General features: G+C 44.2%; 3 protein-coding genes across 7 annotated transcripts; all 3 read right to left on the bottom strand.

The window, feature by feature from the left end:
- Positions 1–12844: 12844 nt before the first annotated feature.
- VXN (vexin) lies at positions 12845–29164 on the bottom strand. Of its 2 annotated transcripts, none has more exons than XM_010125135.2 (6): positions 28846–29164; positions 25455–25510; positions 19078–19240; positions 15890–15951; positions 14115–14200; positions 12845–13079 (listed from the first exon to the last, which is right to left on the bottom strand). In XM_010125135.2, the coding sequence occupies exons 1-6, from the start codon at positions 28910–28912 to the stop codon at positions 12893–12895; spliced, it is 621 nt and encodes a 206-aa protein (XP_010123437.1). In that variant the 5' UTR covers positions 28913–29164; the 3' UTR covers positions 12845–12892. The 2 variants fall into 2 exon arrangements, with proteins under 2 accessions (XP_010123437.1, XP_086598511.1); XM_086742385.1 differs by having other exon boundaries at positions 12845–13073.
- Positions 29165–33830: 4666 nt separating this feature from the next.
- Positions 33831–60884, bottom strand: ADHFE1 (alcohol dehydrogenase iron containing 1). 4 transcript variants are annotated; one of them, XM_086740895.1, is made up of 15 exons: positions 60811–60884; positions 60330–60367; positions 57613–57656; positions 57389–57442; positions 55992–56146; positions 55629–55825; positions 55143–55220; positions 53889–53994; positions 52502–52654; positions 51268–51366; positions 50241–50319; positions 49999–50095; positions 46687–46844; positions 42837–42965; positions 33831–34150 (listed from the first exon to the last, which is right to left on the bottom strand). In XM_086740895.1, the coding sequence occupies exons 1-14, from the start codon at positions 60864–60866 to the stop codon at positions 42882–42884; spliced, it is 1398 nt and encodes a 465-aa protein (XP_086597021.1). In that variant the 5' UTR covers positions 60867–60884; the 3' UTR covers positions 33831–34150; positions 42837–42881. The 4 variants fall into 4 exon arrangements, with proteins under 4 accessions (XP_086597021.1, XP_086597022.1, XP_086597020.1 ...); XM_086740894.1 differs by lacking the exon at positions 33831–34150 and adding an exon at positions 41557–42214; XM_086740896.1 differs by lacking the exons at positions 33831–34150; positions 42837–42965 and adding an exon at positions 36135–37145.
- A 1554-nt stretch (positions 60885–62438) lies between these two features.
- On the bottom strand, positions 62439–63696 carry RRS1 (regulator of ribosome synthesis 1). Its single transcript, XM_086742384.1, has one exon. The coding sequence runs from the start codon at positions 63651–63653 to the stop codon at positions 62577–62579; it is 1077 nt and encodes a 358-aa protein (XP_086598510.1). The 5' UTR covers positions 63654–63696; the 3' UTR covers positions 62439–62576.
- Positions 63697–70800: the final 7104 nt, after the last annotated feature.

Genomic DNA, 70800 nt, shown 5'->3' with positions numbered 1-70800 from the left:
CTTACTTCCCTGCCGACTGTTGGCCAGTTGCTTGGTCTTAGTTACTCCTCGTAAAGATGATGTTTGGTGGCTGCACAACCAGCAGAACTTTAGAGCACGCTGCAGTGCGTGTTGTGTGCTCTGCTCTAAAAGGGTCTGTCCTATAGGTTAAGAAATATTTGCTTTATTTTCTGAGGGTATCAAGTTCTTACAGAAGTAGACACTAAATAAAAAATAATTTAAAATAAATCAGTAGAACAAACCCATAAAACAGACAAAGAAAACCCAGAGAAAACTGCTCATTGAAAGACCACGCTCATAAGCAGTGATATAAAGCACCTCAAAAGTCTTTGTAAGAGCTACACGAACAAAATGAGCTATTCATATACATTAGATGGAAAGGCAAAGTTTGGGAAAGCAGTCAGCTTTGTAAATCAGAGCTGCTGAGGATGTGTTTGCACGTACGTGTAGGGATGAGTCGGCTCAATACGCTCATCTTAAAGCTGAGTGGCGTACATCAGGACAGCATCCTTGTTCTCCTGCTCCTCATGCCAGCAACCACGCATTTGTGGCAACTCAGTGCCAGAGAGGAGTTACCCCAGCACCAGGGCTCGGGCTGCGCTGCGCAGCAAAGGGGAAGTGCGTTAGCTGGGCCGAGCGGCGGGCCCGAATAGTGGGATAAATCAGCCGCTGGCAATTTACAAATGAATGCCACGTTCTCAGCCATACGGAAAGGAGCAGATCAGTGGTGTCTGGAGGGCCTGTGTCACCAGAAGTAGGCCAGTTTGTGCGTCGTCCTGCGCTGGCAAACGGCCAGGCTTTGTGTGCTCCAGACACCAGATGGGAAGCAATTATGAGTGTGACAAGCGGGTCATCTGGCAGACACTCTGCGGACCTGCTGCTGCATAATTTTTGGCGGGAAGAGGAGAGCTTTTTCTTTTCTTCCCCTGCCTCCCTTTTTTTTTCTTTTTTTTTTTTTTTTTTTTTCCTGTTATTGTTAATGCAACCTCTTCTTTAGCAAGCTTGCAGTGACCGGGTATGGAGCACCCTGTGTTTGCTGAGTTTATGCTCCTTTTGTGCCCTTGCTGGTGCTTACCAGAGTGCAAGTGTTTTCCCTTGGCCAGCAGTAAGCAATAGTTACGCTTGTGTTTGTACCTTGTGTAGTTCGCAAATATGGGCCTGCAGTGCTGGCGTGGATGTTTCAGCAACTTGGCAAGCCGGGCCGGGGCGAGAGGCCTCCAGCCCAGGACGGGAGAATGAGAGAGCCTGGAAACTCCTCCAGCACGGACCTGGCTGTCCAACAAGGACCCTGAGGGAGAAAGAAACCCAGTGCTCCTCAAGAGTTCCCACCTTCCTATAGGGCCAGGTGGAGGGGCTGGACCTTTTGGCAGCTGGGACCACGATGGGACCTTGTCAGTTTGTCCTTTCACCGTAGTCACTGGCCTGTGAAAGGGGAGTTTTGCGAGCTCGGACAAATCAGCTTAGCTGGCTCCAGCTGAGTGTGACAATACAGCCCCTTGACCGAGAGCCTGTCACTAATTGCATTGGGCAAATGTGTAAAACCTATTACCTTTTCCATTGCTTTTGTCCAGCTGGCTGGGGAAAAATGGCAAACGTGGCCCGGGTCACCCAAGGTCATGCTTTTGGGGCGCAGCAGGAGATGACGAAGGTTGGAGCAGGCGTATGGGCTCTGTTGGCCCTGACCCTGGTGAGGAGAGCCGGGGCTGGCTGCGGCGAGGGGCTGGCTAGCAGCAGCTGCTTCTACCCCTGCGGAGATCCCAGGGGAGCTTGGTGACAGCGGGTGGCATCCGGCTCCCTGTCTCAGCAGCGGCTCAGTCACAAACATGGATATAAATACATGGCAGGGGGAATTTCTCCGTACTTGAAGTGTTCCCAGCTCATGCGTGTAGTGAATGGCCCTCAGCAGCGTGTCTGCAAAAAGCTGCAGAGTTTGAATCCACCTCTGGAAATCATGTTCAAAAGAGTTTTTAGGTAAAGAGCCTTAGTTCAGCTCACGACAGATGCTGTTGGTAGTTTTACATCTAATGTTTCCTGCTGGTTTGCCTAGAACTCCTCAGGGTCTGGGTTTATAATCCAGCCTGGCCCTGTATGGGTTAGCATCATGTTCCTCGCCCTTGGAGAAGGCAGGAGTAAGCATACGTGTTTCTCTTATTTCCAGCTTTGAATGAGCAGGTAACAGCAAGGTAAGAAGAGAAATGTTGCCCTGAATGGATTTACTGGCTGCAAGAGCAATTTCAGGGGAGAAGCACCTGCAGTCTCTGGTCCTGTTCTGCTTCCTGCTTCCCACGGTTCAGGGCCAGGCCCCGTGACAAGGACAGCTCAGCACCTCCCTTCCAGCGCTCCTCCCTGCCCCGCGGCAGCTCGGCTTTGCAGGTGGAAGGGCCAGCAGCGGGTTTGGCTGTCAGCAGCACCTCTGGTCTGCCTCGTCCTTCTACCTCCTTCAAACTCCATCCCTAGGGACTGCTTGCATTCATAGCAAAGGCCTGCTCTGCAAAGGTGCTTGGAGCCAGCCCTGCTTAAACAGTCAAAAATGTAAGTAACTAAAAATGTTGGAAGAATTCACCATGAGTGTGCAAGGTCTAACTATGACAGGATAGGACAAAGAGGCAATATTAGTTTAGTTAAGATCTCTGGAGCTAAGCGAGCAGGACCAGTGTTAACCTCAAGTGCCAGCATCTCTGTGTGGCTACCAAGTGCTGGTATCAGCAGGACTGTGGATCTGCCTGTTCAGGGAAGATTTCATGAAGTTTGAAGCTGCATCTACATGCACAGACCCCTAAAGTTCAGGTGGTGGCTGCACCAAAGCACAAAAACCTTTTTTTTTTTTTTCCCTTAGACTTTTTTTTTTTTAATTTGGGAACTCTGAGAGATCATTTGGCTGATGTGGGTTTTTTTGCCTCATGACTACAGACAGAATTCAGGCACTGCTTGCTGCGATTCTTTTGGTTTGCAAAGTGTGTGATGGCAGGATACAAGTGATCACATTGCAGCATAAGGATTACGGACCTCATCTTTTCTTCTGTGAACAAAAAGTCTTTCTGACTCTTTACTGAACACGAATAAAGCTGTCAGCTATTGATTTACTTAAGTGATATGACAGCTGCAAAGCAGGTGGAACATAGATCTTGGAAAAAATGACCTTCAGCCACCTCAAAATCTTTACTGTATAGCACCGACTTGGATTCGGCGGGTCAGTTGCCAGACTTGTTCCCTGCTCGGGATGCCCTGCTGTGAAGATGCCCCCACCATGCCTTCCGCCTCATATCCAGTAGTAGTCAGGTGGCGATGCTAAAACTCTGCTTGGGTTTAAGGCAAGTGAGAAAGGAGGGTTTTGGATCAGAAAGCCTGACGAGGGGTTGAAATGAACCGGGGAGCTGAGGGGTGTGGGCACTGCCCTGGCTCTGCGCTACACATCCTGTCCCAGCAGTGCTCAGGGGCACTGCCAGCCGTGGCCTGGAGCCTGTGCAGGAGGAAACTAGAAAATAATTAGTTTTTCCTTTTAAAAGTGGTTTAAATCCAAAACTGAATGCCTTATGGCACTGGAAGATGTTAAAGCATTTGGGGGGAAGGGAAATGTTTGCCTCGTCACGCCTCACCGTGTGAAACGGTGTTTCCTGTGGGTAGTTTGTGTATCCGGAGTGGGCGCTGAGAACCAACTGAGGTTTGTGTCACCTGAATATAACGTGGCAGAGCCTCGGAGCCAACTGTTTGCATGGGTGCAGACACGGGGCAGGGGGTTTTGGCATGCTTTCCCTCCCCAGCAGCATGCGGTACGTGAGTGACCCTGGTACCCCGAGGTGTAGCGCTGGCCGTGGGTCGCTGTGCACAGTCAATCTGTGACAGCATGGTGAGGGGCACCCTCTCACTCAGCCTTGTGTGGTGTACGCTGACATGTGTCCAGCTATCCTGTAAGGAAATTTATGAAACAACAGTGTAATTTCACATAACAGTATTTCCAACCTATGAGGGAAGTCCTTTTGTTTCCCGACGTACGGCCTCTGCCGGGTCCCCATGTCTGCGCTGGTTATCGAGGTGCAATACAACTCGATAATAGCTGTGTGCATTTGCCCTGCTAAGAAGGACATTATGCTGTTTTTGCATGGTAAATAAAAGGAAATAAAGCAGTTGCGTTTGCAGTGGGTGATGGTGGTTTGGCGGCAGGGTTGCTCTGAGCACTGACTGGGAGGAGGTGAAGCCAGGCACCCCCCCAGCTTGGTGCCCCAGGGAGACCCTGCCAGCCTGCCTCCACCCTCTTTTGGGAGCAAGTGTCATGCCACGGTGGGAAATGTGCATGGTTTGTTGCTGGGTGGGTTTGTGCAACACGTACCCCTCTATGTGGCAAGTGAAGCAAGAAGGTTTCCCTGATCTTGTGAAGTGTTTCTCTTAGGTGCTGCCTGCATCCATCTATGAGACAGTTGCTTTGTCCTGTGTTGCAGAGGCCATTACAGGGTTTCTCTCTGAAATCACAGAATCATAGAATGGTTAGGGTTGGAAGGGACCTTTAAAGGTCATCTAGTCCAACCCCCCTGCAAGGAGCAGAGACATCTCCAACCAGATCAGGTTGCTCAGAGCCCAGTCCAACCTGGCCTTGAATGTTTCCAGGGATGGGGCATCATCAAATATTCTGCTTAAACTAACAACCCTTCATCTGGAAGCACAACTGAATGCGAAGGGGATGGACTGGGAGTCATCTGTCATGGGGTGTGTGGGAGAACTACCAAGGGGGTTTTGCTGTTGACCTGATGATTTCTAGGGACAAATGTGACTGCTGTAATTGGATGACCTGGCTCTTGCGTAAAACTGGCTCCATAACCTCACTTATCTCCAACTTCACCCCCAACCATCTGTTAAATAGTTTATCCTGGTGCATCAGAAAGGAAATTGGAGGGCAGAGGGTTTGGGTCTTTTGCATTTGTCATACCCTGGAGGAAAGAAGCATTTGAGCTGCCTTGAGGTTCTTTCAAAAATATTGGTCCTTATGGAAAGTACCCAAAGTACTGATTCCAAACCCATGAGCGACTAAACACAGACTGTGCTGAGGTTTGCACTGCTGACCTTCTTTGTGAAGACACGTCTTCTCCTTTGGCTGGAAGGTGAGCCCCCTCTCCTGGAGCCTGTGGAGGAGGCTCCCCCGACAGCATAGCAGGGCACAGTCCCAGAGATCTGGATGGGCCAGAGCCTCCTTCAGCATTTCGATGACTGCATCACGTGCCTGCTCTGCATTTTGGGTGAACTGCTGAAAATGGAGAAGTCATTGGGCCATCGGGAGCTGTGTGTAAACTTTTATACCTGTTCTATCTGAATTTTGAATCTTGCTCTTACTTTTCCCCATCTTCTATTAGTAATCATCGTTGAAGGCTTTAGCTTGCTGGTTGTGGTGCAATTCATACCTATGACTTCATAAAGGCAAGGAGGTTTATCTCAGCAGAGCAATTTTTCCATCCTATCTTTTAGGCACTTGCATTAGCTGCAGTATATTTTTTATTTTGTTGAAGTCTGTTTTTGCTGAGCCTTTAAATGTTGTGCAGAACAGCTATTTCTGTAAGCCTGCTCATACCCACTCTCTGCTCATAAAAATGCAACCACCTATAAGGTGGAAGGCAATGGTGCCAGCCAGGTTATCCGGTGACGTGGGGAGAGATGTGAAGATGGAGCCCATGTCTAGCTTAACTCTGCACGTCTCGGGGGCTGCCTGCCTCTCTCCTCCCTTAGGAGGCAGGGATTTCCCATCTTCTGGACAGAGCATCCAGCACCCTCCTGCATCCTTGCAGCATTTCTAGGGGGGCATTGCACCCCCAAAAGCTGGGTATGGACCGGGACAGCCCAGCGGGGTGGCCCAAAGGCTCCTGTTTGTATCAGCAGCTACAGGTAGAGACAAGTCTTCTCCCTGCTTCTCCTCAGCCATAGACCTGAGCAAACCTGGGTGAAGCCGACCTGGTCTCAGAGCTGTGCTTTATGTCGGTGGGATGCTGGCATGCGATGCTTGTTGGTACGTTTTGTATGACACTTCAGATGCCTGCTGGAGGCTGTTGCAACAGTGGCAAGGTTGGTGTAAGCCAGCCGGTCACACCGAAAAGCAAGAGTTGTGTGACTAAGCCGTTTCTCTTGCTTTTCCAGAAAGGTTGTTATCAGCCTGAACGTGCGGTCTTCCTCCTTAACGTGTTACCTGCATGGAGCTGCTGGCACCTGCTTTAGTGGCTGGGCCAGTGAGGAAGGGTTTTATTGGCCTTCTGCAAGGGCTGAGACTGCTGACCCCCGTGCTTTTTGGATTTGGAGGGTTTCCATCTCTACTGATGACTCTGGTTGAGCTTTCGTTACATGTGTGTCTCCAGCCTGGCAGTGATCAGATGCAGCAAGAAGGTATTTTTAACCCTGAGAGCTGAAGCTGAGGTGATGGTCTGCAGAGAGGCCCTTGATGTGTCCAGCTGTTGTGGCTGCTATGCAAATTGGGCCAGACTCTGTTCTGCATGCTCGCACCAACAGATACATGAGTGCTGCGCATACACATCCTCCCCGGTACGAGGAGGGACGTGGTGCTGGCTGTGGCATGGCCAGGGATGATTTTGGCCAGGGAGGAAGGCAGCCTGGGCCGAGCCCTGCCGGTTCTCGGGGTCCCTGGCAAGGGACTGCGTGGCTGGTTCCTACTCCTTGCCCGCAGGGAGGATTGGCATGGGGCAAAACAGGTGACAAAGTGGTGGCAACCAGACCGTAGCTGTTTTGCACATGTGGTGCGACACCTCTGTCACACTGGTGGCGTTTGTCTCATTTCTTTAGGAGGCTTATTTCTTAATTTTTTTTTCCCTAGAATATTTGCATCTCTTCCACTAACGGGTTAACCCACCTCAAGTGTATGGTAGTCAGCTAAATAACTTGATATTTCTATTTATAATGTAAACAATAAAAAAATTGATTAACTAAGCTTAGATTTTAGATATTACCATCGTGATGAGAAGAATACACATTGCAAGAGCCTGAGTATCAATGAACCCCATTTATAAGGGTTCATTATAGATAAATCTTTATCCGACTTACTTCAAATCCGATCAAAAATCTGCTTGCATCCTAACTTGCGAGGACAAAGGTCAGATACCCAGTTTTACAAGGGATAGAGTTATAAAGAAGTTATAGGGTTGCAGTCTTCACAGGTAAGTTTAATGTCTTTATGACAAAAAATCACTTGCAGGACTTTCTGTGCAGCCTAGCAGTTAAATACAGTCTCGCTAGGCTTGTCACTGCGCTCCCAGGCTGGAGTGGCCTGTAACTTCTGAATCTTTTGCTGTGTGTTTTGTGATCCTTGTTGCTTGGACAACTGCTTTGACGACGATGCTGTTGCTTCCTGAACCCCACCTTTGCTTTTGCTGGCCCAGCGCGGGAGCAGACAACGCCTCAGCAGTGTGGCTGGTTTCGCAGCGTCAGCTCATGGCACGGCTGTGCCGAGGGCTCTCTTGACCAAAAAGTGCCTTGTCAATGGTGGGGAGGAAAGACCGTGCACCCTGAGGGGCCCTTTGCATGTCTCTTCTGCTTTATGGTCCAGTGCATCACCCCCCCTAAAGAAAAGGGAGCATCAAGCAAATAGATAGTGTCTTGCCTCTATTTCACTGCTATGCAAACTGTGACGGCGCAGTAGGAAAATGTTGGCCTAAAATAAAGCAGAGTAAGCTGTTAGGGCAGGTGAATCTGCGGGGTGGGAGGTCTGTTGGGGTGAAACACCTGGGACCCAGGGCTGCCAGCTGATGTCTGTGCTGATCTCCTGCCTTTGGGTCAGCTGTGGGGCCCCTGGGCTGCTCCAGAGGGCTTATTAATGAGGCTGTTAAAAATGATGCCTTTTTTTTTTGTAGTGAATCCAACCTGATGGCTGAGAACGGGGGCATGATTCACATGTGCTTCCATTTCATGTTCTCCTTTGAGCTCAGCTTGCATCTAATTTTATTAAATATTCAATTCTTTTTTTTCCTTTTAATGCTTCACTTCTTATTTTAGTGACCTGCATACCTGTTCATTTACATAATAGTTCTGCCACTTCCACTTAAAGAAAAGGTTTTCAATATCACGTAGGGTCGAGCTGCTCATTCATGAATAATCTATGGAGTTAACACTGAGATTTTTAAAATCTCTCATGAAATATTTATGGCTATTTGACATCTGCATTGCTTGTAGAGTTCACATACAGGGTTTCATCTGAAAAATCTGACTTGTTTCATTTTTCTTTGTGTGTGCAGTTTTGATATTGCAGCTTTTCTGGCTGGGTAGCTCTCAGATGTGAAATTATTCTGCAAATGCCAATGTTTGAGTTAAAAATATTTCTGTAAAAAAAGTATGTGGTATTCCCCCAATCAGTGATGTCTCTGTGATCAACTCTTCTGGCAAACGTGTTTGCTACAGGATCTGTAAAGTGAGTGCAAAAGGGGAAGGAAGACAGGCAAAGCACATCTGAGATTTTTTTTTTTCATGCATCAGTAAGAATTATTTTATATAGTAGCCTAGCTTTAAATTCACTACGGTTTATTTAAATAAAGTGGTATGCAAAGTAATAATGGATATGTTAATTAGTAGCTCTATCACAAAGATGTTTTTGAGATGGTGAGAAGAAATTAGAAACCTTTTTTTGGAAATGAAATATAAATTGTGATAAGTGTGATGGACTGTCATCACGCAGTCTGTTTCAGTCAGGTCAATGCCCCAGTTAGTCTCTAGTTCCGGGGAACTCAAAATTGTAAAATGACATGAAACGCCTCTGAAAAATGCATCCTCTCAGGGGTGTTATAAAGTATAACAATACGCATGGGCCAGGCAGTGCCAGTCTTCTACACAATTAAATACTTTTCTGTCTTTGATGGAAAAATGGTACAGTTCACTTGTTTTTTCAATCATTATTTCACATTATTCTAAGAGTGTTCTGCAATCGACCCAGCATTACTTTCTGTACGTTTTCATCTGGAAAATGTATTGCATATCCACATCCTGTCCCGTACTCATGTTGATATTTTTAACGCATGACTAAAAGTTGGGTATTCACAGAGGAGTTCCCAGCAGAGGCCAGGTTGTTACCCCACGTCCTGGAAAAAATCTGTGCCAAGTCCTGTGGTGTAGACATTCATTGAGAGGACACTCCCCGGTAACTCATTTTAAACGTAGACCCTGTCTGAAATGGAAGGACCAGAAATGTGGCACCTTTTCACCAGAGCTGCACACAGTATGGGCAGCGTAGCAGGTGGGGGACAAGCTGTCCTCTAACGGATGGGCTTTCTGAAGACCAGGTTGGTGAAGTATGCCAACACCGTACGTTTTATTCCCTTGTTGTATCTTAAAGTCTTTCCCCTTGCAGTCCTGAGTCAGCTCCCCTAGCCTGGGCTCTTGCATCCCCATGCGACCCACCTTGTGTTGGGCTGTGGTTCAGCTCCAAAGACAAAGAAAAATGAAACAAGTCAGATTTTTCAGATGAAAACCTGTATGTGAACTCTACAAGCAATGCAGATGTCAAATAGCCATAAATATTTCATGAGAGAGTTTGAAAATCTCAGTGTTAACTCCATAGATTATTCACTTTGTTGTGTTTGAGGTAAGTTAAGTGATTTTGTTGTCAGCTGGTAGCACTGAAGATGGGGAGCACTTGGTTTTATTCTCTACCAGAGCCTTAGCTACCCTTGAGGAGTCTCTGGCTTGGTGCTGTTACTTGACGGGAGGGAGGTGACACTGCTTACCAACCAGGGATGCAGTGAGACCAGACATTGTGTCCATAATGCTCTTGAGGTCAGGTCTGTAAATGTGTATCTAATGCTGGCAGTGCCAAGGGCTTTTCTCTGAGCGTCTGATAACAAACAAGGCTTCTACCATCCGTAAAATAGTGGAGCTGCCCACAAACATACACTTCCAGGCTCTCCCTGTGGGGAGCAAAATTTGGGTTCTTTGCCGTCAGGTGTTCATGTTCTTCAGTATCATAAACCCTGCCTTCACTTTCCTCTAAAGGCTTCCGAAAAACTTTTAAGTCCCTGAGACCTGTATATTACCACATGCTACTTGTTTCTTTTATTTTTTTTTTAATGAATAGGACATATTTTATTTGAATCAATAAAATAGGTATCTACTACAATACAAGAAATCTCACATAGCAGTTCCTGGAACACAGAGAAATTAGATATGCTTCTTGTAAATCTCTCCTTCTCTTGTAGATCCAAATTAAAAATTAAATAAATAAGAAAACCATAAATACACATTTCAAGATACGACCGTTATTCGGTAGAAACATTAATCATCTCCTCTTCACCTCTGTCCTCATACTGCTTAAAGCTATTAATTAACAAATGAAATACTATGATACAGCTTTCTCAACAGATGAAACTCTTGCTGCCCTGGACTGTGTGTTGGGTGCTCTGTGGGTCACGTTAGCTACAAGGGCAGGTACCACAAACGCTCACTGTCTTAATTAGCCCAAATGCAGCAAATGGACTTTTCCCAGTGTCTGTTCATCTTCCCTACTTTTGCTTTGCTTAGGGAATGAGACCAAAAAAGGGAACTGGTGATTACTATTCTCCCTACTCTGCAAGAGTATGCATTGCTGTGCAAGAGAGTAGGCCCACTGAATTTTCTAGGTTTACCTTTTGGCAGGATATCTATGAGCTGGGGAGGGGGGCGTGTACTGTGGTTAGTGTTATTTGTAAAAGACATTTCAGGAAGCTCTTGGCCATGGATCCAGTTTGGTTCAGTCATGGAGAGCCTGATGCTAGCAGGGTCATTGTGCCCGGCCTGTTACACAGGGGCAATGTCTCAGGGTCTAATTTAAAGGTAGGGTGGACCCTTGTGAGAAAACTTCTCTGGTGCTTTTCAGGTGTGCAGCCTTCAGCAGGCATCAGTGTTCTCGCATGCCATGGCTGGTGACACATAGTCAATACTGGGCCACCATTGCCTTTTCTCCTTGCCTTGCCAGCAGCTGGGACCTTTCAGTGTGTGGTTAATAAGGAGCTGGGTTCTTCTTCTTTCCCAGGAGAAAAAAAAAAGCAGGAGAGCAAATAATCTCTCTGTCAGGCTCCCGGGCCAGAGAAGGAATTTTGCCTTTGGTAAGGAGGAGGGGAGAATCTGTGTGATTTCTAGATGTAAGGCTGTCCTCTGTGAATTGCTGAGCACCTCTGAAGGAGAAGCCTGCAACTGAAGCAGTGATGGACAGCAGAACGTTAGGGCTGACATATTTTTTGAAGGGCTAGTGCCTCTTCCCTCCTTGCCAGACTCTGGACGGAGTTGGCTCTGGCCATATGAGAAGCCATAGTAACTTTTAAAATGAGAACTTCCTTCCCTGTCTTACTGCCTTCTCCAGCATGCCCAGCCTCACATTGAAGTCCCCTGCTGTCTTACTTGGAGCCACCAAGGACACTTGCTCTGTGAAGCTACCGGGCCACTCCAGTTGCTTTCCCATCCCATGGACTTTGGCTCCTCAGGTTGTCAAGCTGTGAACCTTTCCTGTGTGCTGCTCCAGCCCACTCACCCCAAGGCTAGAGGACCTGGCTGCTTTAGCCTTTCCCTCCCATCCAAGCGCTTCCCCTGTTCAGACCTTTGGTTCACGGCTCTGCAGTCTCCTCACCTTGGTACCACGGCACCGTACATGAGGGTATCTCACTGTGTTTTACTATGCTGGCTGCAGGCAAGCAAGTTTCAGATGGGAGCCTCTTTCCTCTGCTTCTATCATAGAGTAGGACCTTTATTTTTCATTTACACTTTGGAGCACTGGCAGTCAGATTAGAGAAGATAATAATTGCTATGAGCCACAGGAGATACACTTCCTCCGATTTTATGTTTAAATTTCTATATTTAGGCAAACTAAAGTCTTTTGTAATAACCAAGGGAGCACTCATATGAGGCAAGTACTGTTCACGACTAACATAATATTGTCTATAACACTGGTGAAAAGTTTTTTGTAAATCTTTTTTTTTTCTTTTTGAGAGGGAAACCCAAGGGGCCATGACCAGCAATCTCTAAATTGAAAAAACTTTTGAGAAAAACTTTTGAGCAAATCCGATTAAATCCATCTATTCATAAGCATGGGTCTCCTATCTACAAGTATCACATTTAGTCACCTAGTTGCACCATTTACATATTTTCTTTCCTCCTAGTATTTTGTGCACTTAGTGAACTATCCTGTACCACACAGGTAGGGAGTAAGTTGCTGACTATCACTTAATATATAAGCAGGTTCTATGGAAGAAAGCATTTCTTGAGGTTATCCAGTTGCTCATAGTTTGATCTGGCAGCACACTTTGAAACACCAGTCACTTGCCACATTGCAAAGTTTGGCAAATGTGTGTTTGCCAACTTGCTCAGTTCTGACTCACCTGTTCTTTTAAAATTTTTGCATCTTTTACTCCTGTCTTGAAACATCAAAACTGAAGGAAAAAAAAGACATTTAGCATATGTCATTCAACCAAGCATATCGTAAGATGTGGTTTTTATCTCTTGATATGAGAGGGGGAAGAGGACAAGCAGTGGTACACAATGAGCAGACCCCTGGGATTTAATGGCACTCTGAAACTGCTCTGTTGCCTTGCAGGGGTACATAAACTTCTTGGTAGGCTTTTCTTGTTGTGAGTGTGAGCTGATTCAGACAGGACATCTAAAATGTTGAATGGGCCAGCAGTAGGTCCAGCGTCACTGAGTCAAGATGTAATTGTAGTGGGATACTTCGGATTTTAGTATATTGCAACAAAGAAAGGCCAGTGAGTTGCATCACATTTACCATTTTTACCTTAGTTAGCCTTTCTCCCGCCGTTCTGAGGCAATGGTATCAAGTAATAAAAAGGATATAGTTTTCCTGGATGAGCTGTGCTGTATCTGTTCCCTCATCAATCCTAGAGCACCTTGTCCTGGCTAAAGGACCTTCTCTCTTCCCAAGTGATGCTGAGCCTTATCAGTCCGCCTCAAAGGCACTGTTTGTTGCCCCCAGGTACTCTGGCTTCTTCTTGTTCTTCATCCACATCTTCCTCAGGAGGCTGGGTGTCCCGTACAGGTTGCCTCCCGTCAGTGGTAGGGAAGCTTCTGCTCCGGGTGGCAGGGTCAGGTCGTACTCCGCTGTCTTCCTCCAGCGCTGCCTGTGGCTAGCAAAGAAAGCACAAACGCGTAAAGCGTGACTCTCTGTGGCCTTTCTTCCCTGCTTATGGTGACTGGGCACTAAAAACCAAGGGCTACGCATTTGCAAAGGTGTGTTTGTGCCTGACCCGTCCCTGGCATTGGCGAGTCCGGGGTGAGCGGGGGCTGTGCCGGGGAAGTGGGCTTGCACGCCACAGCTCTCCTGGCTCCGCGTGGTGCCCTTTGTTCCCTCGCTATCATGGTGAATGCTCACATGAGGGGATGAGCTGCAATTAGGGACTGCTACTAGGTGTCTCCTGTGTACCATTTTCCACCAGAGAAGAAACTGAGGGACAGAGCTGGCCCGGGGACAGAGCTGAGCCCTTGCAGCAAAGCACTGGGGACCATGCGGCAGTGCCCAGGTGGGGTGAGCACCACCTGGCCGAGGGGGCTACACCGACTTACACCAGCTGAGGCGAATTTACATCTGCATATGGAATGCAAGGACACTGTGAGGATGAACTTGTTGCTGTCCCTCAGGCGGCAGTGGCATCCATCATCTCAAATATCACCTGGATCTGTCTGGGTTAGCTGCCTGCTGGTGAGCGCATTTATACTATGGCCAGGCTGTTCCTTAATTACACTTAAAGACAATAAGGCCTTGTTTAAAAAATATTTAATTACATTTTTCTAAGTTGCCTTAGGGCAAATATTCTAGACTTCTTAGGAGGAAAATACTTAAATTTTGAATTTAGATGCTTTTTTCCTAGTAATAAAACAGAGCTGAAACCGGCACCGGGGCAGCTGTATAAACAGCCATGGCTGACAGTATAACCAGCGTCCTTTAGCCGCTCTCTCCCTCCCTCTGGGAAGCAAGTGGCATGGCTTTACTGTAAATCACTGAGGTTTTACACCTTTGATTTAGAGGAGATCTGCAGCTGAGCACTTCTTCGTGTTTCCAGTGAGAGAGTGACACACGGCAGAGGTGCCCCATCCCCTTCCCTCCCCGGCAGCACCCCATGCACAGCCCCCCGGACTTGGCTGAGGGGTAGGAAGGGACTTACACATCTGTAGGACTGCGGTCGCCTGTGGATGAGTCTGCGACAGCCGCTGCTTTCACTGTGATATGGGCAACTGGGGCTGGCGGGAACTGCGGGAGGAAAAAGCACGCCGTTAGGAAATGCTGCTGATGGGTAGGGACCCCAGGTTTGTCTGAGGAAAGAGGCTGTTTTAGGAAAATTAATATGTGCCATAAATCTCTTAACAAGAGAAAGCAGGTTAAGGACTTGACTGCCCAGCTCTTACCCCCACAATTGCTGTTTGCTCACGTGAATGGTCTCACTGAGCTTGGCACAGGTGTCGTATGAGCAAGAATTACACCTCCCATTGAAGGAGGGAGGCTTGCAGAACTTTTTATTCCCTGTTTTTTATGTCTGGCTTCCCAAGGAGGTGAGGCTTTGTGCAGGCTGAGCAGCCTGCCTCTTGCACCTCTTCATAGGCCACCTCCACCGCTGTCTGGGAAGCACCTGTCCCAGCCATCGGTGTTTCTTGAGTGTTCAGAAATGTTTCCCTGTTTTGCTGGGTGCTGCTCTGTGGCCTGAGGGGCCCTGGTTCACGCCTCAGTTCTGCCACGGTCCCAAAAGTACCTAATGATTGACTTCCTCTTTGCTTTATTTGATCATAAATTGCCTGCCGGAACTGAGTCACATTTTCCCATAAACAGGCCAGTGAGACTGGCGTATCGTCCAAGATGGTACGCTAAAGTACAGGCTGCCCACAAATAGAAAAATTGTCAAAAATTGTGATGTGCTCTCATCATTTCAGGCAATAAACACATTTACTGATTTTACTGGCAATACTGAAAAAATTCTTAAATTATTGCTACTACTATAACTGGTCTTAAGCTGTCTAGGGCTATTTCCCCTGCAATTAATCTAAGACTGGATATATTTTGGTGTGCTCTGCAAGTATCTCAAGACTTAAATATGTTTGAAATCACTTTTGCAAGCATTTGAAATTTAACCACGTTAATTATTGGTAGGTACAATCAGTTTCGTTACACTGAATACCGTTAATTTTGACCATCCTTCAACATTATACAGTCATTTTTCTTGAGTGTAGCCGAGCTACCAGCTAGCAGGTACATTGCAGCCATCCAAAAGAGCCTTTGAAGCCATAAAGTTTCTATAGCATGGTCTGTGCCAGTCAGAAACTTTTAAAATTACTATTTTCTGTTTGAAAAATCTAGATTTTTTAAATGCAGGGACTTTTAAAATTGTGTTTTGGTAAGAAAAAGTAGGGAGGGAAAATGTTTTAGTAAAGCTAAGTCATTCTTACCCAAAGCATTTTGTCTCTCCATTACAGAAGAAATTTTCAGGTTTCGTATGATGATTATCCCATCAGCTCTTTACTGACATTTTTGATTGATTTAATTATCTTGTCAGGATGGCATTCTGCAGAATATGAATTATTTGATTCTCGTTCCATTTTAGAAATACATTTTTTTTTTTGCTAATTTGTGAAATTCTCTGAGAATCAAGCCTCTTCCCAGGTCTTGCATGGGCTTCTCCGTGCAAGTGGCTGAGCATCCAGAATGGGAGCCTGCCTGTTTCCATTCTGCACCACTTCCTCGGTTCCCTGAAGGGCAGCCGTCTTACGCCAGTCTCTGCTCCCAGCTAAGCATCCTCTGGCATAAATCATGTCTCAAAGCTTTAACTCAGACTGTGAAATCTGCACATACTGTGGCAAACTGACGTGCTGTTAACGCGTGACACATTGACAGACACTAGGTTTTAAGATGCATCAGACAGTGGTAGTTGGTCTTGCTGTATTCACTTACCAAAGATTTTCCATCCAACAGGTGATTACAGGACTTGGATGACTCTTGTTCAGTAATCCTCACTGCAAAGCAAAAGAAACATGGCATTATCAGTAATTATCCCATTGGCACAGTTTGTATTAAAAGCCTCCCTCCACGTGGTTAAACCCAGATGAGACCAGAGCCCATATTCAGGTTATGATCCCACTGGATTCGATTACAGCAAAAAGTGCAGAAATTTGTTTATTTTGATCATCTACTGTGATGTCAAAATAAGTGATTCTGGAATTGCATAAGTCATTCTGGAAAGTCACTCAACTGCTTGCTCCTAGACTTTTTGAATGAGATGATGAACTACAAGTGAGTGCTACAAGTGAGAGCTCAGCCAACAGCTTGTCCACGGACAAATGCTCACTGACATTCCTGCTAGTTGTGTTGAGGAAATAAATACATGAGGGATTCCAGATTTTTTTTATCTCATGGAGCCAAATCCTCCTATTTCATTGTGGGAATGTGGATCTCTTTTCTTCTTTCTTTCTGTTCCTGGCCATTTCCAGTTGTCTCCTGTTTTTTTTTTTAAAGGATATTCAGGTAAGTGAAGAGCAAAGATCTACAGAAGTACCAGGATGCACAAAGACAGAGGACAGAATGCGATTCACAGCTGCTGTGACCAATGGAATATAAATAATGACAGCAAACATCAGAAATAACCAAGGTGCTGCTTACAGTACTGTCTCTAGCATGAGTTTGCAGTCAGAACTGTCTTCTTCAAGGCCAGGTTGGCTGGGGCTTTGAGCAACCTGGTGTAGCTGAAGGTGTCCCTGCCCATGCAGGGGGGTCAGAACTAGATGACCTTTAAGGTCCCTTCTAACCCAAATCATTCTATGATTCTATGAGGATTGATTCTCCTTCTCAGGACGATATTTGACCATGATAAATATCTTAACTAGCCTCTCTCTTCCTGCTTCCCCTGCCCCAATAATTCCATTAGGTACCAAACTGTATCCCTCATGTCAAAGTTTAATTCAATTACCTCCTCTCATCTTGCATATTAGGCACTAACAGTATTCATCAAGTGGCTCCAGGCATCATGCTTCACCTAATGTCCATATTTTTTCTTCTTTTTTTTTTTTCATTTGTTTGCTCTTATATTATTCAATTCTTCCCTTCAGCCTGTCCCTCTTATTAAATACAGAAAATGTTCTAGCAAAGTTTTAGCAAAATATGTAAGCAAAAGTGAGTCCTCTCAACTTCAGGTTGGCAAGTCGTGCTTTACCAAATCTGAAATCTCTTCAATATTCAACAATACTTGTCTATGGAGCAAGCATGGAGAACACTACAGACACAACTATGTCCAGTAAGAAAGCTGAAGAATGTTTTTGAAGGGTGAAACCTATGTGGAGGTCACATTTGTACAGAGATTAATGAGAACAGATGATACATATCCATGTATATACCTCACTTCATATCACATTATGCTGGCTCTCCAGCTGCTGAGAAACAGCTGGAGAAACCTTTCTGGATGCTTTCATGGCACCCTATTCTCTATGTAGGTATTACTAGTACAGTACGTACTGAAACTAGAAGGTGCAGCACATCGTAGCAAAAAAGCTATTTTTATTTTACTACAACTGTTTGCAAATACTTCTACTTTCTTGCCCTTAAAATGCTCCATTTGTAAAGTCAGGCACTCAGAAGTTATGAAACACCAGAATTGGACCAAAGTTATGTCATCTCCTAAGGATATAGACAATGACATTCAGTCTCTAATTTGTGACCAGAAACCTTTTTCTGCAGACTTTCTGCTTCACTCCTGTAGACAGCGTTCACGCATATAGCAGTTGCTCATCCTTAGCTTTTATTGCTCAGTACACAGTTCTATACCTACTTTCCCCACCAGTGAACCCTCTGAGGACAAAACCAGATCCTCCTGGTGAATTTGTCCTGTCCCATTCTCGTCTCTCCCTCCCTCCACTCCTCAATCAGTCCCTTTTGTCTCTCTTTTGTTCTCAGTTCTTCTCTTTCACTGAGCAGAGCCTAATTTAACCTTAGTTTCTCCCTCTTTCCTATTCAGCATCCCAGTTTCTTTGCTCCCTTTCTCCCCTTACGAGAACTATTTCCCCCTTTTCTGCTCTTCTTTTTGAATTCCTACATATTTTCTCCTGTTCGCACCTATCTGGCATGCTTTACCTCTTGATTCCCCTAACAGCAGAGACCAGTAGACCCTCCTTTCTCCCCAGCTGGGTCTCTGCCACCCGCTAGCCCACAGCTGCTCCCAGCCATTCCTCCTCCTCCTCCTCTCCCTGCTCCAGCCCCTATGCCCCAGCTCTTTGTTCAGCCATTTCTTGGCTCGGGTCCCAGTTTGAGATCTTTCCCTACAGTCCCAAGCTCAGTTTGTTCCTTCCTGGTTTCCAAGGCCTTGCTCTTGCCTGGTCTTGCGTTCAAATGCAATGGCTTATGAGCAGCGTAGTTGCAAATCGCTGGTGTGAAGAACACATGCCTTCATGATAGCATCTGTTTTACAGATTTAGCCACTTTTAACAGCTCAACGTCCAATGTCTCTACCAAACATGTGCCATGATTTTTGCAAAGGCTTATGACTTGTTTGCATCTGGGTGATTTTTCAAGGGAGAGCAAAAGATGCGTTTTTGATTAAAAACTGCATGGCCCTACTCCAGCTTTGACCTTCCAAACATAACACGCCAGCACTGAAGGACCTGAATGACCAGACTATTTATGTTTACTCATTTCCTTGGTTTCGCATTGGCAAACTCTCTTTTTCCTTCACAGGTTCTCACGAATGTGCTGAAAAAGTTTTGGTTGAAAAAACAAAATCAGGTCTGTGGCTGACATCCAGAATCTAAAATTTCATCCCAAATAATTATATTCTGGCAAGTTCTAGGCAGGGATCTTATATAATAAGATGACTCAGGCAAACTCAGGAATATGCAATCTATCATCTCTAAAATATTGTCAGCCTTTGGAAAGGGAATGTTTATGATTCTGAATAAAGCGAGTTTATGACTCTGAATAAAACAAGGGCTCTGCAGTGCTATGGTCATTATCTCGTTAATTCCACCAGACATTTTAAGCGTGGAAGTATTCTTTGAGTATCTAACAAAGTGGCTGCTTCACTGCAAACTGGAAGACTGCAATGTCTAAAAATGTTCTGAAGCAAGAGAGGAATAAAGCCACTTCTGTAGACTCACCATGCCGGGCAGCGCCCTTGGCAGGGCAGGGTCCCCGCTGCCCAATCTGCAGGCGGCCCAAGCCCCGCACCTCGTTTTCACTATACAGCACCTGGAAGAGGTCTTCATGGTGGGGCTGCAGCTTCTCTATCCTGTGGGGCCGATGATCAGATATGGCTACCACCTACAGGGAAGAGGCAAAACCATCCCATTACACCAAGTCTTGGAGATTAGGTGGTCTGTCAAGGTCACAGTGGAGGAGCATGGCATGTGCTCTTCCCTCTGCTTTACTGTCAACTACAGGGGATTTTGTTGGGTGGGGACTGTGGGATTTCAGGGGTTTGTTTTGTTTGTTTCCTGCCTCTGTCCGTGAGATGTGTCAAAGTATGGAAAAATCATGTGTGGTCTCTCTGGGACCCAGCTGCTTAGTTGTACCTTTCTGTGTTCTCCTCAGGAGACTGAAATGTGGTGCTTTTCAAGACCTGCTGAATAGGATACGCCTTTGAGACAGCTCAAATTTAATATTTTATTGTGTTGTATCTTGGGCAGTCAGTTAAACTTATGCAATGTGAATTCATGGCCTCTCGTGTCTCTTGGTCTTATTTACATTTTATACCTGGTGAATGACTATGAGGATATGAGGCAGTGAATAATTGAGCTCCTAGATATGAATTTTCACAAATGTTATCTCACACAAACTAAACTCACTGAGAGCTGCACCCTTGAATATCAGGTCCCCTGTATCTCCAACAGACTCCCTGAAAACAAGGGTGCACTCTTGTTCAAGTACTTTTCTGCATCGATCACAACTAAGCCAGGGCACTCGCTGTGCTGCCACAGGCAACTGGGAGGCTAGTGCTAATGTGACCTTAAAAAATGGGATAGACTTCAAGTAGCTGGACCCATCAGTGACTGTTATCCAGGACAGAACAGAAACAATTTTCTGAAGAAGATTAAAGTCCCAAGAGCAGGGAAAGAGCATTTAATACTTTGGGGTTTTTTTTATATTTTTCCCTGAAGACTTGCTACTGTCATATAGAGAACAAGTTAAACAGGGCAAAGATACAAACCAGCAAGGAACCACCACATGTGGCAACTGTTCAGATTGTTTCCTATTAGACTTATTTATGTTGGAATGCCAGGAGAAAAGCAGTTACTTGCACCTAACTGATGACAGATAGTTGCCATCTACTTGTTTTATATATAAAAACTAGGGCTGTTCAGCCTGGAGAAGAGGAGGCTCTGGGAAGACCTTATAGCGGCCTTCCAGTACCTAAAGGTGGCTTATAGGAAAGACTGGGAGAAACTCTTTAGCAGGGCCTGTTGTGATAGGACAAGGGGTAATAGCTTTAAAATAGAGCGAGGTAGATTCCAATTAGATAAAGGAAAAATAGAACACTGGAACAGGTTGCCCAAAGAGGTGGTGGATGCCCTATCCCTGGAAACATTCAAGGCCACGTTGGACATGGGGGCTTTCTCTTGGTTCTGTGGATTTTGGCACACAGCCTAACACAGTTCCTACTCTGTAAGCTACTTATGGACATGCCCAGTGTTAAGTGAAAGTCAAAGGGACTACTGGTGTCCTTGAAGACCAGCACGTGCTAAAGGAGGCTGCAGCTGGGGCCCAGCTCTACCTGACCACGAATCTGACGCTACTGGACAGAGTCGAGCCTCAGTATCATGCTGATAATTCAGAAATGAGGATGATGCTGGTGGCGAGAGGCCTCCTGTAGCTGTTTGAGCAGTTGGTGTTGGCTCTCTCCCAGCTGCCCCTGGACCAGTTCCAGGACTTCCCCATCCCTCTGCAGCATCTTCTCGCAGGCTGCAGGGGTCCATGTCCACATACGCCCTGACCACCTGAACCTTGCAAGCTGCTTACCAGAGGCATTACTCCCTGTCACCGCAGTGACATGGGTGGAGAAACCCATCTTCACTATGAATAGGATGAGGCTGTGCCTGGCAGGGGTCTCTCATCACAGTCCCCATGCCTTGGAGCCTGCCTCGCATGAGCCAAGCTTCTCTGGCTTCCAAGGAATGCTACAAAGCTCACCTCTCCCACCAGCTCTGGAAATGCACAGCACTCTTGGTCGCATTCAAGTCTTCTTTGGTGTGTAACAGAAAATGTCTGCAACCCTCTGCTATTGAGAAACCTGAGGTCACTTCTTTTGCATGGTCATGGAAAGAGCATTTTTGGTAAGTAGGGTGCTGGCTGCAGTCGTCTCTCATCCTGAAAGTGGCTTACTTGATCAGTGTGAACCACCACTGACTGGAAACTTAACAATCTGCCTATGTGTTGCAAAGGATGAAATTCAGTTTGGGGAAAGGAAGCAGGATTTATAACTCCATTAATAGCAGGAATTATTTAGGCACCTTGTCTATGTTTTTGAGATTCCTTGTTACATGTCAGATCAGTAATGTCAAAATGCCTTCAAGCAGAAGAATCTGTATAAATATGTTACAAATGCTATTTTCCATTACAGTGCAATCTCTACAGCACGTCCTTCAGTGAACATCTTTGTTTTGCAGCCCTTGGCTGTAGCACACTTTTGGAGTTTCTTATCTCCTAATTCAAGAGTTCACCAGTGACTTTGGCTACCTCACCCTTTACTGTAATATGTAAAGACTTATCTAGGTCAGGAAACTAAACCTGCTGTAGTGCAGTTTTGATCGAAACTGGAGCTGGCATTTCTCTATGGTACCTAGGGTAAGGCCGAAGGATCAGCTGGAAGTCACTTATTTTCTAGACATACCAGGAAATTTAAATTTGTGTGAACGGCAGAGTCAGCCAAACTATGCAGAATTAGTAAACTGCTCTCTAAAAAACTCCTGTTTTTAGAACCTGTAAGTCCCTTGACCGGCTCAGACTGTTTGGAGGATACTGATTCGGAATTCAGAGCTCCACAAAAATGTCTTTTTTGTGGACTTCACCACCTGGCATACCCACCGTTGGAATTAGCTGCGTTAAGCAGGGGGCACGGAGGATGCAGGAGGGTTGCAGAGCAGAGCGGAGACTGTTCCAAGAACCCTCCTGGACCCAAAATCCCACTGCCAAACCAACAACCAACCAGAAAAGGTGACAATTAAACATCTGGCTTTGGATAAAATTTTGAAGCTTAGAGGCTGAACAATGAAGTGCTTGTTAGTGGAGGAAATGCCAGATTTGCAGAGTTAAGCTCTTTTTGATGGTCTAATGCTGATCTAATTTTTATTGTGGCGGTACTTGCATACACAGAGGGATTTGTAGTTTTTCTGCAAAGTGGCCAGGTGCTGGTGTCCAGACCGGTTTTAGGGTTCTAACTATAAGATTTTGGGGCTAGGAGCACAAGGGAAGTGAAGGGAAGGATCTACTATCCCTGGAAAAAACTCTTAATAAGGCAATAGGAACTACAAAAAAAACCATGTTTGTAAAACACTCAATTAAGAAAAAGAAGATGTAGGTGTTTCCCCCTTCCACAGTCATGATTGTGCTTTTGGGATGGGTTCTTGACTGTGATGGAAGTTACCCCCCCCCAGATCAGTCATTTGAATGTTAAATCAGTTAAGGCTACACTGCTTGAGTATTTCTGCCATGAAAAAAAGTCTGGCAGATGTCCACGTTGCTTGCTATTTTTGCCCTTGCTGGGGATTAAAGTTGTGTATCCACTGCGATCAGCAGAGCAGAAGATTTCATGTTAGCTGAGGCATTTCTGCAGCACTGACTGCAGGTGCAGAAGTAAAAGTGAAAAATAAAGAATCATTCTGCTACTTTTGTGCGAGTCTAGAAATTGGCAATCGCAGCTTCCTCACAGGCACGTATGTTCCAGCAGGCGCTATTTATTTGAATGCTTGCGCATGAGCTGTAAGCAGCTGTGTCGCACCGAAGAAGGGGAAGGCAGGAGCCCGAGAGGTGACTGTGCCAAGTGCTTTGGTTTGAGAGCCTTGCTTGTTTGCTTAGCTGGAGCTGCAGAACTCTCCTCAGGCTAGCTGCTCCCACTGCTAATAGGATGCTGCCTGCATCATGACTAAAGGACATCTTTAATTGGGGTCAGGAAAGCCCCAAAGGAAAAAAAAAATCCTCTAAAAATACAGCAACAAAACAGGGACTTTCTTATCTTATTTTCTTAGATCTTTATGAGTACAGTGCTGCTACAGCAGCTAATCCAAACCAAATTAAATATTAGAGGCTCCCACTTAGAAGCAACAACTAACTGCTGAGATTTGGAACATGATAACAGATACAGTTGCCCTAGATTTCAATGAGAGCTAGTTGAAAATTTTCCAGTTGAACAGTTTTATGAGAAAATCTGGGCATTTTATTGGAAAAGTATCTATTTTGTAAAAAAAAAAAAAGATAAATTCTCTGAGCATTCTGTTTTATTAAGTCAGAATAGTTCACTTCTGGTTTGGACTTTTCTGCTATTTTTATATTACATACAAAACAAAATATACCAAAGGCATAACAAATAAAACAGGGTATCTCACAATGGCTTATTTTGAGTAACACTCTGATACTCTGACCTTCATCCTCATTTGGAATTAAGAATCATTTTGAAACCTCAGCCTGAGTTACGGTACAAAAATAAGATTTTCAGAATTTGAGAAAATACACACATACGTATTTTCTATTTTTCAAATACCACAGGCATGTTTTTGACCCTCCCTGGGGACCTCTTCAGGCATCCTGTGAAGTATTGGGATCCTGTGATCTGCTTTAATAACCAAGAAAGGGGATGGGAGTGAATGTGGTGAGGTTTTTTTTCCAGTGCACGGGTAAGTGTGGTAAGCAGGGGGGACCTACGGTGCTGTGGGGAGATCAGGGAATAAGGAGTACGAAGAGGAAGCTATTTAAAAAGGAGGAAGGAGCTGGGAAGTGGGATAGGGCATGGGAAAAGGAAAGGCTATGGAGCAAAATACTTTAACAAAGTCCTAGAGAAGAGGCAGGTCTGCAGTGAGAAGAAATGCGTTGGCAGGAGAGTCTCAAAGCTTGTAAACAGTGCTTTGAGATGCGCAAGAGAAAGAGGCTGTCATTCCTGCAAGTCAGAAGTGCTATAAAAGGATCGTGGAAGGGGTTGTGAATGGGCCAAGTGGATTTAAAGAGGGAAAACTGGCTCTGAAGACAAGAAATCTCAAGCCTAAACCAACGTATCCAAGTGTCTGAACTTGGAAAACATTTTCTCAGAGTGTGAAAAATGTTCAGTTCTTTTACTGTTGCTGTTATTATTATTTACTTAATCATAATAATCGAGGGAAAAATATTTACAGACCTATTGAAGAGGGCTGCAGGGAACAAGAGTCCCTTATGCAGCGAAAGGAAAATGGAGAGGGAGGAGAAAAAAGCTGAGATTGCGCAGCACAGTGCTGCAGGCAAGAGGGCTGTGCTGGGTGATGGGGCTGGGCACAGCTGGCTGAGAAGGAGAGGACCACGGCCATGCCCATACCCATGCCCAAGCCATCACCCTGCTCTTTAGCTGCAGGTCCTGCCCGTGCTGTTTGGTTGGGCTCCTTTGCACAAGGGCCGTGGAAATGGCTCGTGCCCCAGCAGCAGCTGCGGGAGAGCAAAGTGGGGAGTAGCTCTTCTTCGGGGCTGTGTGCACCTTGCCTTCGGGATTAAAAATATCAAACCAGTCACTGAGAGCTGAGTTGTTAGTTTTTCTCTGCATTCATGAAGGGCTGGCAGAGAAGAAAATAGGGTCAGGGGTGGTTCCAGTCAGGAGCCTGGCTTATTGAATTTGGAGGGGCACCTCACCCCCAGGGAGTGGGGAAAGCTCTGGCTGTGCCCTCTGTGCACGGGGGTGAGGTAAGAACAGGCAAGAGCTGCCAGAACCGAGGGACAAGCATCCTCCTGTGGCTCTCTCAGAGCTATCTTTTTCAGTCAAGGCTACAGTCCTTTGCTTGGTGATTTTATCCCAAATTCCCTGGGGAATGTGATACTGACTCCTTGATTAATGCCTGTATACATTGTTATGATTTGTTTGCTTTTCATTCCTGCCTGTCCCTCTGGCACTATTATTAGGGCTTTACAAATAAGAATTAAGTCTGTGATTCCATCAGATGACCTGTATTGATAAGCTGTTACATTCATTTTGACTGGCACTCCACAGATGGATCGTATTTTTGGAAGTTTCAAAGTGCTTCTGTAAATCATAGAATGGTTTGGGTTGGAAGGGACCTTTAAAGGTCATCTCGTCCAACCCCCCTGCAAGGAGCAGGGACATCTCCAACCAGATCAGGTTGCTCAGGGCCCTGTCCAACCTGGCCTTGAATGTTTCTGGGGATGGGGCATCCACCACTTCTCTGGGCAACCCGTTCCAGTGTTCTACCACCATCACTGTACTCAGAGCATTTTTAAGGATAAGTTTAGCCAACAAGAATTTAAAAAAAAAAAAGAAAAGAGAGAGAGAAAGGCAGATTTTTCTTACACTCTTTGTTAGGATGTGCTGTGTGCTTTTGGCTCTTCTTTGGGCAGGACTGCATGCTGCGAAAAGAAAAACAGGAACACGGTCAGGGTGCAGCGGAGGTGGATAAGCCCAAGGAACACTTTCAGTGGTGCTGCCCACTGAAAATGTGTGTAAGGGTGAGACATTAGGAGACCATAAGCAGACCCTTATGTGGGTGGCGAGGCAGGAAAGTATGCTTCAAGAGAGAGCCTCTGAGGAGGGTCCTGGTCTTTGACGCTGATCCTGAGGCCCCACATGTGAGGGTGGGAGCTCTTCTCTGAGCCCTCATGCAGTCTGTGTCAAGGGGGAACACAAAGGGTGAGGGCTGAAGGCACCTATTGTTATATAAATAACTGTGGTATTACTGGAAAGAACCCACCCCACACCTCATTTCAGTGTTTTTAAGCCACTTATCATTACTTCGAGATGCTGTAGGTGTGTTATAGCAGTGAGATTAAGTTACGCGTGCCTCTAAAAGTCTTCCGTGAGAATATATTTGGGGCATGATGAGGAGAGAGGGGAAGAGGAAAGGGTTTAAGGAAGATTTCAGCTGAAGCAACTCAAAAGAAAGTACTTTTTAATGTCACTTCAGCAAACATGTCCTAGCTATATGATGCAGCTATCCATGGGGGCAGGACAACAGCCTCCCCGAAATTTCTGCTCCTCTCCCACAGGCCATTCTTCTCCTTCCTAAGCTTTTGATCTGGCCTCCCACTTGCCGATGTTTCAGAAGGAAATGAGCTTCTCTTTCCGTCCAGACACCTTCAAACATAACTAGTGTACACACTAACTTTAACGTTTATCTACATACTTTTTTTTTTCCCCAATAAGCTCAAACCACTTCATGACATCATTTCAGTTTTACTGCACAATGTCCAAAGGACAACATTTGCTTTAAGTCTAGTTTTTTCTTTTTTAATACTCAAAATGATCCATTCAGTTCTTTAACTTGGAGTATTTTTCTTAAAGTCTGTTTCTCAATTTTATTTCTTAGACCCACAAAGACACCAAAGCCCAGAATTGCTAGCCGCTAGACACACAAGATGTCAGGACCATCAGCCAGGCTTTTGACTGGACTGAAGCGACTGGTTTTGGGTGAGATTTGTTTTGGACAAAGTGAAGATTGTTTAAACACTTGTTTCAGTTTGACTTGAAACTGCCCTGAAAGGCTCAATGATGCTCCCAGCTCTCATCGTATCTTACCCTTTGTGTTTTAAAATTACTGCCCTCCCCTATGTTCAGGATACAGGAGTCATGACTACAGGATTGAGCAGCCAGTTACAGAAACAGGCCTGCAAAAACCTGCCAAATTCAGCGAATCAACCCGAATTCTAAAGGCTGACCCTGAGGGCAAGGCATGTGAATGGAGGTTTCCTACTCAGGCTCCATTTATAGTCCAAAGGCTTTAAAGAGCCAGGAAGATTTGTTATGGGATCACAGGTGACTCTTACTCTCCAGGTGAGATTTCCTTTACATTTTTGGCATACATTCAACTCCAGGAGTTGCAGTGCTTGATGCTGCTTTGTATTAAAGTTTGCAGAGAGTTTTGAAGCTGTAGAAACAGCTGGAGGTTACCCAAGGCCGCTCATTCCTGCAGCCGAACTCGTCTCCTCTGATGGCAGGAATTACAAGTGACCGGGATTTTCTGGGTTCTGGTACAAGCAGAGCTGGCAGTGGGACCAAAATCACTCTTCCTAGACAGCTTGCATTTGTCTAAAAGCCACCCCTCGATACCCCTGTGAGGATATCTGCATTTAGTATCAGGACCCGCCCTGGGTAAACAGAAAATTGTGGGCTGTGCTCAGCCCACGGTGAAACAGAACAGTAAGATGGGAGGTGACAAATCTGAACTCATCACAAGGAACTTATCTGTGTGTATAGAGCTTGAGAGCGTGCTAAGCTGTCAGTTCGACTACGGTCTGTTTTGCATGGCATGATATCCTCAGGGATCCCTACTGCCTTCTCCTGCAGGACACGTTTTATATTTTAAACCATGGTGAGTGGTTGGGATGAAAACCAGCCAAACATAAAGCAGGTGTTTTTTTTTTTTCCCTAGGAATATGCTGCAAGTTGTTTTTGAAGCTGCTACAATCACCTTTACTTCTGGAATTTCATGGTGTGAGAACTAAACTAACAGCTGACGAGCAAAACATTCATGTGCAGAAAAGTTTAATGATGCAAGGAGTTACCTTGTTGTCTCTCTGATACTTTATGTATTTTACCAGACAGTTTATATAGATTTCTACCAGGACAAAGTACTGTCATGCTGCTATTGGTGCAGGCTGGTGCACAGGGAACAACACATAAATGTGCCTAACAGTAAAAAATTTGCGTATTTTCTGAGTACGTATGATCCACAGTCCAACTCACTGCCAGTCATATGCCAGAGCGAGTGGCAAACGGCTTACAGGGGCTGAAGAAAGGCAAGGCATGAAAGGAAGTCACAGCACCAGCAAACATGCAATTACTTGAATAGCCATTGAAAGACGAGGGAATCACGGAGGGAGCCAGAAGTGACCCCCTTGTGCAGGAATACAATGGCAGCAATGCAAACAGTGGGGGCTCTCCCTGCAAACATACTTTTCTGCAGGGAGCGGGAGCTGGAAGGGAAAAACAAATTCTTGCAGACGATGTTCCTGGATTTGCTTGCAAAAGGATGCTTGTATGGACAGCCTAGCTTTTGGGCAACAAAAGCAATTACAGTGATGGTTCACTTTGTCATTTCCACTTATATTCTGAGATTAAGCAGCTGAGAGCTCATGCTTGCAGCTTGCAAGTAAAGATCTGATCTGGCCCCACAATTTGTTTTCCCTGCTTTTACCTGCTTTCTTTTTCTTGTTGCTGAAATACACAGCTATTGAGTTTAAACTAATTTGTTCAATCAAATGCAGACTGGGCTTTGTCCGGTTCTTACTCTTCATTACAAGCAATTAATGTTAATCATGCATTCATTTCCAGGGCATGGCTTTGGAAGTGTTCCACTTACTGAGCCAGCAGACTTAAATTCAACATTCACGCAGTTCACCCAGTTCATCTGAGCTGCTAACTGCTCGCAGAACTTAATTTTCCTTTCTATTACACAGAATAGCCACACAGTTGCAAGCTGTCACTTTAGCAATTACCTCATAGATAGATCAACACCGATTCCAGATCTCACAATTTTGCTGGCGTGAAGATTTTACACAGCCACAATGTCGGAGCACCTGCACGGATCAGCTCCAGAAACAAGCAGCGAGCGCGGGGCTGCGAGCAGAGCACGGCACAGCACAGCAGACCGGATGAGCTGCTCCCTTCAAAAATTTCCCTGATGCTAAACAGCCTATCTGTCTACAAGACAACACCATAGCGGTTGTTACAGTTTCGATGTACTCACGTTTGGATGAAATCACAGTGGTGAAAACTTCTAAATTTTCGTCGCTGCAGCTGTAAATCTGGTGCATTTTCCACCTCTCCCTCCTGACTGCCCTGCAGCTTCATGCAACCGCTCTGAACTTCTGGTAAATAGGTTTCACTAATCCAATCTGGCTCTGTGATCATTGTCCAGATCTACAAAGGACAGACTGATGCTGTGATCTCATCTCATTCCATATTCTTCATTGCAACATTTTCTGCTCCCATCTGCCTTTCTATGAATACTATTAATGCAAAGATTTAGTTTAGCTGTTACTTAACCTTCTATTCAGATAGGAGCATTTTATTTTACGTCTCCTTTTACCAGTTTGGAGAATCCTCTACAATAAATGGCTCATAATTAAAGTCTGTTCTGTGCAGCCAACGTATAGGCAAATAAATGTTTACAGAAGTACTGCAAGGATTTCTAAAATAAGTTGGGTTAATACTTTGGGTACTTTAACACATTTATCATAAAAAATTGCTCCTCCCATATCATGAGCTGAGTCTAGGGGTATTAAGAAAAGCATTTTGTGCTTTACCTTTTAAATTCATAAACTAGTACCTGAGTCCTGGGCACTTCTGTGTAAAATTTCAAATGCGGATGACAAAGAAGGGCACGTCGGGCAGACACACATGGGTCTACATGCCCCTACATTTCAGTGGCTGCAGAGGGAGGGCAGGTGGCTGGGTCACAGACGGGCTCCTACATGACTCGATGGTCCGGGGCCTAATTCCATAGTTATGCACTTCAATAAAGGGTCTTCTTACCAAAGCTTTTCATTCCTTAATGCTCCCATCAGAAATTGTTCCTTTCCACATCTATGAAAATCAGCCCCCTCAACTTCTGGTGACTTACTGCTGCCATGGACACCTAAGATAGATAGAAAATTTTGGCCTGTAGGCTCCAGCAACTGATGTAGAAACACTTTCAAGTGTGAATAGGGATATTAAATTACATCAGCCTAATGAATAGACTTCATTACTAGCACGTGTGTGTAATTAACACGAAAACGAGTGCTGTCTTCTCCTATAGACGTCTGCCACCAACACGCCCAGATGGAAAGCGCCAGCAAACATGGCCTGTCCCTGCCATATTCACATAACGTTTCTTCTTTGAAATAATAAATATTGGTCCAATACACATCCTGAGCCTGGTCGCACTTTGGTTGAGTGGAAGGTGTCACTGTTTCAAGAAAGAAATGAGTGAAGAGAAGCTGGTATCACTTGTCACCTCCCAGGGCAGCCTCCTGCTGTCCAAGGGTAGCAAAACCATTGCGGTGCTGGGGGCATTGTCCCAGGAAACTGTGCCGTGTTTGACATAGGCGGTGGGACGACGATATGATCAAGCAAAAGTTCAATTAGGTTTTGATTTATTGCGCCACATGTTCTGCTTGTATGACTGATGTCATTAACATCAGGCTCGGCTGGCGTGTTCATCTGTCCCTGCCTGGATCCCTCTGAAGGCGCACGCACTCAACAGATGGGGAGCCGCACGGGCGCGAATGCAATTGTTTATCCTGCTATTGTTCCTGTGTCAAGCAATCAAACCAAATCCATTACCCACTGAGAAAAAGATCAGTGCACCGTCCATTCAGCAGTGAATGGAGCAGAGGCGGTTATGCAGGGAGGCTTTAAAGCTTTCAAAAGGATAAAAAAAAAAAAAAAAGAAGAGCAACATTGAATAGTTGACCAAAAAAAAAAAAAAGCTATAACAAATCTAACCAGCCTTTATTTCACCTTTGGATATTCAGAGTTCTATGAGAAGAGGCACCTTTGGATCCCAGTCATTGTTTTCCTAGTTATAGGTATGACTTAAAGATATTTTAAAATAATATATGGGGTTTAACAGTAGAACAAATATTTCATCATGTTGAGAGGTGGTGGGGATGTGGAAACTGAAGTGAGACTGAAGAGCTGGTTACCAGCTGGCATTCACTGCGTTACAGGTTTTGTGCAGGTAGGCTTTGAACATTTATCTTTACAAAGGACACGATGCTCCGGGGATGAGTCACTCTGTGCACAGAGCTGACAAAAGGCTCTCACATCGCTTTCAGACAGAAAAAGAGGGCTCAGGAGAGCCAATATAGTCTGCCTCATCTGGGAATAAAATTTCCCCTGTTCGTGAAAGGGAGTTTGCTGCTTCATTCTGCCCAGATCTTACAGGGTAATCGAGCACTATGAATGCTCAGGGTTTTGCAGGAAATCTTAATGTGGCTTCAAAAGAAGGACTGCACATATTGGGTGACCTTTTTCTAGTTGCCCATGAGTTATTTTGGACAAATGTCTTGGTACAAAATAAGTGTGATAATACCTGCCAAGGAAGGGTACTATGAAGCTCAACTGCATGCAACCTGCTGAACAGCAGCAGGACAGTAATTTTAGACTTGAGGAAGATACTGTCCACAATGTCCAACCTAGGGACTGCTTGCAGAGCCACATCAGCCACATCTGGAACAGATTGCCCAGAGAGGTGGTGGATGCCTCATCCCTGGAAACATTCAAGGCCAGGTTGGACAGGGCTCTGAGCAACCTGATCTGGTTGGTGATGTCCCTGCTCCTTGCAGGGGGGTTGGACTAGATGACCTTTAAAGGTCCCTTCCAACCCAAACTATTCTATGATTCAATGATTTTATGATCAGATGATTTGACATAGTATCCCACTCTGGCTCCCTATTAACCTAGCAAGAGTCCAGTCTGTGGTGGGAGCAGGAAACCAAACATTTATTGATCCTATGAATTATTTTTGTTCCCCAGATTGCAAACAATATCTAGAAACCAGGCTCAAATTTTTCCTCACCGCTAAACACAATTAATAAGCTATTAATTTAATTCACAAGGTGCCACTGCAGCCATGAGAAGATCCAAAAAACATTTTGCGTTGGGGTATATCTTTGACTGAAGACTCCCAAGCCAACATATGGAATCCAAATTCCTCACTGTGGGCTGTGATATAGCTGTTCATCAATACCTGAACTCCCTGTGTTGTTAGTAAAGGATTAAAACATTTGCTGGTGAGACAACTTGGTGACCAAAGGTGAATGGGGACAACTGAGGAGGAGGAGGAGAACTCAGGACACACGAAGAGAGATCTGGTGTCTGAAAAAAAACATTCATGTAACCTGAACTGCAGGGCTGGGACAGGGAAGGTATTTGATTTTTAGGAACGTGGGCGGAAAGGAGGGAGAGGTGGAAAATGGGAAGGGATGTATGCTGAGGCGGAGGTAAAAACAACCAGTGAAAACAGCATAAGGATTAGTGAATCTTGTCAACAAGGCAGAAAATCCCATAAGCTGGCAAAATGTCCCTCTGGGGAGGCAGCGAGGATGCTTTCCGCATGGGCTGGATCTGTTCAGCCACATTTGGAAGACACGTGTACATGCTTGTCCTGTTTACCAAGTATGCCAGAGTTGGTAAGCTTAAAAGGAATCCAATAAAACCAAATTTGAATTATGGTTACAAAAAATGCAATTAAAACTTTGAGTGATTTAAGAGAAGTATCAGAAAACTTATTTATCCTGGCCTTTGTAACCAAATGAACGTCTTTCCAGCGCAGCATTCTTCACGGGAAGTTGGTGGAAAGCATCCTGGTACTCTCAGCATACGCAACGGATATTGCCAAGGGATTCCCTGGCCCGCAGAGGACGGAGCTCTTCCCAAGGCAGGTGTCTGGCTTCTCCCTGGATCTCGTACCCTGTTGCGTAAGAGGTGAATCTAATCCATACTGAGCCACTTGAGCCTATTTCTTACCGTTAGCTGCGCAATATGATAAGGATAAACCACAGGTATTTTTGGAATAGGATTGTGAACTCAGGGGTCCGCACAATTAGCTATTTAAAAATAAGATGAGATCAAATTGCACATACATGCTGCAGACATTTACTCTAAAACACTTCTGCGCAATGCAATGCAAGTGGTGTTTCTTGGAAAAAGAAGCACTTCTTTTTTCATTTTAGGGCAACAGAATTGCAACTGCCAATGAGTGAAAAGTAAAAGCAACAGCAAATGCAAAATATAAAGTGAGCTTGTCATACCTAGTCTGTTATTTTCCTCTAAATGTAAGGAAGAGAGAGACAGATATGCTACCAACAACTTCACCTCAGTCTTACAGCAGTCGGCAAAACTAGTTCAAAATTGAAGTAGCACTGCGTGGCTGAAAGGTCTGTGAATAAGCGAAGAATTTTCAAAAGTAACATTTCAATTTGCATCTGGCTGGAAGCTGCTGTGACAGATTTTACCCAAACGGCATTTAAAAACATTTTGAACTTTAAATTCACTATAGGGGACCGGGAGAGAAAGATGCAAGTGTTGTACAGTTTGACAGGGCTAGTGCACAGACTTCCCTGCTAATCAGGAAAGCAAACTCCAGCCAGGCTGAAAGCATCCCCCACTAGTTACAGAAAGATACTGAAGGATTCTGAGGAAAAGAAAAAAAAAAAAGCCAAAAAAAAAAAAAAGCCTGGTTGGCTCCTCTTAAAAAAGTTACATATAGATAATTGGACATTCACAAATTTGCCCTAAGCTTGTAAAACACACTTGAGTAAGTCCATACAGTGATTATTGAGCAGCACAATGCCCAGCACCGCAAGGTTCAAGTCCTGCAGAGCTTGTGCCAGCAGCAGGGATTGCTCTGAGCCAGCATTAAAGCCAGGGCCAGGCTGAGCACGTGGAGGCTTAACAAGCTGTCATACACTGGTCATGTACTGGTAATCCACAGAAAGCTTTAAAAACGTCAACAAAGGAGCGATATGTCCAAACTGGGCTGAGACAACAATAGCTTATTGAGATGCCAAACTTTATTTACATTTGTCCTTGATTTATTAATTTTTTCAAGCTAATTGATCAGCGAGGTCTTTATTCCCCTGACAAAGCACAGTAATTTTTGGATGGGGCTTTTTCACTCCTGATTTTTTTTTCCTTTAAAATATTTTAAGGTTCTTTTGAATATTGGCTCCTGATGTGAAGATTTTTAGACAAACAAGTGCATCATTTAAAGCTTGTCCTGTTGTTCCTGGATTTGTGCAGTGGTAGCCCTCTTGCTGCAACTACATACCATGTCTCACACCATATGGAGGAAAATCCACTGCTTGGGTAACCAGGCACAAACCACTTAGGATTCCTCCCAAGGATAAGTCTAAAGAATGAGGCAACCTGAACTATCACCTTACTTGCCTCTAGTGTGTCCTCATGCAGCCATCAAGCTCCTTTTGCCACATGCAGCACATGTGCTCTGCGGGATGAAGGTCTTCGGAGGGTATCAGATGGCACTGCCTCCTCTGGCTTATGTTCTGTGTGAAAATGAGATTAAATTTAAAACAAGGACCATCATTATTGGCACTCAGAGACCCCAGTGCTAGAAACATAGAAAATAGAAGTAGGGGAAGCTGCACTAAAGGCACAGAGGCAGGATCAGATTTATGAGTCCCTTTTTGATCCAGATTTAAGTTATGGTGCCTGCATGAAGCAGCAAGATAGCACAGGAGATGGTGCCGCGGCAGAAGAGGTTTTAGGACAGAGCGGGAGCACCAGCATGGAATTGCAGTGTCTTGGAAATTGAGACTTTTGAGGTAGCTTTTGTGTGACAAGTATGTTAAATGGTCATACACCGTACGGCTACGAATCTGGAGGGGGAAACTGGGGGACTTCCTTTGATGCCAAGTATCCTAAAAGGGGTTTTGGAGAGATAAAGCGAGTTATCTTGTCTCCTTGCTGGTTTGGTCTTTGGCCTCTCTACTGAAGCTGCCAGCAGGGGTGTCAAAGATCTTCTGCTTTAAGTACCTGACTTGTTTCTAGGAATCTGATTAAAGTAGATCACCTCAGATAACAAGAGGAATTAATGCTGCAAATGCATAGGAGAGGATTTTCAAGCTCATGAGCTACATAGAGGTCAGTCTTTTTCAAGTCACGCAGCCTCTGAGATCTTTGATTTTCGCAGAACTGATGATCTTTACTTGTCCTTTTCCTCTGTCCTATTAGCCTTTACACTTAAACACTTTATTAATTCAGTTCTGGTTGTAATCTGTTCAGTTGCTCTGTCTGCTATGTGGCACGTACTGGACAGAGGGAAGCCTGGGAGAGAGAAAACCAAACCAGAACAGGGAAGAGTTTTGGGGGGCTTTGCAATAGACATGGCACATTCTTCTCAGTAACTACGTGGTTTTAGATTCTACATCCTCTGAGTTCTTACAATGTTTTGTAAAATGTATATTCTCATCTTAGATGGCCCCCTGAAGTCTGACATTTCTAGATCCTCTCAAGTCAGCCAAAGAGAGGTAGTCTCCTAGATCCTAGGTCTCCAATTTTTTTTTTAATTCTCTAGCACATAACCATGTTATATATTCAGGCTCAATATCTCAGCTGTAAGTGACTGTCTGCCTATGTCTGCACACATGGCAGGTTTTTTACCAATGCCCTGTTTGCTGTGCACAGGCAAATGTCTCCAGTGAGGGACAGGCTTAGACTCAGCACCCATCAGCTGACCCTGTGCTGCCTTTGTTCAGTGGGTTGACATTTTCAGCTTGACTCTCTTGGGCAGGTCTCCGAACTGCAGTTTACCATTGGTAACATCATAATTTCTGACACGGGAAGTCACTAGAGGTTACTGTGCTATCAAAATCTACCCTCTAGCTCTGTGCTCAGTTTTACCGACTGAGTAGTCCTAACTTTAGGACCTTCATTTAAAACACGAATACGGTCGATATGAAGCACTTCAGCTTGACGGCACCAGGAACTAAGCTTGGGAGACAGCTACGTGAAGGCTGTGGGACATGCTGTGTATGTCCCCACTGCCAGAAATGTGCATGGCACCGCTGTGAGTATGTCTGAACGAGACCTGCCTGTTCCAGAAGCAGGAGCAGAGGCTGCATCCCTCCAGGAGGGAGCATCAAAGTGTCGCCACTCATAGCACACTACTGACATGGCTTCAAACCTTCCTGGCTTGGAAAGATGACTGGAGAAGGATCGATCCACTGAAACAAGTGTTACAGAGGCTCAGAGAAGCATGTAGTGACAGCTTTCAGGAGGCAGGGACCTGTCCATTGGAAAATGCATTATGACCACCAAGTCTCCCACATAAACTACTGAGCAACCATCTAATGGTCACTAGAGAGGCAGCACAGGTCTGTGCTGGTGACCTAGAGGCAAAAATACTTTCTTTGTCCATCTGAATCCCCGAAGCTTTCAGACCCCTGATCAGGAGGAAGTTCTGATCTAAACGACCATTAATCTTCCTGAAGGTGAAAAGGTCAGAAGAGCACGTTATTCAGTGTTAACTGGTTTTTATGCCAGCAAAAATAGCATCTTTATTTCCAACGCTGTCTTGAAACAGGCGGCAACACTTAAACATCCAAACTTTCACAGCGATTTTTCGACAGTGATGTCAGCTTTTAGATAGATTACAAAGTCCACACACAGTGTCAGCCCCCCACAGCTGTGTCCATAGCCACACCAACAATGCCACACAATGGCGTCCTTAAGTCCCATAAAGGCAAGTAACAATACCACAGAAGGAAGCGGTAACGTATTGGAGCTGCTGACAATCAGTCCTTAACATGTGTTATCCCTTTGACTGCAGGTGTAAATCAGCATTTCAATGTCAAGTCGCTAATTTAAGGCTGTATGGTCAAACATCCAAACTGCATACCGCGGGAAAAGCACAAGCGCAGTGTTAAAAGTCAGGCAAAGTCACTGCAAGTCAGGGAACGCAGAGGAAAAGTTCCACATCAATAAATCAGTGCTTGCGCTACGATATATATATTTCATGATACAGTAATATTAGATTAAATTAAACATTTACTGGAGCTCAGATGACAGCGTGGGCACAGCCATCATGCTGTTGCCTCTCGGTTGACTTCGGCGGTGTACGTGCTGTCAGCGTACATGGCCGCGGAACCAAGCTCTGCGGCTCTACAGCGTGATGTGAATTAACACGGCTCTCCAAAGGACACGGGCCACATTTCCTCTGCTTTCACTTTAACTGTGCCACCTCATGGATGCGCATTAACTTGTCACCCTTTAATTCCCATGTTCAGAGAAATAAGGAAAATATCTGCTGCCAGTTGTTGTATTTAAAGTTCTCTGAAAACCAAGTACATGTAATTTCTCAAAAGAAACCAGAGACTGAAAGTATTTTTTTCATCCCCTCTCCTATTACTAGGAAAGTATTTAACTTAAAACCCTGATTAACATTCCATTGAGCTGTGTCAAATGGTTCTTCCTTTTACTGTTACTATTTGGCTGTACAATATTTTCTACCAAGTCACTTGTGGCAGCTGTTTCAGTACAATGGGGAAAAAAAAGAAAATGAATGGCATTTTACTGGGTTATTTGATGGGAGCCTAGAACTGGTAAAATATAAAGGTGTATTCAGAAATGTTGCATCTAAGGGAACTGCACCCTTCCTAATGATAGCCCAGGTTTTGGGTTTTTTAATCTCAGTTTCACTGAGAAATTCAGAGCACCAGTAGAAGCTTCTACTTATTCTCATGGACAAATACACACTAAAAATACGCACTAAACGTTTTGTAACAAACAGCCTGCATGGTTTCTCATACGCACAGCCCAGGTAAGTACAAAGGTAACCGCCTGCGGGAAAAAAACCACATGTGCAGAGACAGCTGAGACCTCTGCAAGGCTTTTGACACTATGCAAGGCTTATGACACTGTCCCACACGACATCCTTCTCTCTAAACTAGACATGGGTTTGATGGATGGACCATTCGGTGGATAAGGAGTTGGCTGGATGGCCGCACTCAGAGAGTGGTGGTCAACGGCTCAATGTCCATGTGGAAATCAGTGACACGTGGCGTCCCTCAGGGGTCCGTGTTGGGCTGGCCCTGTTCAACGTCTTTTTTGGTGACCTGGACAGTGGGATAGGGTGCACCCTCAGCAGGTTCGCTGATGACACCAAGCTGTGTGGTGCCGTCAACACGCTGGAAGGGAGGGATGCCATCCAGAGGGACCTTGACAGGCTGGAGAGGTGGGCCCGTGCCAACCTCATGACGTTCAACCAGGCCAAGTGCAAGGTCCTGCACCTGAGCCATGGCAATCCCAGGCACAAATACAGGCTGGGCGGGGAATGGATTGAGAGCAGCCCTGAGGAGAACGACTTGGGAGTGCTGGTGGACGAGAAGCTCAACATGAGCAGGCAATGTGTCCTTGTCGCCCAGAAGGCCAACCGCATCCTGGGCTGCATCAAGAGGAGCGTGGCCAGCAGGTCGAGGGAGGTGATTCTCCCCCTCTACTCTGCCCTGGTGAGACCCCACCTGGAGTACTGTGTCCAGTTCCGGAGCCCCCAGCATAAGAAGGACATGCACGAGTTGGAGAGGGTCCAGAGGAGGGCCACAGAGATGATAAAAGGGCTGGAGCACCTCTCTTATGAGGACAGGCTGAGAGAGTTGGGCTATTCAGCCTGGAGAAGAGTAGGCTCTGGGGAGACCTTATAATGGTCTTCCAGTACCTCAAGGGGCCTACAAGAAAGACGGGGAGAGACTGTTCAGTAGGGCCTGTTGTGATAGGACGAGGGGTAATGGTTTTAAAATAGAGGGAGGTAGATTTAGATTAGATATTAGGAAAAAATGTTTTACACTGAGGGTTGTAGAACACTGGAACAGGTTGCCCAGAGAGGTGGTGGAAGCCCCATCCCTGGAAACGTTCAAGGCCAGGCTGGATGAGGCTCTGAGCAACCTGATCTGGTTGGGGATGTCCCTGCTTCTTGCAGGGGAGTTGGACTAGATGATCTTTGAAGGTCCCTTCCAACCCTAACCATTCCATGATTCTATGAAATTCAGTCACTGAGAGTCCTGTCACACCATTGCTCAAAGAGAAACCTCTTCTTCAGCAGGTGGCCTGGTGACGAGTCAAAGATGGAGGAAAAATGGAGATTGTGCCTTTAGGCCTCCTGCTGCATTGCATGAGGTTGCCCTTGTCCCTTCTCCACAGACACGCTCAATGCAGTGCTGGATTTATTAGGTTGGAGCTATTGAGCCCAACGCATACTGCACACACCCTGCAGCACTGTGATGCTTAAGCACATTTACTGGGAGTTATGGGAAATGCCTAGACATAGCTTTGCTGTGTGTCTCTTAACCATCACTCTTTCTCATCCATTTTTCAGGTCTCAGGGGCATGGAAAGCAAACCACAAGCCAGAACATGACAGCCTTGGCACACTGCCTTAAAGTGAAGATGGTGCAACAAGGAATGAGCATGCACATTAACCTACCTGTGATTTCTTCCAAGTTTATTCACACAGGATGATGGTGAGAGTTTTTGCAGATTTGGGCACATTGGCACACTCTTTTTGCTTTAGCTGCTGGGAAAATCAGCAGTGGAATGGCAAGAGGCAACAGAAAAGAGGGGCTGGAAAAACTATTGTACCAGCTGTCCCCACTTCTACTGATGCCATGCAGCAACCCTGTGAGCTCTGAGTACCTTGAAAAGGGAGTGGGCTTTCCGTTTTGTAGTCCAGGTAAAACTATACCTGCTGTTAAATAACTTTCACCAGCACTAGGCGTGCACTTGTTCGTATTTGCTCCCTGAAGCTAACCTTGTCACTGTAGGTGGACGGAGTGAGTCACCAGACGGGCCAGGGTTCGGTCTGCATTTGCCTGTGGAGAAGAATACAGGACTAGGGGCGAGGAGTAGCAGCTCAACCTCCACAGCAAGAGTCATGAACGTGGTAACTCCTACTCTAACAGGAGTCCCTAGAGCCTCTGAAACCATTCTGTCACGACCGAATAGCTGCCGTTTATGCTTCCTTAAAACGTACGCAAAAACCATGGTCCAGATAAACTAGGTATTTGTTCCCTATGTATAGACTGACAAATCCTTTCACATAGTTATAGCTGTTTAAGGCAGAAAATAAGTCTCTGACTCCACAAGGAAGAGGAGAGACTCAATCAAGCCCTACTGCTAACAAGTATGACATACAGGGATTGACAGTGTTGTCACGAAATACATAATAATACTTACAACTATGTACTCATTATGCAGAATAAGGCATGCAGAAACTTTCTTAAATGTTCACAGAAATACTGTGCAGTAGTTCAGACGCTTTTGTTTCTGGAACACCTCTAACATTGTTGTCAGTTGTCACGCACGATACAATGGTTTTGTCTGCACAACACCAAGCTCACCAGGCAAACGACGTTGCAGGAGGAACCATTATGCTCTGTGAAGCTACTGAAAGCCTACCATCTCTGAATGGCTTTGGTTCATAGTTCCTTTATAGGATTGAAGTTAACATGCCAGAGTTAAACAGTGCTCTCAAACACTTTCAGACAAGCTTGTGTTTATAGCAAGTACAATATGATTTGTTATTTGCATTTCAGTATCATCTAAAGGCAATAACAGATCCACCAGTGAGGGCTTGAATAACAGAGCAGTGACAGGAGCCACAAGAACGAGCTGCCCAGACTTCACACGCATGCCCAACCATTGCCACGCACTCACAACAACAGTGTCACCCCAGCTCCCCGTAAAAGTGCCAGGCTCATGTGCACAAAATAGGCACATTCAAAGACACAGATATATTTGACCAACTAGGTTCTCTCAGTACAGCGTAATTTAGTATGATAATAGATTAAAAACCACAGAAACTCTTCAGTTGTGAATAAAACTACCACTGCCCAGGAGGCAGGGCCTGACTCCCTGTCACACCATCACTATTTGAAAGACAATATTGTAGGGCAGCTTTAGCTCCCTCGATTTTTCCTCAGAAAATTTCCACTAGTGACTAATAATTGGTGGTGGGAGAACACTTGTGTAGCTGATGTCTGTGAGTGAGATTTCACTACCAGTTTAAGCAGTTGAAAACCCTGATGATGCCAAAGGGGTGCGGGAAACAGAAATGGCCCTTCTTACAGCACCATCTGCTTATGTGGGTTAGGTGTTATATCAAACCCTTGGTCTCATCTATAAAAAATGAAGAAAACCTACTATATTAGAGGGGGTGTGAGGCTTGATTTAAAAATTAGCAAGAGCTCTGGGCTATCTGGTATAGGAAGTTATGCATGACATCCTGCCAGTTACAAATGCAGCCTGCTAATAACAGGCATACTGGCATAAACAGCAAATAAAAAGTGTGTTGGAAGGACATACCCTACATTCCTAACTAGCTCATCACAGTGTTCCGCTGCAGTGATGAAACCATGTGATGTTCAGTTCCCCAGAAGGTATATTCTCCTCAAATACAGCATGGCTGCCATGAGTTAGGCTCCTAGAAAAACGATTCTCTCTTCAGGAGTCTGTACTGCTCCCACAGCCTGGAGGAAGATGGGAGTGAAAGGATTAAACAGGCTAAAAGATCATATACAAAAGGGTTTGACAAAAAGGATTTTTTTTCAAACATGGCAGCTTTGCACAGTACACTGAAGTGAATCTCTCACCCCTTGCTATTACAACTTCAGCCTTTGTCACAGAGGCTCTGGTGGGCAATTTCAGCAGAGGACAAGATTCAAAAGGACATGGAAATCAAATGTGTCTCCCAGCACAGGCTGAGGCACACTGGCAGCACAGTCCCGACAGCCACTAAACCCGTTCTGTGGTTAAAGAGAAAATCTCCAGACTTCAACCAGTATCCATCCACCTGATTTAACCGAGCATTAAAACAGATCCAGTGTCAATATCCAGTACACATCTGTCCTCAGATGCTAGGACAGCACTACCTTTATCAGATGAACAGAAGAACGCAAAAGTGTAAGTACAGAGCCTTTTACTTCGACAGGGCGACTGAAAAGTGCTCCCTCCCCACCAGAAAGACATAAGCACACCAAAGGTTACGGGGTTCTTCTCACGTTGGTCTGGTGCAAGAAAAAGTAGCTGCATGAATCAGTCGTTGAAAGGGTCCAACATGAAGCAGAATCTGATTTAAATGACCTGTACACAAGACCATGTGCACTTTTTAAAAAAAGAAAAATAGTATTAAAATTATAGTTTCATTTCTCCCTTTCCCACTTCCCTTTCTCAGTTGACAGTCAACCAGCTGGTGAACTGCTCTGAATGTGCACACCCATTCCCATGTCTAACCAGCACTCCCAGCGGGGCATTGTGCAGCCATATGCTACACCACCACTTTTCAATATTGAACCACAGCACACTGCCACTTCCTCAAGCTGGTGGCTGCGCTCTGAGTGACAGCACCTGCAGGAGCTCAGCAGAAGCAATTGCCTCATAGAGAAGCAAGATACAGTTGATAGCTTCTTTCCACAGAACGCAGCCGGAAAAGGGAGCTCTTGCCTCCACAGAGACAAAATGACCATGATGGATTGATGCCTTCCTGTTACGTGGTTCCTGTTGAGTGTGTGACCATGCTTTACTCTGTTTTCGCTCCTCCTATGAACGCTTGATATAGATCTTAAAAGGAGAAAGAAATATCTGACAATACATGCCAAAATTTTAACCCAAAGCAAACTTTCAGGAAGCCTTTTGCAAATGTGTATGAAGTGTGTAGGTTTTTTCTTAATCAAATAACAAAAAGTACCTCAGTGCAATAGAATTCTTAGCAAAGCCAGGCGGTAAAAAGATGATAAAGTGGCACAGAATAGAGCAAGCTGACATTTTCTGCAAGGTAACTCCCCTTCCCTATTTAAAAATGCCCCCAATTACTTCTCAAATAGCATGACTTTTTAAAACAAAATCACAGACAATTTTAATAAAAAATTATTAAATTTTGTAAATTTTACAATTTGTAAAATGTTTTAGAATATCCCTTTTCCCCTTATCCCTTTGACCACCCCTAAAGCACAAGAAAGCCTTCAGTTCAGTGAGAAGTCTGCTCCAACTTTTATGCAAGTTAATACCACTGACTACTGAGCAAGGGAAAAAAAAAACCTCAGTCAAGCCTTCAATTCAGAGCACTCTTTCATTAAAGATTAATTACTTGACCTTTTGGCAGTGTACAATGGAACAGAAGTCAAAGACAGACAAGTTCTTCCATTCTCTAAACAAATTCAGCCCCATATCTCTAAGAAATTACCTTTGTGTTAGAATAGGGCACACTTTTTGGAACAACATGTTTAAGCTAATAAAGCTTCATGGAAGCCTCAAAGAGGGCAGATAAGTCTTCTTCTGTTTGAGGACGCGGTGATAGTTTAGTCACTCTCTCCTGCAAGATTAAAGAAAAACTGGATTACAGAAGGTTGCCAATAAAATTAATCAAACAGTAGCTGAACTATGTGCCTTTGTATTAATGTCCTTCACAGAGAACAACAAGGTTTTGCAAATAAGTAATAAAGTAATTAAGGCTGAAGCATCATCAACTGTACAGTACTTTCAAGAATATATTAGTTTAAATTGCCTGCAATTAAATACACAGAAGCAAGACTGAAACGCAGTTCAGTTGCAAAGTGCAGTACTTCAAACGTGGGTCCTGTCAGTCACAGACGTCAGTATGCTAGTGGGTAGTATCCTGGGATTGCAGTCCATTTTAAAATTAATTTGCCAGCTTTGGAACTAGGAGGTCAATTTTTAGAGACCAAAATTTTCAGAATACAACATCTCTCAAAGCCCAGGACCTGCCATAGATGGGGAGAGTCAACAGTACTTGCAACTCAGACTCCAAAAAGAGAGACACAGCAAGGGATGATAGTGAAACTGCTTACTACATAGCCTGACACGGTGGAATCAAAATACAAAGTTGTTGCTGGTCTTCATTTGGATGGTAATTCAACAGAATTTTCAGGTGCCGAAGTCACACTGACCGAAATGAAACGCAGGTACATGCTTCACTGCTCTGCTTGACAAAATAACCACCAAGGCAGGGATGGCAATTCAGAAAAGCCCAGCGCTACTGAGCGTGAGGAGCTGCACTAGTGTAGGTATTCAGCTACTGCAGAAACACTCAGCTGAAAGGGCCTAACAGTAACATACTTGTACTGGTTATGATCAGTACTTTTATGCTTTCAATAATCAATGATTTTAACATTTACTTAAAGACTGGGGAGAGTTACAAACACCTGCAAAGACAGAGGCCAGGAATGCATTATCTTCAGATGAACAAGGTGTATTTTGGCAAGATGGAGCTCCTTCTGCTACAACCTGTTTCAACATCTCCCTCAAGGAAGAGGCCACGTCAGTAAAAGCTCTGACTTTTTTTTTCCCCACCTTTTTCACATGTGAGACAGTGGATGTCATTTGCTAGGGGCCTTGACTCACGCACCAAGCAGGGTGCTGGGGAGGGGGCTCCTCCAGCCCCCTGCCTCAGGGGGAAGGCTCAGTTCAGACGCCCTCCCGAGCAGAGCACACACCGTCGCCGCAGTGCAATGATGCAGCACAATGCTGCAGCCACTCCGCTTCCCTCTCAACCCACGGGGCTGCGATTTGTGGGCAGGCTGGATGTGGTTACACAGCAAGAGAGGCCACCACACTGTGAACTTAACGCATGAGGTATTGGTCTAGCATGGTGAGGAAGTCAGCTGTGAGATATTCACAGTTCACAATCATGATCAGTGCGGTTAGCACGGCTTGTGATGAGTCTGAAGAGTGCAGCTTTGTGTGCACAGCTTCACCTACACGAGAAGCTTTGCTGGTGCAGCAGTTGCAATCAAATGATACCTCTTTTCCCAGCCCTGACCAGTGCTGCTCGTCAAAGAAAAGGATAACATTCTTCTATGCAGTTTTGAAACCAAATGGAAAATTCAAACAGCACTAGGGCAAAAGTATGCTGTTTTTTTCAGACTCACAATATGCAAAATATAACAACTCAGTGCTCAATTACTCAGTAAATTCATCAGGCTCATATCAGGATACTCTGGGCCAAATTACAGTTTTGCAGCCCTGTGCACCAAAATGGACAGAGTTATCTGTAAAATCACATGGAGTGGCAGGAGATGACCACCCTCATGGACTGCAGCATTTCCCAGCTATATCGACAGAAGGCTGCAAATGGATGCTTCTCCTCTGTGCCTTGACACAGAGGCACCAACACTCCCTCTGCACAAGCCTGCTGATATTTGCTGATGCCCAGACTGCAAGGCCCCAGCTCACCCAGTCTGACTCAGTGCATTCTGGTATAGTGCCAAAAATGAGCAACTCCTGGCTCATGAGTGGTTCAGCCCCACTGTAGCTGCCTCTGGGATGTCTGCAGGGGGTGGGTGGGCTAGACATGAGCCCTGCCACGGTCTCTCATTTTCAGTTGCTTCCCATCTCCCCTCAAACATCATTGCAGGGCCTGCTACCTTAGACCTTGGGACCACATTTTCTTTGCTAGACTCACTGCTGCCTGTAAATAGGATCAATTTCAACAGAGTCACTTAAAAAGGAAAATAAAATTCTGTTTTAACTTCAAGTGTAAATGTTCATCCCAGTAGAGTTCCCACCCCAAATCCCAGCAATTAGAGAGGATTAATTTTGCTTTCCTGCAGCCTGCACTTCACATTGTAAAATACATCCTGCACACTTATTAGTGCTATCACCACGGCACCGCACTGCCTTGCCGACGTGAATGAGTCAGCACTGTATTCCAAAGCAAACCTACTGCAAGATGAAAAGAAAAAAATAATAAATCGAAGTTTAAACTGTATGGACTACCTCTGTGGGTAATAATGGACTATTAAGGAACACTAATATATTTTCATCATGCTACATCTCATCTACAAAAATGAGTTTGGAGAAACTATTAGGTCATCTCATTTTACATAATACAATTAATCATTAGTGCCGTGAGACAACAGTAAATGAATTAAAAGTCAATTTGAGCTAAGCTAACAAACAAACAGAAAAACCCTTCAGCATCTTTTGGTGAAGAACCTTCCCCCTCCCCCAGCTATGCAAAACACGCCTTCAATGAGATGTCGTGCTTGTGATGAGTCAAGCCCAATTGTTTTAAAGGAGCATATTTATCAAACCAAACCTCCAAAATGCCCCATAACATTTTACATGCATAAGCTGTTTGATGGGGGCTCAGAGACCTTAGTTTTCTTCCTGGCTTTGCCACTGCTTTGTTGTGTGTGATCCTAAAGAGTTACACCTTTGTGTCATTTTCTCAGGTATAAAACAGGAATATTAGTATTTATCCTCTGTTATAAGTTGCTCTGAGACTTATAAATGAGAAGAACTAGACATGGTAAGAGGTACTGCTGTAAAAAGTGAATAACCTTTCAGACTTTCAGTAAATTCTCATTTTCTCTGTAGTGTTTATTTCCTTTGCTACTTGGTGGAAATAAATCCTGAGTAGACAGAACAGTTCATAGCATATGAATCAAACTGTCTTTTTAAAGGAAGATACTGGATTTTGCATTTGGAGTGCTGTGTTGCTTTTTGTGAGGACTGAAACAATAAAGGGTGTTACAAGTTTAATCTATATCATCTCAGGGGACCTTATTTCAAATTCTGATGGGGGTCAATGGAACAAAAAAGCCATCTGGGAAGAAAACTTCTCAATATGGAGAAGTTTAATGCAAAGTGAGCTTGATCATTCTTACCAGATAGTACTTGGTATTAAGGCTTTATCTATAACTCATCCTCCATACAAAATTAACAGAGATAGTTATGAAAAAGCAGTGTCTTCTACAAAGATGAAAGGCCTGTAAAAAAACACTCTCTTTTTAAAAAATGTGACATTTAAAAAAAAAAAAACCCAAACATCTAGCCATTCTTTCTGGATCCACGCGAAGAACAGACTGCAGCATGCACTTCTATCTCACTGAAAAGAAAAACCTAAACTGTGCAGAGAAACAAAGTACAGTTGGCTAGCGATAATTTTCTCAATTTTAATTGTTTTCATGTAGGACTAGAAATAACATTTGCTTGAAAAGAAACACTTCAATTTTTTCAAAAATATGTTATATTTTATTTGACAAGAAAAACTATTTTGCTTTCTGTCTTACCTGAGGCAGAGTGCCTTTGACTAATGCAGGGATGTCTGCTTTAGAATAACCAATTGCAGCTAAGCCATCATCAACATTCAGATCAAATAGGAATTTCCGGAGCGTGTCTGCCAAAATAAGCCCCGCATCTTTGATTCTGGCAGTGCGGATGTCAGCTCCTAAAATAAGACATAATGCCTTGACTGTAGGGTGGAGAGAGCGGAGGAAGCCTGTTCTGGACTTAATTTAATCATAATATCAGCTGAATACATATCCATACATAAAAGTCACTGCCCCAAAAGCAACATCAAGTAAAAAGAGGAATCAATCTTCATTTTACAGCGGGAACAGTTTGTAAAAGGTGAAATAAAACAAAATCAGGAGAAGCAGGTAATTGCTGCCAGAAAGACTAACTGCCGCATGAGGTTAACTTCCTTTCCCTCTGTGCTTACAGGGTGAAGCACTTTTCAGTCTGACTAACTGCTGGGAGGAAAGAACCTAATGCATGAACGTCAATGGTATTTATTTTTATGGACAATGTGCCAAACGCTAACTTTATTTTAAGGCCTTGACTTTGCTGACATCTAGAGGACATGGAAACCACTAACTGTTCTGTTCAATTACCCATTGAAAGAGGGGACACAAGCAGGTAGGCTAAGAAGGACAGGAGATGGTAGGGCAGTGTTCAAGGGGTTAATCCTAAACTTAGTGCTATTTGAATATAGCATAATGTAGAACTGAAGAGGAGGAACTGGTTATCTTTGAAACATCTACTGAACAGTAATGAAAGCATCAATATAAACCGAAAGATTACCAATATTTCTTACAGAATAGCTAGCTTGCCCTTCCTCAATGAATGGTCAAGACTTATTTAAAAGCAATAATAAAAACATGTCCAGACAGATGACACAGGTTCCTCCGTATGATTTATTTTCCAAATAAGCTGAGCTAAATTTGTTCTCCGTGTAACCTCAATGATGTTACACCAGAACTATGTTAGGTCCAAGTGCCATACTCAGAGATGAGTAAGAGCACAACACAGCGACAGAAAAAATATTTTCTGCGATCCTCACACAGTTCAGTGTAACATTCAAAGGGAGTTAAGTGAACAGAAGACCAACAAGCTCATTTGAAGAGCTCAGATACTTGGGTAGTAACACTGGCAGTACTGTAGTAGATAACATCTGGGAGAAATTGATAAATAAGGTATGACAGAGTCTCGTACGAAGTGTTATGCTCTTGGGATTACATCATGCAGTCTGAGTTTACTCCATGTTTTGCCACAGAGGAGTAACTGGGACATAAATCCAGTAAAGCAAGATAGTAAAGCAAAAGGGAAAGGGAAGAGGAGAAAAAAAAAGGACAGTAAATGTGAAGGGCAGTTTCAAAATATTGCTATAGTTCTAGTACTTTCTTTTTGCTCAACCTAAAGGATACATCAGTCTTTGACTGCACTTCGAAAATTTCTGGCCGCACGCACACCTATTTCAACTGTTTCAGAATCCACCCAGGGAGGTATTAAGCTTTTTCTGGCTGTACCCAAATTCACAGCTGTACATACACACAACCTAACTATTTAGTAATCTGCTTCATGTCAAAAAATACCTTCTTAGTCATTGCATTTGGCAACATGACAGATTTGAATCAGCTACTGTAGTCAGTTGAGCTCTGGACTGGAATCAGAAATAAACACCCCAGGAGGGAATTTACAAATTCCATTCCAGGTGACATGTTTTCAGCAGAGTCCCTTGACAATACGGCAGACAACAATGTAGTTTAAATTTCTATTGAGAAAATTAACAGAGCTCTTAGAGACAGAATTTATGGCCATAGTTCATACTACAAAATCTAAAGGAACTGCTTTTCAACCACTTGTTTTAAAATCAAGGAGCCAGAGTTCAAATTCTCTGATATGCTGTGCTGGCCAGTTATCCGGAAACATTTTCTTAGCCTACTTTGAGTTCTGTGTTATTGCTGCAGGAACACAGACATTTTGTAGCTTAGGATATGATTCCAACTAGGCTTATGTTCTGGTTTTCACCATAGGCAGGACTGCATACTTTGAAGGAAGGCTGAAAAAACCTCAGAGCCGATATTTATAAATAAATTGAATTTTCCCCCAATGTAGTTTTTCTGACCATGTTGTTTTACATCCTCTTTAAAATACTGTGATATTTTCATTGTCTACATAAAAGTCTCACTCTTTCTTGAGACCCACGATGCTTTCAAATTACTTATACAAGGAAGTCATACATGTGACTGGATTGCTGTGACTTGCATACAAAAGGCTAACCGTACAAGGGGCTGAATATACATTTTCCAAATACCAGGAGAGTTACCCTAACCACTTTCTCTCTACTCTCTACACAGCTGTGCATGTGACTGTGATTGCTCATTAGTGAGCATAGGTATTAGCAGCAGTTTAGCTACAACACAGAGTCCAGTGCAGACAAAAAACCTGACCTTAGATAGAAGTAAATGAGCCCACTGCAGAGCCACGCTGTCACAGCGAGACTGCTAACAGCTCCAAGATGACACACAGTCATGCTGGGGGTGCAATGAAGAGGTATCCTTTCTCTAGGACACCCTCCAGTAATGGGTTGCACAGATAACAAAGCACTGTATGAAAAGGTGACCTTTAAATGAGCTGTCAGCTTGCAGCATTTACTTTTATTCTGCTAAGAAGCAGAAAAGGCCACTTTGTTCATTGACCCTCTTCTCAGCCATCACAGATGTGTCCACAGGATAGCTACTCCATGCTTTCCCTTGACACTGGCCACTGAGAAATTCCAACACCTACAAACAAGCTTAGGCCTGCATTAGAAAACCGAAACCCACAGCTGTGTGCCACAGAAAAAGAGCAGAAGTGATTCAGAATATCATTCTGTCCTAATTCATTGCCACAGCAGGGAATTTGTTAGGCAAAATGCTTCCTTTTAGCTAATAGCTGGACCTGAGTACTGGTTCGTTTTACTTTATCTACTCTAAACTAACTACTTTCCATAAAGCAGCAAGATATATGTCAATCACAGCTACTCTCTCCTGATTCATAACAGATCTACAGTTAAATTTCAGCTGTCCAGTTTTCTAGACAAGAAGCACATTTCTCCAGCTTGTTTCTCTAATTACGCCATCCAATATAAAAAATTAGCATTATTCTACCTAAGTTTGCATTATGTGTAACTCAGTCAGACGCAAGAATATTGTTTTTTAAACTTAAAACCCTGCAAAAACCAAATACAATTGCTCACACACATTTCTTTTCCCTCCCAAAAAGACATTTTGGAAAGAATTCCATTTGTATGAGTAAGCTGTATCTGCAGAGATTCCTACCTAGTATCTCTGCAGCTTCCAAGTGCCGGTCAGGATGTATCTGTGCTGTGAAAGCAAACACTGCTGGGGATGTCAGCACCACAGAAAGGCCATGTGGCTGAGGGGAAAAAAAAAAAAAAGAATAATAAAATCACATCAACAGGACATGTACATTCAACTTCAATGTGCTTTACTGCTCATTAATGAGAGATAACAGAGAATTGAATTGTATAATATGAAAACAAAGATAAACCAAGTTTTACCACTAAAGAGTGATCCACATTATAATCCTTTGGTTTATAAGTTTTCACCAAACCAGAAATAGGGTAAGACATTCCATGGCTGGAACAGAGAGCAGAGAGAAAGTGGTTAGGGCAGCTCTCCCGGTATTTGGAAAATTTGTGTTCAGTTGTGTGGTCAGTCTTCTGTATGCCAGTCTCTTACGTACAGGTATTCAAGACATATTTAGGTACAGATATAGTATGGATATTGAGTACAGACAACCCTCATCCCTCTGCACCTTAGGGACATAGCTGTAAAAACCAGTACCTCCTTACTTTGCGAGTGTGAAATTATAATTACTCCAGTGACTGGACTGAAAGATGCTCAGGAACTAAAGTAATGCAGATATGCCAAAACTAGCGTAATCTGCATCCCTACCTTATCACACTGCCTGAGAAAAACAAACATTAATTTTAAAGTATAATTAAGGCATGGGTTTGCTCAAACAAAAGGAATGAAAGGAAGTTCTCTGAAGAGAATGACTGCTAATAACTTCTCCACACAATTCAGGCTTAGACTTTGCTTTTCTGAGATTTGCACCTATATGAAACTACACTGCCTTGCAATATTAATTACAGCTCATTTCAGCCCGGCGAATGCTTACCCCACAGAGAAACTTACAGACAATTGCATCAGCTCAGGAATGGCACAAGATTACCTCATTGCTGTCTCACTGCAGAACAGCTGTCACGAAATCCAACATTTTAAATGCCATTGATGTGGGTTTTTTTTTTTTTTTCTAACTATGACTTTACTTTCAAGGAAGGTAAAGAAGACGTTTTGTAATTTTCAGGATTGGATTTGCGTATCACAAGCCAGAACACACAATCCTCACACAGGGCCAAGAGCCCATAAATTTCTCACAACACACGGCTCCTCCTGCATCACAGGCCAGGCTACAATGTTTTATTACAAATTCAGCAAAAAGGCAGCAATATCTTTGACAATCTGAAACAAACACTAGCCAAAGGCTGACCTTGGATGGGGTTAATATTTTTCTGTACTCACCAGAGATGAACACCAGCATTGCCAAAGCCAATACCAGCAAAAGCACTTGCTAGGTGCATGTTGGCTCTTGCTTCACGGTCTTCAGGGTTTCTGATGGCTCTGTGCACGATGGAGACAATGGTACCAGTAAATTCACAAATGGACTGGTAATTCAGGATGGAGAAGGGACAGAGGGCTCCTTTACAGACAGATACACAAAAACCTCTAAGATAAGCTGAGATAAAAATGCTGGAAATAGTATCAATTCCCACTTCAGAGAACAATCCTGCCTCTGGATTGGTAAGTAGATGGTTCAGTGAAGGGCAAGTTTCCTCTCACTTTTCCAAAAACTAAGTAAATAGAGTGCATTTAGCCATCTTCACCTCAGTGCTGGTTTACACAATTCTACTTAGGAGTTTTGGCAATCCTATGTGTGGCTCCAAGACCACTCTAGCTTTCTCACTATCTCATTAGGCGGTGATCTGGACCCCACCAGGAAGAGGACATGGTTCCTTGCTTTCCTATGCATCAGACCATTTGTGTAGTTTGACAAAGTTGAAAAAGTCTGCTGAATACATTCCATAGGAACAAGAAACAACTACTTTGACTAGCTAGGTACTGTAAAAAGCCTTTTACAAAAAAACCCACATTGATCTTTAACAGAAGTGCATATGCTATTACAAAAGCTGTATACAGGCTAAAACTTCATTAGTAGAGATCAAAACCAACTCCCAGTTAACTCAAGACTTAATCTAAATGGAAGGTTTTTGAAGTATGAGCTAGTTTTCAGTAAAGGCATTCGTAAGTGCATGTGGTTACCTTCTTGATGGATACATAAATATCTTAATTTACGCTGACGGTCAGAGAAATGACACCAGCAGTATTTCATTCAGTTTGTTACATATTCCCCTTATACTGTCATAGAAAGGGGATTCTTGAAAAAAAAAAAAAAAGTGAATGCTGCTCCCATATTTCAAGCTGAGCAGCTTGAAATACCTTTAATTGAGGCCTTACAACACAGATTCACAGAGGCATTAAAAAGCTACCTCCTCAAGACAACCTAGTAACCCTAATTTAACTTTCAATTTTATTTCAATAACTTTTTGCTTTATTTAAGAGAAATCCATGGTAGAAAATGAACATTTAATGTAGTAGTTTGCCTTATTTTTGCCTAAAATTCAAGTTCTTCTAAGCGTCTCCTTTTGGGTACTGAAGGCTGAACATACCGCGAGGGGGCAGCTGTTAAATGTATTACCTTTTCAAATATTTAGCCACAATGCGCAGAGCATGAAGAGCCCAGACATCACTGATGGGGTTGCTGCCTTGGTAAGCTGGTCGGTTGATTGGATTTGAAGGGCAGGGACTGCGCATGTTGTAAGGCAGAGCAGTGTACGATTCTAGAGCATGGCTAAAAGAAAGATTAAAACCCGAATTATTTAAGTGGGAGAGCTCCATTTTACTGCCCTGCTGCCCTTCAATGCAGGTTCTTTTTATTTACTTTTGGTGTTTAACAGTTGCCAAAACCAGAAATACAATCTCATAGACAAGTGGAAGAATGCTGGGCAGGCACCTCCAGAGCGCTTTGCTCTTCAACAGACACACAGAAGGCAATCCAAACAGAGTCACAACGCATTAGCGCACACCGTGCTTAAAGTTAGCTTGGATGAACTGGCATCTTGGGGTGCAACGCTTTTCACCGAAAAGCACTGTGCATCTGCAATGGGTGCATTTCCTTTCTGTAGGACAGGAACCATAAGAGGCTTTAGCACTGGAAGCATTGTAAGCTACAAGTATTGACCTTTAAAAAATTAGGAGTATGATATTTAAGCTAAGTGTAACTGCCAACACTCTCATCTCCCAGATACTTGTGGATCTGACTACATAAAGAAGGGGCACTGCCTAAATTGCTACATTTAGATGTACAAAACTACAGACAAACCATTTTCATTTATGAACAAATGCCTCAATCCCATTACAGACATTGTAATTCATCAATCTTGAGAAACTACACAGTTTCATTATACATCTATTTCTTTAATACAGACAGCACCCGGAAGCAAAGTAAGCTCTGGCCCTCCAAATAGAAACTTCCATGCATTTTGTACAGTTAAAAGCTATAGGTTTAAGAGGAAGAAAATTTTGTGCCAAGTGAAAAAGCACATTATGAGAGAGGTTCTGAAAATGGTCATAAATGGGCTAAGACCTGCCAGCATCCCAGAAGCCTTCAGAAATTTTTGTTGACACATTGTGGCTTTTATTAGAAAATCCTTGTTCTCTTTTCCCTGCCATGTCTGTGAGACAGGCTAAATGCTGTCACAATTGCGATTAATCATCTACATGATCTCTTAGATAGGGACACCTGGACTCTCCTCCCTGACAACAACGATCCTGGAAGCAAACAGTTTTTCCAGTGCACTGCAAAAACATTAAAATTTCTGCAAATGAGTGATTTGTTTCCATACGTTCTGAGGGAGGAAGTGAAATTAAGTAAGAGGAAAGGATAATGGAGACCACCTTAACAAGAACAGGAAAAGGAGAAAGAAGATAATCCTTTTCCGCTCCTAAAATGTATTTTTTCTACAACCATAGTAAAAATACAAAATTGTAATGAATTCAAGTAGCAACCTACATAGAAAACTCACCAAAGCACATCAAAGCCACTGTTGGCCATGATTCGCTCAGGCATAGACAGTGTGTGCAAAGGATCAATGATGCCTAATGTTGGCTTAATGGCTCTTGAAGCAATACCTGCAGTATGTGAGGAAAATGAGTTAAAGACTTTTTGCAACAAAACAGGACAAGACAAGCTTAAGGTTCAAAACATAACAATAATGAGGGGAAGTGATTTGAAACTATGAAGATAAAAGCAAAGAGAGAGAAGGAAGAGTAAGACTTGTCCATGGATCTAAGTCTTACAGATGATGAAGTCCCTGTAATAGAGTTACATGATTTGAGACTGTGGCCTGAAGTGAATTATACCAGACAATGTTCTCTCTCTGTCTGTAACCCTCCCTGAGCAGCCTATACTTTCAAAATGTCTGTGCTGAATGGCATCTGCAACATTATTCTTAGATTTGTATCTTCTGTGAACAATCAGAGGGCAAGACTGGTTTGTGTCTACAACCAAACTGTTGCTAATTGCTGTCTTCAGCATCTGTAATAACCATGCCTTCGGATTTTGGTTGAGGGGGCACAGGTATAGCTTTGAGAGTGAAAGACGTACAGACACACACAGACTGACGGACTACATATAGACCAGAAAACTCTGAGTTATGGTCAGAGCTCCTTAGTGCACCCATTTTGGTCCCAAGTACTGTAGACTGTGTGGCATATAAAATCCAGAGACCTGGAATTAAAACCTCAAAACAGCTATGAAGCTCAAGATGACATTTTAGCCTTAATCTTTATTTGCCAGGGATGAAAAGACCAAAGGAAGACAGTGCCCCTCACTTGCACAGCATCTCAGGCCTGAGGTTTCAAAAGCCAGGAAAAGGAACATTTGGTTGCAATTACACAACAAAGAAACAGAAGTCTTAAGAGCAGAAAAAAAAATATGGAGGAAATAAGGAACAGCTGGTTGACCCTAAATGTAAGTAGAAATTTCCTTTGCAATTAACATTTTCTGTCATTTAAGAACTTGAAAGACTTCAGTTTCCTATTTTGCCTTCAAACTATAATCCACTGTATTTCATAGGTATTTCATTATGTTAATATGCTATAAATTTAATGCACGGAGGAAAGCTTTAAGCTCTTCAAATTTGCCTGTGGCAGTTGAATCAAACAAAATGACACCTGAAATGACATGCAGTATCCATTTCTTTCAAGGCAGGGAAATAATGAAGACATTGGAAAAGCAATTGTCTTGAAGAGTAGACAAAAAAAAAAAAAAATCTCACCGGTTTTTACTTTCAGTTCTTTGAAGTCAAAAATGGCAACACCAGTGGTTTCACTTCCAGTTCCAGCTGTCGTAGGAACTTACAAGGAAGAATGGGGATAACAATGAATAATAAGTAATAGATAATATTGCAAAATAAATAAATAAAACCACAATAGTAACACCACCAAAAATAAAGGATCCAGGAAATCTCAGAGGTATTCCTGACGCGAAGCCAACAGGTCAAAGAGAAACTGCCACTTTGATCTCTTTTCTCAGTAAAAGGAGTTAAACTCAACTAAACAAGACAAACTAATGACAAAAACTGTGATTTTACTTCCACTGACGCAAACAGCAAAATTGCTGCTGAATACAACTAGAGGAGAAGTAAGCCCAAAGGAAGCTGACACAGTCATGGTAATCTCATTTCAGTTGAAATATCATACAGAGTGTAGAATGATTCCCCTTCTCCTAGCCCTCACTCTCCACACACCCTCTCCTTCCTTACCGGCAATAAGTGGCTTGAGGGGCACAGTGACAGGCATCCCTTTCCCAATAGGAGCATTGACAAAATCCAAGAAGTCTGACGTGGGGCTGTTCGCATACAAGTTGGCAGCTTTACAGGTGTCTATGACAGACCCACCTCCAACAGCAACATAGGCATCAAACTCTCCCTTTTTAGCAAATTTAACGGCATCCAGGAAACTTGGAAAACAAGAAAAGCTTTCCAGTTAGTCAGGAGAAAAACAGCACATAGAGAAACTAACTATTAAGACCAGCGTACAAGTCCTAAGGAGGTGTTTAAACAGCTGTATGGCATGCTGTAAGAGCCTAGGCACTACTTTAGGGAGCTCGCTGTCAGAAGCAGTACCTTTGGTCTGTTGGTTCCACCCGGACGTTATCATACATCTGAAAGTTTATACCATGTTTTGCCAAGGAATTCAATACTGCATTTACAGGAGGGAGTTGGGAGAGGTTTTTATCTGTCATCAAACAAACTCTTCTAGCACCAAAATTCTGCAGGTCCTACAATAACAATGAAATTGAAAACCAAACAACCAGTATAACATCATACACTGAACTATTTAAATACTAATCCAAATCAACTGAACCATTTGATAACAATAAAAAACCCAACCTAAAAATAATTGGTTCTTGTAAAATTTCTAAAACAGTATCAACTAAAGAAAAATAGGATTAACCACACACATATATGATGCAGAAAACAGCATGAAGTATAAAGCTGCCAAACTTACATAGCTGAAGTCTTATGATGCAAGAAAGCTAATGATAAAGATGTTGAACAAGTGTAAACCACATGGAAACACTTAAGAGTATGGTAAAATGTAAAATATTTTTTTCAAAATATTTTTTTTCCTACACAATTCCTGTGATATAAAAAGTCTTTTCCACAGGTTAGGTCTCCCACAACTGCCTACCAAAGCACAGCATTAAAATATTGAAAATGTAATACTGAATATTAATTTATTGATGAAAAATCAAAATAAGGTGTCAAAAAGAAGAAAAATAATGCTACATCCTAATCTTTGCTAAATTAATTGCCACAATAGCTACACAATACATGCAATTATAAATAATCCTAATGCTATTTAAAGACAAAAGTTGTCTAATTTAATGTACTATCTGACTATTAATTTACTTCAAAAATTTACAAATAAAAAAGAGAACTGTTAATGCCATAAATGCCAAGAGGAGAGGAAAACTGATAAACAAAAAAACCCAATGATAAAGGCAAACTGGAACAATATACTCAGGTGAACCACCTCACACTGCTGAAACAAAAATTCTACACTTTCACAATGCAAACTCAGAGCTGAACGAATATCCACCTCATCTAATGGAAAATCTCTGATTCATTTTAATGAACACCAGAAGAGATGAAAGTGATCTTGAGAAAATTCTTGTGAGTCACCAGGATTCAAAACTTTTTAAATTAAATTCCCTGTCAGAGAAAAATATTGTTGCACAATCCCGGCAAATCATCAACAATCTAATTATCCACCAAGCTGCATTTCATGCACTCACTTCTACCACAGCAACACTGATGTAACACGCTTCTGTTCTCTACCCAACAGTATTTTCTGACCTTTTTACACTGGTAGATATGACTACACGTACTGCAAAGCAATGGAGATTCAGACACACCATATATAAGCTTTCCCTTATAAAATGTATTGATAGCACCAGCAGCCCTTTAGGAAATAACTTTTCACCAGTGATGGACTTACTTACACTACGGGAGCTTACCATGCCAATCTCTTTAGTAACTCCTTCTCCATATCGGATGTTTGAAACTGCCATCTACAAAACAAAGTAACATTCTTTTTTCTGGAAAAAATGGAGAAATGATATCTAGTCCCAACCAGTCAAAGTGAAATATAAATATTAATGTAAATATTTTTAAAATGTAAATATTTGGAAGCATACAAAATACTACTTCTAAATCAAATATATTTTATTATTAAATCTACCTCAAATGCATAGTCTGTATTTCTCAGAGTAGGCTGATCGGGAACTGGAACAGAAAAAAAAAAACAACAGTAAAATTAGGGAACAAAAAGTGACTTCAATCTGTATCTCAGTACTACAGTTGATAGATTTATTTGCTTTTGAAATCACTAATACATTTGCACAGGTCATCTTGCCTTGTCTGGGTAACAGTTACCCATTTCATCTCTTGCTGTTTGTGAGATTAAATGATCCAAGTACTTAATTTGATCAATGTAATTCAGCAAAACAAATGTGGTTTTTTTTTTCTTCTTTCAAGAATTAATTATTTCCTATAAAAACAAAGTAAATTTGCATGAGAAATTTTTGCAGTCTGCAAAGATCGGAACAGCACATAATAAGTAGACCTGAATACTGAATATCTGCAGAGCATACAGGCTGCTACATACTAGGTTGAGAGGTGTTACAAATGTACAGGGGCTACATGATAACCTTCAGAACAGCTTTTAAGACAAATCCATGAGACTTCCTCCATATACACCCAGATAGAGTGTGTGAGAGTAATACTAACAGGTGTTTACACTTCTTTTTACTTCTGCGTAGTCCTGAACTTGCAGGTGAAACTGTATTGCTTGCTTGAAAATTAAGAAACTGCAGGCATTGCTAATAATAAACAAAGTTTTAATAAAAATCAGCACGTCACTTTCAACTTTATTCAGTAGAAGAGAGAAGTCGTATAAGGATAGTATTTCAGTCACATTCTCTCTCTGCCATGTCATTCTTGCGTGAATTACCACAAAACTCTCAATTTCTTACATATCCCAATTTTGCCACAAAGTGAAACAAACTGCATCAACTGAAACAGCCCATTCTTTTCCAAGAAAAGATCAGATGAGGCATTCTGCTCATCCTGTTGAAGTAATGCCTTCTGTCTGCTACGTTAATTGAAAATATGCGATTTGGATTCAGATCCAATAAGTGAAGCCATGATAATGAGTCTTAGAGACACTCTGGGGTGCACTGAAGCACTGACCCACAACAGCAACAGATAGATGTATTAAAATCCTTTATGCGCTCTCTATTCAAGCCCAAGCCAGCTGCTATCAGCTCTTTCATTGCCATCCCGTGCCAGGCTGTACATGTTTGACCTCTCCTGGAGTCTGCTGTACTCTCAGTCATTAATTTGACAGGCTAAGAACATGTCCAAGCCATTTACTCTCTTGCTTTCTGATAGCATAACACATGCCCTGCTGTTATATTTCTGAGCCAAACTTAACTTTCAGGAGGAATTTTACTGAGTTCAAAAATTGCACTATTTCCTCGAACACTGCCAAGAAACACAATGAACATTACTTTCTGTCACTGTTAAATCAATTCCCTCTATTCAGAGACTTACTGATCTGATACTGCTACATTATAGCCTCAATTGCTGCCTAAAACATACAGAGAGGGTTCTTAACTAAGACTTCTATTTAGCAAAGGCTTAGTTTGAATTGTCTGAGTAGGTCATCAAGTGGACAAGCAGAAGAATGCAATTATATTTCTCAGCTGCTCTATTGTCTTGCTTTATGATGGTCTTGGGCAAGACAAATATCCAAACACATATATAGCTTTTCCCTATGTAAAATGGTAATGCTTTAAAAAGTGTCTTCAGTAAAGCATGTGAAACCAAGCCACTCAGAATGACACACTGGTGAAATTATGTCCAAAAATACTAATTTTTAGAGAAAATATATCTATCATATCTTCCAGGTACCTTTAAAGTATTAAACATGGAACATGTGTGATGTATTAAGAGATTAAGAACATCTGGAGCCTGACCAGCACAAATAAGCCATTCCCATAGACTCTGTACAGTCAATACAAACAGAAATTCCTCCCAGGGTGACTTGGTCACTCGGCACAGCTCACCTGCTCTTACCCCACAACCCTGGCCTAGCTGAGCTGTGTCCTTGGAACAGACTGTGTAAAAAGCCTATGGAGATTAGGGGACAAACTTTCTAGCAGGGCCTTTAGCAACATGACAAGGGGTAATGGTTTTAAACTAAAAGAAGGTAGATCTAGACTAAAGAAGAAATTTTTTACAATGAGGGTGGTGGAACACTGGCACAGGTTGCCCAGAGAGGTGGTGGATGCCCCATCCCTGGAAACATTCAAGGCCAGGTTGGATTGGGCTCTGAGCAACCTGATCTGGTTGGAGATCTCCCTGCTCCTTGCAGGGCGGTTGGACTAGATGGCCTTTGAAGGTCCCTTCCAACCCAAACCATTCTATGATTCTATGACATTACACTCCCTGACCCAAAGCAGACCTTTGTGAATATCCCCTTTTTATTCATATTGCTTCTTGTTTATTTTCTAATGTAACAGATTAATATTTTTCTCCTTGAAAGCAGATCTAAAGTTGAGACGGCTCAGGTGATGACAGCAGGAGTTGCAGCCAGAGCAAATTTCTGATCAGCTTGCCTCATGGCCAGGGGCAGGACAGAACGCATTGTGGCTTATGTGGCAACAGCCAAATCTCTCCAACACAACCACTGTCATTGTACAATTGCAAAATAACAGACTGCTTACCTTACCCTCGAAGCTGTTCTCTTTCCTACCTGTCACCTGCACCCTCTGCTCAGGTTACACTGAGAGGTACACTGGGGATTAAAATAAGTTTACTCTTCTTTAACACGTACAGCTCTACAGGGCCATGGTCTCCTACAGAATTATTTTGGAGACACAAAGGAAGCCTTACCTTGGGAGTAAGTGTGGCTATGGCTCGGGCACCGACACCTAGTTAAAAGGTTAAAAAAAAAAAGGCACGGTTAAAAGAAAAAACTAAAGCAGAAAAACAAACCTGTCCCTGCCTAAAGGTCTCCTGTATGTGCCCGTACACTGCGCTCTACCCCGACGAGGCCTCCCGGGGGAGCCTGGGCCGGGAGGGGGCCTGGTCCGACCCCGGGGCCCAGGGCAGCGTGGTGGTGGTGGTGGGGTGGGGGGGGGGTGCGTCCCACCGGCGGGAGAACACGAGTGGGTCCCGGTAGCCGGTTGCCCGTGTGAGACGGGGGAGGGCCAGTGCTGGGGAGAGGGCACTAGGAGACCCCCGGGAGGGGGCAGCGGCCGCCCGTGCGTCCCCCTCTCCGCCCCGCTGCCGACAAAGGGAGGCAAACCAGCGGGGCCTGTGCGGGTGGGAGGCCGCCCGCCGCCCTCCCTTCGGCCGCCCCGCCCGCACTCACGCTGCCCGCTGCAGCTGCCGCAGGAGGCGGGCAGCCCGCTCCCGCCCGGCCGCCATCGCCGCCGCTCTGCGGGGCCGGAGGGCAGCACCTCCCCAGGGGGCAGGGCGGGCTTCCCCCCCCTCCGCCATTCGGCTGAAGGGCTGCGAGCGGCGGGACCTTGACCCTCTCGGGCCGCCTCCCCGCTTCTGGGAACGCGCAGGCTGCCCTGGATTTTAGTGGAGAAAGTTCTACCAGTAACGTCAGCAGCGTAAAAAAAAAAAAAGTTTTTTTTTTTTCAGTGTAGGAAAAAAGCCACAGCCTCTGGTTGAGCCGGTACCAGACGTGCCCTATGGAAACGCCGGGAAGATGTGAGGAACGGAACGTACCTCAAAACAGCTCTGTCCACTTTGTGCTTTTTGCCCCTGCTTTGCCAAACTCCTTCGGCTGGAGGCTTGGTATCAGTGGGCTGTGTCCCCCCGACGGTTCCTGCCACCGGCACGTCGGAAGCAGCCCGCAGCGGTGCAGGCAGCTCAGCACAGCGGCAAGAAACATTTAAGAGGCAAAGAACATTTGTCTGAGCACTAGAGTCCACCCCTCAGTGCCACCCAAATCCCTTCAGCTCCAAGCAGAACTTGGAGAACCTTTCTGCCCTCAGCAGCCGCCTTACACAGAAGTTTTGCTTTTTGATGCTTTTTGCTCAAGCTGTCATCCTACTGAACTGCTATGGAACGAGACACCAGACCTGCTATAGACACCTAGCTTTTTCAAAGACTCATCTGCAGCGAGATATTACGATATCATTAACTGCTCACGGGTTTACTACTTGAAAGTTTGAGAACTTAATTTACTTGAGATTGCTGGAACTTGTTTTACTGCCCTTCCTAACAGGAACGGCCCCAGGGAATGGCATCCTTCCTGTAGCTACGCCGCACACTGCAACAGCAAATTGTATTCTTTTTTAATTTCAAGTGTATAGGAGACACGAAAAAGTTCAAGAGAATAATAAGCAGAAGTCTGAGATCAATATCTGCTCTCAAGCTGCTTGGTAAAGAAAAACACTGTGAAACTATTTCTACAAAATGATGGATTACTGATAATACAGGGAAGAATTCAGGTTTTAATCTGCTGTTCAATACAAATATTTTTCTGTTGAATTCAATGGCTGGTCACCAGCTTTGACTTCTTTTTTTTTAATCAACACAACTCTGTAGGAAAATCTGTACGAGTTCTTAGGCCCTGCAATAAATCTTACAGTTCCTTTTTCAACTGACTCTGAATACCACAGAGCTGGGCAGCAGAAGCTGACTTACAGAGCAAGAGCTCCACCGTCAGGCCAGTTGCCCAGAGCAGAGAGCAGCAGCCACGTCCTTCGTGTCTGTGTCCAAGCAGGCTGTTACTCCATCAAAACACGGGTCACAGCTGTGGCCCACTCCCAGTCCTAGCTACCTAAGCAAGGGACAGCTTTACTCAACTTCAGTCCTGCCTGGAAATGCTGCCACCACAGCCAGCTGTGAAGCCACATTACCTGGCTGTCCCTGTGAAGCTCCCAGCCTGGCAGGAACCAGGGCTCCTGACCCCCTCGATACACCACCAGTTTCCCTTGGAAAGAGAACACAGCCTTGTTTGCGAGCTAAGAGCCAAACACAGGATATTTTAGAAAGGCCACAGCATATTTATTGACAAACAATTGTGGGAACAGAGCACCGGGCAGGAGGCTGGCAGTGACAGTCCCTTCCTGTGTCTTGGCGGCATGCCCAGCCCCGTGCAGCACGCTGTCCCTCCATCCCTCACGCCTTCTTCCTCCTGTTGCCAGCAGTGCTGCTGCCTGCAGGCCGCTGCTGCTGCTGCCGCCGGGCTCCGCTCTTCTTGCCGCTGCGGCCAACCCGCTGCTGCCGGCGGCCGCGCTTTCCCCGCTGTGACTGCTTCTTGCCCTTGGCGGCAGCCGCCTCGGCTTCTTCCTGGCGCAGCTGCTTGTTGACGGCGCGGGTGATGTCGAGGACTGGCTTCTTGCTGCCCATGTCCCGCAGCAGCTCCAGCTGCCGGCTGCGCTCGGCTGCCAGGTTGCCCAGCAGCGGTTCGAAGCGCCTCTTCCTGCCGCCGCTGCGGGATGGCGGTTCCGACGACTCCTTGGGTAGCCGAGGCTGGAAGCGGCCGAGCGAGGCAGTGGAGACGCGGGCGACGCGGGCAACGTGGCCCAGCTCCTCCCGGCTCTGGTGGCCGGTGGGGTGAAGGGGAGCGGCAGGGACGGTAGTGCCGGCCCGGTGGGCGCGGGCCAGGTTGCGCAGTCGGTTGAGCTCATTGCGCGCCACCCGCTCCCGCTTCTCCCGCCGCAGCCTGGCAAACTGGTCCTCCTCCGGGTCGGCGCCCTCCGGTACCTCCGCCAGCCAGGCACGGGCCGGGTCGCCGCCCGCCCGCCGGTAGCCCCAGCGCCGCCGCCACTCCTTGGCCTGCTCGTCCCACACCAGCGAGGTCCGCTTGCGCCGGCGGATGCCCTTCAGCCGCGCGAACTGCTCCCAGCGGGTCGGGGGCCGCGGCCGCGGCGGCGGCTTCTCCCGCGGCAGGCGGAAGGCCGGCTCGGGCAGCTGCGCCACCAGCGGCCCCCCCGCCCCACCGGCGCGCTCGGCCGGCAGCTCCCAGAGCCGGGCCACCAGCAGCTGCGTGTTATCGCGGGCCAGCGCCCGCAGCAGCTCCTCCCGCCGCGGGCCGGCCCCGCGCAGCCCCGCCGGCGGGTTACGGTCCAGCGCCAGCAAGTTGCCCGGGTCGAACTCCAGCTCCAGCTCCTTCTCCACCGTGACGCTCCGCCGCTTCTCCGCCTCCTGCTCCTCGGCGGCCGCCAGCACCTCCTCCACCCGCACGGCCGCCATGGCGGCGGGCAGGCCGGGCCGGGCCGCGCCGCGCCGCTCCCACACGTGCGGGCAGCTCCCGCCGGCCGCTCCCGGAAGTACGCCGGAGCCCTTCCGCTTCAGCGCGTCGGAAGTGCACATCCACGCCCGGAACGGCTGTGCCCGGGCTCGGCGCACTGCCTGCTGGGAGTTGTAGTCCCGGGGGGCTGTCCCGGAGGCAGCCGAGGGAGGGCCGTTATACTCGACAGACCCTCCTTGGGCCTTCTTCCAGTTAATTCCTCTCGGTTCCTGTCAGGAGACGCCTGCGGCCCCGACTTATGGGCCCCGACGCGGGCCCCGCCAGGCTGGGGCTGTGTGGGGACCTGGGTGTCACCAAACCCACCTCCCGCCACCACCATGAGTGGTCTGAGGCGGAAAATGCGTGGGAAGAGCCAATGCTTGAGGGAAGGCAAACGCCAAAAGCATGCTCCTGCGCTGTGGGGCAGAGAGGGGTGGCCGCCACGGAGCCCACTTGGCCTTGCAGCTTCCTCTACCTTTGCCTGTCTATGGGGTGTGCCATGGCATTCACACGTTGGGCAGGTCTGAGACTGAGAAACAATAAAATACTTTTCTCCATGAGGTTTGGTTTTTTTTTTTTTTTGGGGTAGTGAATCATTATGCCTGACAGCCATTGCTGTAGAGCGAGGCCTGCAAGTGCTTGTTGCAGAACCAAAATTCAGGCCCTGTATTGCGGCTCCACAGAGACTGACGCAGGCCTGGCGGGCCAGCCTCCCCACACAGAAGCGAGGGAGGAACAGCCTCTGGAAAGCAGAATCACCTGGCAGATGTCTCATCAGGCGTGAGGATAAGCGAGGTGATCGGATGATAGTGCGTGTGCCCAAAGGTCAGCAGGGTCAAAGATACCTCCGTGCTATTTTTAAACAAATGAGTTGTGGATGAATCTTTTTATAGCTATACATTGATTCAGCTTGTGTAGCCATGACATTTTGAGCTGATCCCCGGTGCCCTAAAAACAAGCTCATGATGGCAGTTAACTGTAGCCGAGGAAAGTGGTAGGAGTTTTTGTACTAGGTACAATTTTCTGCCAAGTTATATCACGTCTCTGCCTGTACATTATGTTTGGAGTGATGGAAATGATTCCGAGTATAACGCCACAGCAGTATCCTTGGAATGAAAATAAGATGTCTGCCTTGTGAAATGAAGTCAAATAGCTGATTCTCAAATTCTAATGCCTAGCATATCACAACTTTTACTTTGTCAGTCTAACTATGATAAACTCCTTTTTGTTTTTTTTCCAAGTCAGCAGTTCTGAGCATGTTTTGTGTACTATGGAGCAACAGAGTCCCTGTGCATTTAAACACAGGCTGGATGGCACAGACAGTTTTCCCATTTACCACAAGATGGCATTGCGTTTGATAAGATTTTGTTCCCTGTCTTGGACCGCTCACAATTTCACCTGGAATGACAGATAAAATTAACTTTAAAGACAGTTCTTTGAAGAAATGCACATGCACTATTTAGGCATAAATTTATACTTTTGAATTGCGAGGTCCACTTTTTTTTGGCAGTCTGGTCAATACCTTTACACTGATCCCAGTACCCTCCTGTTTTATCCTTATGCAGCTAACCGTTTGAGTTCTGTTGGTTTATATTTGTAGCCCAGAAGCCTTCAGGTAAATGTCTGGGACTGAGAGGACCTAATTGCTAACATCTATTGCACTTCCAAAGTTGCTTTAAGCATTAGTGATTACCGTGTATCACAGGAATAGCAGAAGGAGTGCATGCCAGGAATCAGTCTTCTTGTCTCACCTGAGAGCATGAACCTGCTAAGGAAGAGGAAAAGCAATCTCAGATGGCAAAAATTACTTTCTGGCAACCACTGTGTAGAACTGAATTCCAACCTTTTTATGTATTCCAGAAATTGTCATTTACTATATGAGTGGTCCCAATGCAGTAAACGGGACTGTTCATTTACTCAATTTCTTCAGTGTTACTTTGTGATAATAGTCTAACAGGGGCAGCCTTATGATTACAGATTAGTGACAGGAAATGCTATGCTTGGTCTCAGGCAGAGTTCAAAGGTGAATTTTTTAAATGACCTTTTTTCTCCTTTTACAGATATCTGATGTGTGTTTCATTGCTGGAGACAACTAATTGATCCTGTGTATTTAGTCTCTACGTATGTGATTGAACAGTAACAATTATGATCAAATGAGGAAATCTGTAAATGCTTTTGCATTGTTTTTTTTTTTGTTGTTGTTGTTTATGAAAATCACGCTTTCAGCAAATTAGGTAAGCCTTTGAAACTTGTCACAAGTAGATGTTACAAGATATTCTTAAAGTTATTTCAAAAAACACACAAAAAAATTCTAAATATCTTTTTCAGAAATATTAGAGAATATTTCTGAAAAAGCTTCTTGGATCATCTCAAGGATTCAGGCTTCTAAGGAAAATGGGAGAAACTCTGACCAAGCTGAAGTCTGGAATGGTTTTTCTGTAGGCCTTGGCAGAGTCAGACCTTACTTATTACAAGCTGAAATTTCATAGTCTTCGTATAGACCTCCTCCTGTTACATAGAAGAAAGAAATACCTGCTGGGTCTACTGACAATGCCAGACTTTTTGTCTTGTAAGCACAGGACATAACCAAACAAGGAGCTTTGTGCTACTGTGCTTCAAGTGTCCTCAGCACAATGTTGCCTGTTAGTGATGCCTGGCTACAAAATCATTACTGCTCTACATAGTGATGGTGGATTATTCAGACAGGACACTTCTGAGTTTGTGATTTCACGGTGTGGTTGGGAAGGTGGTAGCTGGAATAACATTTTAAGTGGATTTGTAAACCAAATAGGATCTGTAAATAGAGTCATGGATATTTTGGGGAACTATCCCATTGTGAGAAGTGGCTTCTGAGGTGCTTACCATAGTAATCATTGCCACGCTTTGAGCGTATCACTCCCAGTTTAGACCTCAGAATTACAAGCAGGCACACAGCTTCCTGTAAGTGAATAGGCATGCATGTACTGCTGAAAATTTGGACTTTTGAAAGATGAAAGAGTGATATCAATGTTGAATTATAGAAATAGCTGTTAGAAAAAATGTGTTTTGATTATTTAATTTTGTTCATCTCTGGGTTCCTAGTTTTAGAATCTCAAATAGTGCACTTCTCAGACTGCCTGTGGCTGAATTTGTGAGTGCTCAACCACAGGACTTGAAAGTGATTAGCTCTAACTGTAGGCACTCACAGTCCATAGATACATAGACAATTTCAGCCTTACTCTCTCTTTCCATGAGGTTCTCTACCTCTTCAGTATAAACGGTAGTAATAGGTAAGTCATGGGGTGTATGTGCTTAATTCCTTAGTGTTTGCTTACTGTCTTTCCTGTGAGATGATCAGACAGAAATTGGATGCTGTGGCAAAGTGCAGGCTTTGTTTGGGGTGAAGAAAGCTGTAGGTTTTTTGTTTGTTTGTTTGTTTTTACCACAGTTAAGGTTAGCATGAAAAAGATCAGATGGCAGAGTGTAATTTGCAGAAACATTTGTCCAAAAGATTAATAGAAAGCATAATGCAGGATATATGTGATGGGCCAAAAGAACTACAACATCAGTATGATACACTGTTGGTTTGGGTTTTTTTTTTTGTTGGAAAAGAAAAAAGAATTATCCTACTTAACTTTTATTTTTGTAGTTTCTGTTCAGCTGGGCTGCAACTTTAAGTTTGTTTTTCAGAGGAACTGCTGTAATGTACAGTGTTCATGTCTCTCTGTTAGTGATACCATTAACTTAGATTTACTCTTCAAACTTTTGCCAATTACCTCTGGATGGCAGTAGATGTAGTTAGAAGATGATTCAACCAATTCATAAGCCTGCTATGACGATCGTTATGAAGAACACTTTTATCAGGAAAATCCAAAGTGCTGGTAATTTTGGCAAATAGTGGAAAGTGCCCTTAAAATACCCATACTATCTCCAAATTGTTCCTTTCCACTGACTTCATTCAGTACGCTTCAAAGTAAAAGTCTATGTTGTAGGATTTCTTCCGGTAAGGGAGAAGTTGTTTATTCACTGCAGCTAAATTAACTACTACAGTTTGTGGACCAAATTCTGTTTCCCAATACATTTTTTACCCCTGTAAAGTGTATTTCATGAATTTCAGCGTGTGGGACATATAAGTGCTTTTGCAATCCGAATAATGAAGCAAAGACATGAAAATTTTGCTAAACACAGACTCTTACCTATTCACTAGTGCATATAATGTGAAAAAAACTGTCTGTAAGGAATAAAACAATTGTGAAGACCTGAGCCACCATCTTTTATCGAGTATCAGGATTGACTTCAGCAGCATAACAAAAATATGCCTGGTAGTCACAATTTTCACTATTCAAGAAAGAGTTCAATTACTGATTACAGATAACGGGTAGTTCCTACTCCTGGTTTCACCAATGTGAGGCCTTACTGGAAACACACTAAGGGACATGCTTAATTCTAACAAATCCTCTTGATGTTGATGATATTATCTGTGCTCACATGCTTAAAAACATTTCTGGGTGATTTGTAAATGAGCAAGATTGGACCTCCTGTCTGAAGATTTAATGTAATTTTAGCAGAATGCTGTGTTTGTGAAAAACCATGAAGATGAAACTCAGGAGGCTGCAGCTGTGGTTCCAAACCCTAAGACTGGGTATTTGGGAGTGTGGTTACGAGTCACCGCTATGCAGAGCCTGATCTTTGGTTCAGAGGCCAGAACATAGATAGCTGGTGAGATAGCAGGGAGATGTGCATGACTACAGGCATTGTGGAAAGTGATTGGTAGACCATAATCTATTTTCATCAGTTGACTGGCTGTGACTGTGTGGTTTCACTGAACTGATTTTGGGTAAACGAAACAAAGCTAAGCTAATTTGAGGCCTTCCCAAGTGCTTGATGAGTATCTTGCTATGCATTAGGGAACTGAAAACAGATTGTGATGTGTTTTGCTTTTTTATGAGCTTTACAGTGACCTGATTTTTTTGAGAAAGTTTTCTTGTAGCGTGATCTTAATATTAGAAATACCAGCCATGGTGGCTTGGTTTTGTTACATGTTTTTTTTTTAGGAGAATTTAAAGAACAGAGTGTGAACTTTATCAGACAGTGATGGAAAGAATGGCAACGTAGTAACATGTTCTTTTTCCAGGGTCAGTCCTTCTTATCACCTGTCTAGAGTAGACCTACTTTTTGGCATAAGATTACTTCTACAAGTTTTAAAAAAAAGCCAATGAACGCATTTCCTTCTTTTAGAAGAAATCTGTCGTGCACAGAGATCTGCCCTTGATTAAATCTACACTTGCAACCAGAACAAAAACGGTTCCTCTGTTCTTGGGTTGGGTTCACGGCTGGAAATGTCTCCAACATTGGGAGCAAGATGGAACGTGTAAGTCTTCATCCATGATACAAAGGATGTGCCATAGTCACTACTGATTTTTGTTGACAGAAGAACACGAGGCAAATCAAATGGAGCAAAAGGACCAATACCATGAGTCTGAGAGCAGGGTACATCTCTATGTCTACTGACAATGACTGCCAGCTCCTAAATTCTAATGCTTTAATGAGTCAGAAACAATCCATTTCCCAGCAGAGGCCTTAGAAAAGGCTTCCTGGGACATGTTTTCAATAGAAAATCTCAGCCTTTTACGTGCATGTACAAATACTGTATGCATGGGATTAAGCCTATGCAGATAACAGCATTCAGGTGTGCAAGAGAGATCTGAATATTGGTTTTTGCTAAAGGAAAAAGGATAAGACCTGATCTCATGCAGTGCATTTAAGACCACAATTCTTCAGTGACTTTTTGGGGAACTTTCAGCCTGAGGCTAGGTGTAAATCCAAGCATCATTTAATGCACACACCACGATTTCCTGCCTCACAACTGCCTGAATCTTCCCCCAACCCTTGCTAGGTGACATGTAGATGGATAACTGAAGTGCTGCTTGCCAAAGGTCCTTCACAGCCTCGACACTACCTGACAGCCAGCAAAGAAAAGGATCCCCAAGCCCGATTTGTAACCTTTTATCCTCCACATTTGCATTCATCAGCAAGGCTGATCAGTTAGGATGGAATTTTGTCCTTAATGTGTTTTCAGAGCATTTTGTTTTTTAAGCTACCTTTGACACCAGCGTGATGAAATGCACGTTGAAGGTGGTGTGAGGAGTGGGGAATGTACATGCAGGTCCTGCCATGAAGCCGCAAAAACATGAAGCCGTATGCAACTATCCCTCCCACAAGCTACTTTGATCATGTATGCTGTAGGTGTCCAAGTAAAATGTGCAAAGTGCTGTGCTTCAAATTTGATACTGCAGTTACATCAGTTGCAGTCACTTCAAGGTCTTGCTAATACATTTTCAGTTGACAGTTATCAATGAAAGGGAAAAAAGTCTTGGTTTAGATCTTTTTGTACACAGGAATATGGTACTTCATAGGTTCAATCCAAGGTATTAGGGAGATTTTCAACCACATGTAACCACGGGTGACTCATGTAAGACAAGAATCATCTGTAAACTTGTATGAGCTTGTACCTAGGATGTATGTTGCAGTTCAAACTAAATTAGGGGAATTTCTGTTAAACATTTTTCATTTTGAATATCATACATCCTAAGGCTGTGACTTTACATCATTACCCAGTGACAACAGATTTGGTTAAAATAGTTCTTGTGCTGAAAAAGAAGTCCTAGAGATTAACACAGTCAATTCACAGGTTTTAGACCATGCTCACAAGGTAGCTGAATCAGCATAGCTGAGGGAGGTAGCTTCTGGGGTGCAGTGGGAGTGTGAATACGTGGCTAGGCGTTTGAGAGGGAACAGCAATCTCTCAAACTGGCTTTGTCCCTGAGGGAATTAGCCACAGCTTGACTCACAAGCGGGGATGGCTTCCCTTGGAGTAGCAATTGTGGCTCAAGTCTACAGCAGCCTACCAAACATCTTCTTGAAGAAGTTTGTCTTGTAAAGGTGGCATAACTGCTCATGTAGCAGCAGAGAGAGAATCATAAAATCATGGAATGGTTTGGGTTGGAAGGCACCATCAAAGGCCATCTAGTCCAACTCCACTGTGAGGAGCAGGGACATCTCCAACCAGATCAGGTTGCTCAGAGCCTCATCCAACCTGGCCTGGAATGTTTCCAGGGATGAGGCATCCAC

This window comes from Chlamydotis macqueenii, chromosome 2 (genome assembly GCF_036417535.1).
Source record: "Chlamydotis macqueenii isolate bChlMac1 chromosome 2, bChlMac1.mat, whole genome shotgun sequence".
NCBI lineage: Eukaryota > Metazoa > Chordata > Aves > Otidiformes > Otididae > Chlamydotis > Chlamydotis macqueenii.
This window is presented reverse-complemented; position numbering and strand designations above follow the sequence as displayed.

Bases quoted from the DNA above. Each gene is read 5' to 3' on its own strand.
- VXN (XM_010125135.2), bottom strand. From the start codon at position 28,912: ATGCACCAGATTTACAGCTGCAGCGACGAAAATTTAGAAGTTTTCACC. The intron at 25,511-28,845 runs GTGAGTACATCG...TTCTTTTCGCAG, and splicing joins CACTGTGATTTCATCCAAAC to CATGCAGTCCTGCCCAAAGA. The intron at 13,080-14,114 runs GTAAGTCCCTTC...TTTCTTTGCTAG, and splicing joins GACCGCAGTCCTACAGATGT to CCACAGGCAGCGCTGGAGGA.
- ADHFE1 (XM_086740896.1), bottom strand. From the start codon at position 60,866: ATGGCGGCCGGGCGGGAGCGGGCTGCCCGCCTCCTGCGGCAGCTGCAG. The intron at 57,657-60,329 runs GTAAGGCTTCCT...TTTCTGTTCCAG, and splicing joins TAGCCACACTTACTCCCAAG to TTCCCGATCAGCCTACTCTG. The intron at 56,147-57,388 runs GTAAGCTCCCGT...TTGTTATTGTAG, and splicing joins TTACTAAAGAGATTGGCATG to GACCTGCAGAATTTTGGTGC.
- RRS1 (XM_086742384.1), bottom strand. From the start codon at position 63,653: ATGGCGGCCGTGCGGGTGGAGGAGGTGCTGGCGGCCGCCGAGGAGCAG.